This window comes from Phaseolus vulgaris, chromosome 9 (genome assembly GCF_000499845.2).
Source record: "Phaseolus vulgaris cultivar G19833 chromosome 9, P. vulgaris v2.0, whole genome shotgun sequence".
NCBI classification, from domain to species: domain Eukaryota; kingdom Viridiplantae; phylum Streptophyta; class Magnoliopsida; order Fabales; family Fabaceae; genus Phaseolus; species Phaseolus vulgaris.
In genome coordinates, this window is record NC_023751.2 from 11,963,051 (window position 1) to 12,035,139 (window position 72,089).

The 72,089-nt window shown below is 28.9% G+C and overlaps 6 protein-coding genes and 1 long non-coding RNA gene across 14 annotated transcripts; 5 read left to right on the forward strand and 2 right to left on the reverse strand.

The window, feature by feature from the left end:
* The first annotated feature begins 3,845 nt into the window (after positions 1-3,845).
* LOC137821428 ((+)-cis,trans-nepetalactol synthase NEPS1-like) lies at positions 3,846-4,932 on the forward strand. The gene has a single exon (XM_068626019.1). It carries the CDS (start codon positions 4,049-4,051, stop codon positions 4,850-4,852), a length of 804 nt encoding a protein of 267 aa, XP_068482120.1. The 5' UTR covers positions 3,846-4,048; the 3' UTR covers positions 4,853-4,932.
* A 15,931-nt stretch (positions 4,933-20,863) lies between these two features.
* LOC137821333 (probable isoaspartyl peptidase/L-asparaginase 2) lies at positions 20,864-23,113 on the forward strand. The gene is made up of 4 exons (XM_068625880.1): positions 20,864-21,373; positions 21,856-22,089; positions 22,263-22,349; positions 22,427-23,113. Exons 1-4 carry the CDS (start codon positions 21,212-21,214, stop codon positions 22,922-22,924), a joined length of 981 nt encoding a protein of 326 aa, XP_068481981.1. The 5' UTR covers positions 20,864-21,211; the 3' UTR covers positions 22,925-23,113.
* A 1,736-nt stretch (positions 23,114-24,849) lies between these two features.
* LOC137822804 (uncharacterized) lies at positions 24,850-28,504 on the forward strand. 8 transcript variants are annotated; one of them, XR_011082986.1, is made up of 7 exons: positions 24,850-25,057; positions 25,133-25,190; positions 25,263-25,444; positions 25,777-25,831; positions 25,988-26,124; positions 26,697-26,817; positions 28,257-28,504. It is a non-coding gene; the product is annotated as an uncharacterized lncRNA (long non-coding RNA). The 8 variants fall into 8 exon arrangements; XR_011082990.1 differs by having other exon boundaries at positions 25,263-25,407; XR_011082985.1 differs by having other exon boundaries at positions 25,263-25,407; positions 25,777-25,813.
* A 3,066-nt stretch (positions 28,505-31,570) lies between these two features.
* Positions 31,571-33,963, reverse strand: LOC137821928 (probable carbohydrate esterase At4g34215). Its single transcript, XM_068626736.1, has 2 exons — positions 33,348-33,963; positions 31,571-32,055 (listed from the first exon to the last, which is right to left on the reverse strand). Exons 1-2 carry the CDS (start codon positions 33,945-33,947, stop codon positions 31,732-31,734), a joined length of 924 nt encoding a protein of 307 aa, XP_068482837.1. The 5' UTR covers positions 33,948-33,963; the 3' UTR covers positions 31,571-31,731.
* Positions 33,964-45,101: 11,138 nt separating this feature from the next.
* On the forward strand, positions 45,102-47,225 carry LOC137821671 (transcription factor MYB44-like). Its single transcript, XM_068626380.1, has 2 exons — positions 45,102-46,006; positions 46,946-47,225. Exon 1 carries the CDS (start codon positions 45,193-45,195, stop codon positions 45,979-45,981), a length of 789 nt encoding a protein of 262 aa, XP_068482481.1. The 5' UTR covers positions 45,102-45,192; the 3' UTR covers positions 45,982-46,006; positions 46,946-47,225.
* A 7,101-nt stretch (positions 47,226-54,326) lies between these two features.
* Positions 54,327-56,954, forward strand: LOC137821229 (putative receptor protein kinase ZmPK1). Its single transcript, XM_068625725.1, has one exon. The coding sequence runs from the start codon at positions 54,424-54,426 to the stop codon at positions 56,839-56,841; it is 2,418 nt and encodes an 805-aa protein (XP_068481826.1). The 5' UTR covers positions 54,327-54,423; the 3' UTR covers positions 56,842-56,954.
* A 10,567-nt stretch (positions 56,955-67,521) lies between these two features.
* LOC137821500 (putative receptor protein kinase ZmPK1) lies at positions 67,522-69,992 on the reverse strand. Its single transcript, XM_068626119.1, has one exon. The coding sequence runs from the start codon at positions 69,978-69,980 to the stop codon at positions 67,578-67,580; it is 2,403 nt and encodes an 800-aa protein (XP_068482220.1). The 5' UTR covers positions 69,981-69,992; the 3' UTR covers positions 67,522-67,577.
* Positions 69,993-72,089: the final 2,097 nt, after the last annotated feature.

A 72,089-nucleotide genomic window follows, 5' to 3' on the forward strand; every position in this document is an offset into this window, starting at 1 on the left:
TGAAGGAAGTTGAGAATCCAGAAGGTTGAAGAGCGTCGTGGGTTTTCGCAGAAGAAACTCAGAGCGTTTGAGAAAGCAAAGAGGTAATATGTGCTTGAGACGGAGGGTTACGTGACGAGGGAGGAGGATTTGGGGTGATCTTTGAGCGAGCCATCGCGGAAACTGCAAAGGAAAAAGAAAGGGAAAGGTGAGCAGGGTTCGCAGAGGCTGACTCGATCGTGAAAGAAGGATGAAGAAACGAACGAACGAAGGTTCGTTGTAATAGAGACGAAGCCCTAAGTTACGAGAAGGGAGAAACAGAAGAAACAGCCCACAGCGTATGCACCAGACAGTTAATGGATGATGCGAATCGGTTAAAATGCAGGAAAACTCAGCAGAAGAAGTAAAGGGAGTACCTTTCTATGATCGGAAGAACGATGAAGGAAGTTGAGAATCCAGAAGGTTGAAGAGCGTCGTGGGTTTTCGCAGAAGAAACTCAGAGCGTTTGAGAAAGCAAAGAGGTGATGGAACATTAGAAGTGAAATGGGTTTAAGGGTTTTTCGAATGGGTTTTGGAAGCGTAAACGACAACTAAAGGTAATCGTTGATGAAGCCACGTGTCGAGCGATTGGGAGAATGTTTGGTGGAGCGTCAGGAAAGCAGAAAGTACAAACGTTTGGAATTCTGCGCCAGCGCCACGTAGATCGGTAGTGACGTGACTCCTTTAGTCTTTTCGCTGGACAAGTCTTCGCTTAAGACTGGGGGGCTTGTGTACCGCCCTGGTAGTCGGGAGTAATGACGTGGCGTTGAGCTATTATATAGGCGTGTTGGATGGGACACCTGGCTGGCAGAAGGGGAGGAAGTCGGGGGGTTCGCGTAGTCGCCAGTTATTAAGTTGGCGTGCTCCGATCTCCATCACACCTAAACCGGCGGTCACCGAGTTGAAGATGAAGTCGTCAGATGTGAACCCAGGCGACCAAGTGACTAGAGATCGCCGAAACGAGGACATCGTCGGAGATGAAGACAGATAGTCATTTCCCAGATGGCCAGAGGATGAGGTCGGGAGATAGCTTACTTGAACATGTACAATGAAGCAGGTAGGGCAGATCATGAAGGCGGCCGGCGAGACCACAGGGAAGGTGTGTACGAAGGCACCCGAACTCGCCATCCAGAAGGGATCACGCTCCAAGGCATCTATGCACTGAGTATATCATGCATAAGTAACTTAGCCAAAGAAGAGTCAGAAGTAGCGCCCAAGTCAAGGATGCTCCAGATGATGGCACGTGTACAGCTGGATGCGAGCCCCGTGTCCAGATGTGTAACTGTCAGGAGAGAGAAAGTGCCCAAGTATATAAGAGTTTCCAACGAACTTCTGAGGTACGCACATTCAGATTGTTTCTTTACGCTTGTGAGTCTCGAGTACGCTGAGAGAGAACTGGTCACGGTTCCTTAGAGTTCTTGAGTTCTACTCTTGAGTAATTGGTGGTTCAGTCGCTGACTTGGGCGTCGGAGCGCGATCGGCCGCAGCGGCTCCGTTTCGTCTTTTGCAGGTTCTTGAGGTGGATCGCCGTGAAAGACGGAGGCTAACACGGCGCAGAAGTCGATCCAAGTTTGACGAGGCAAAGCTCCAGTGTTTTGGTCAACAGGCAGGATCACCTACCGATTATTATCCATGAATAAATTTAATATTATCTACAAATTTTACCTATGAATCTATATTAAAAAATAAATTCAATATTATTATTAATATAAATATTTCCATTAATAATATTAAAAATATAAATAATCTTAATAGTTTAATTTTTTTAATAATACAAATAATATAAATCATAATAATTATATGCATAATATTAAAAATATTATTTATATAAATAAATAATTATAAAATTATAACTAATACTCATAAATAATAATAATTTTAACAATATTAACATTATTAATAATATCATAAACAATATTAATATTATTAAAGATATTAATGATATTAAATATATTAATAATATTAAAGATATTAAATAATATTAAAGATATTAATAATTATAAATATTAATAAGATTTAATAAAGTTATTAAGTTGAATAATAATATTGAATGATATTAAATATATGAATAATAATCTATACCTATATATAAAGGGGATTCTCCACTTTAACTGCTCTAAATTGTTTTTCTACTTTATCCTTGCTTAATATTTTGTTTTATCAATTTATTTTGGTTATTTGGACATTTTGGATTCTCCACTTTAACTGCTCTAAATTGTTTTCCTATTTTATCCTTACTTAATATTTTGTTTTATCAATTTATTTTGGTTATTTGGACATTTTATAATTTTAGAAGTTAATAAAACAGATTTTTAATTTTATTTTATTTGTTCTCACTACTTAACTGATAGGAAAGTGGAGAGATGGGTACGTTAATTTATTTTTGTTCTCACTTAACTCACGGGAGAGTGGAGAAATGAGTTACTTTTCTGTTTTAAATTAATATTCTTCTTTATTAAATAAGCGTTTTTTAATTTTAAAATTTTATTTTATTTGTTCTCATGGGGAGGTGAGTGGAGAAATTTGTTACTTTTCTGTTTTAAAAGTAATATTCTTCTTTATTAAATAAGTGTTTTTTAATATTAAAATTTTATTTTATTTGTTCTCACTTAATGGGCAGGAGAGTGGAGAGATTGATACGTTTTATTAGAGAAGAGTGGAGAGAGAGGGCTGAAATGTAGGTTTATGCACTGTTACTTTTTTTTAGGCAAAAAAAATTATATATAAGAAAACTATGAGAGAGGAAAAATATAGAAACATCTTAAAAACTATTGTCTAATGCTATTTGATATTCTTTCTATAGAGTCCCAAGTGCGCGCAAATTCAATTTTGGTGCGTTTTCTTTCATATTTCTCAAGCACAAGAGGGAGAAGGAGATAGAGAAGAAGAAATTGAGAAGTTCCAAGCTGTGATGCTCAGCGTACATCTAAATACAAGCGCACACAGTCTTCCTTGGCTGCCACTATGCCTCCTGCCTCCTCAAAATTCTAATTTTGAGATTCTGAAACAGTGTATTACTGTTCCTCTTCACATTTCATCACAGTCACTTCACCATGTATTTCGTCTCCTCAATGCTTCAAAAACTCTATTTTTTAGATTCTGAAATGTGTATTGCTAATTTTCTTCATATTTCATCTCTTTTATCTATCTTATTTTGCTTTTCCTATTTCTTTAACATATACATTTTATTTTATTTTTTCCAATAGAGATGTTTAGTTTATTTTATAAATTAATAACTTCAATTTCTTTACTCATTAAGAATCACATTATTAAAATAATATTACATTTGATTTATTGTGATAAAAAAATATAATTATTTAATCATTTTAAACATATTTAATTAAAAATATATATATCTATACCTATATATAAAAGGATTCTCCTCTTTAACAGCTCTTAACTTTTTCCCTATTTTATCCCTATATAAATATTTGATTATATTATGGACATTGTTGTCATTTCTTATTTTCTCTAAAATATGTAATATATGTGGAGGAACAATTTTAAATTGAAATAGAGGTTGGAGACGGTTTTGAATTGAAAAAGTGGTTACTTTTCAAATAGTTGCATAGAAAGAAGAATATCTCTTCAAATTTGAGAGAAAGAAAAATATTAGTGAAAATACTGAAAAAGATGAACGGTTTTGAATTGCAAAAGTGGTTAATGTATGTGATATTCTTAAAAAATAAAATTTGTAAAGAATAAAACACTTAGAATGATGATGATCAATTACTCGCATTGGTTAAGCAAATTCACAAATTCACACCGCGGACAGTCGCGGCTACGCGGACAGTCGCGGGAACGCGGACAGTCGCGGGAACGTATTAATAATGAATGTATCGCAGAATTATATGTGCATTATTGAAACTGAAGATAATACTAAAAGTGGTCCACGAAGGAGTGACATAATTATTTGAACGTGAGGTTAGGTTATGATTAGATACACCTGTGACCACTGCTTCCATGATAGATATTAAATAAGGCTGTGTGAGTCAACAATTTACAAGGACCATCGCTATACAATCATATCATGGCGGAATCTACATCCACCACCACCACCACTGCTCTTAGGTTAAAAGACAAAGTAGCCATAGTCACCGGTGGTGCCAGCGGCATCGGCGAAGCCACGGCGAGGCTCTTCGCGGAGGAAGGGGCGCGTATGGTGGTCATCGCTGACATTCAAGACGAGCTGGGGAAAGAAGTGGCGGCGTCCATTGGTGGGGATAGGTGCAGCTACTTTCACTGCGACGTGACAGATGAAGATGAAGTGCAAAGCCTGGTCCAGTCAACGGTCAAAGCGTACCGTCAACTGGACATAATGTTCAGCAACGCTGGGATCCTTAGTCTCTCCCACCAGACGGTGCCAGAGCTCAACTTGTCCCAACTCGACAGGCTGTTCGCGGTAAACGTGCGCGGAATGGCTGCGTGTGTGAAGCAGGCGGCGCGTGCCATGGTGGAGGGGCGCGTGAGGGGAAACATAGTGTGCTCGGGGAGCGTCGGTGGCAGCCACGGTGCTCTAGCATCGACGGACTACATCATGTCGAAGCACGCAGTGTTGGGGTTGATGCGTTCGGCGAGCATGCAGCTTGCGGAGCACGGGATAAGGGTGAACTGCGTCTCACCCAATGGGTTGGCAACACCGTTGACTTGTAAACTGAAAGGGATGAGGGAGGAGGAGGTGCAAGAAGTTTACAAAAAATTCGCGAGACTGCAGGGAGTGGTGCTGACGCCCAAACAGGTGGCCAACGCGGTGCTGTTTCTGGTCTCTGACGACTCCGCCTTTGTGACCGGCCATGATCTAATGGTCGACGGCGGCTTTGTTCATAACCACTAAATATTTCGCATATGCCTGTTTTCATTGTACACACATTCCATCTTTATGAATAATAAATTGTCCCAACGCAACTTTATATATGTCGTGTACGTCAAATTCAAATTAATTGTAAGACTCTCATTGGAGTTTTCAATCAGTAACTTCCATCTATATAACTCTAATTCAAGGTATAAGGTTATTCCTTCCTCACATCAAAATAATGCAATATCTCATTAACACGATTTATAAAATTTTGTAATAAAAAATTGTCCAAATGTATAATTTAGGAAATAAATTGCACTCTTTCATGGAAAAAAACCCACTTCTATGAATGCTTCATACACCTAATATCACCCTACCAACTTATTTACAAAACTATTTTATATGTTTACATCACAAATATTTTTACACTACTAAATAAAAACAAATTATATTTTCGTCTATTACTTTCAAATTAATTTAATATCTCACTCTTTCAACATTCTCCTTTCAACTTTTTTATCTCACATTTATCCTTTCATAATTTTTTGCTTAAAATACCATTTTCTAATTACTGACTATTTTTTTACCCAAAAAATTTACCCATTATCATTATATAAATTAGTTATTTCAATCAGCACTTTTTATTTATTTTTTCTTCTCACTTTTTCTCTCAATTCCTCCTATCTCTACTTTAATAGACCATTTCCTTTTATCTGTACAATTCACTAGGTTTACAAACCCAATTTTTCATTTCCACAAATATTTTTACTTTTTCACCCCTTATCCCTTATTAAACTGTTATTGGATATTCATAATATGTTGTCACACATATGATCTGTCACTCTCAATATGAGGGGTATGTTGGAGATCCAACATCGACTAAAGATGAGGACATTTCATTATAAACATCTCGATCACATATACTAACCCCAACACAGACATCGACTAGAAATGAACACAAATACTTATATTACACCCACTAATCTCATCTTTCATTCACTCACTTACAAAATCACTTATATTACTGACTTGAATATTTGTAAATCTTTTACAAATATCTCACCACTTGATAAAGAAAATCAGAAAAACTCACAGTATTCCGAATACCTTAGAAGAAAGTACAGTACTTATACAATTTAAAATCATTACCATGAACTTTTTAAATGTATAGAACGAAGTCTAAAACCATTTTATAAATATCATGTTTTCAAAAACTGAGTTGAATTTAAGAAAGATGTATGCAGTAGTGAAGAGAGTGGTAGTTAAAGAGTTAACATCAATGGCAGGTAGAATGAAGTGTTGGGTAAGTGGCGTTGTCTATTTCCTAAACAAAGTTTTGTTTGTTGAAAACGAAAGTGACATAAATAAGTAGTCATGGATTTGGCCAACGCACTCTAATGATGAAGAATTGGCCTTTGGCAGCAACTAACTATAGTCTATACATTTTTGTGCAGAGATCGATGAAAAATATGTGAATCAACATTCATTGCACTTTGGCTCTTTCTCCTACCACACTCATCACTCCTTATTGTCCCATTCTCAACCTTTACACACTTTTGCCATACATTAATCACACAATATTCCACCCCCTATTTCCTTTTCAACATCTCTGCACTTTAGGATAATGCCAAATCAACAATTCCATATATTTTTAAATATATCTCATTTTTTAAAAAAATATCTATTATATTCTATGTTTTGGGGTTAAAATTCGTTTTGACCTTTGATTTCTTAAAAGACTTATTTTTTATATACACTTTCAAACAGTGACTACTTTTATGTTTGAGATACAATTCTGAACTAGTTTTTAACCTATTCAAAACATGAAATTATGAAGCCCAATTAATATTTCAAAATAAAATTATCACATACATATTGGGAATAGTATAACATGTAGGTTCTACAAATGGAATTCACTGTTCATGCAGTTTTATTTGTATTTTGTTTGGTTCTCATATTAAATTCATAGTTTCTTACATTTGAATGTAATAAAATATTTCATGCCTTGAATAAGTTAATTTTTTTTTAAATCATGTATCCAAAAAAATAAAAACTATTAAATCCTTGGACCCAGAGCTAGTTTCTCCTTACAGAGTTGTGTCAGGTTCTGGACATTGTATTGTGCAATTGAATTGGATCCGAGGCCCACTGTAGTCCAACAAATATGGCCTGCTTTGGAGAGGAGTTTTGGAAAAGAAACTCAGGCCTGGCGGTTATGTGTGTGTTCACATTATTATAAATGTTTGTATGTAATTCAAATGTTTAAATATTTAAATTATGTAACAATTAATATATATATATAAACTATATTTCGAATTAAAAAATGAGTATTTTAAATTGTAATGTAAGCTTGCACAAGATAACAGAGAAAATAATTGTTTTAATTAGTTGTGTGTAATATAAGTATACAAAATGTAATATAAGTTTGTGTGTAATAGATTTCACACACTACCTATGACAACTAAAAACTTCCCTCTCAACCATGTTTAACTACATTTTTTTTATTTTTATATTTGATCTCTTTCAATCTATGTTTTTTTTTTAAAATTATATTGCAGTAGCTTTTTAAAATATTTATTAACAGCCTTATTTTATAATTTAAATTAAAATATCTATTTAAAAATTTGAATTCTACATTGAAATGAAAATTATTATCTATATATTAAAATAAATTATTATGATTGCTATGAATTTGATTATATAAACAAATTATTTTATACAATGCACAAGCTAAAACATTAATTAAATGTATATGTATTTTATTAATTAGTATAAAATGTATATAAAATTGGTTCTAATTAATGTTATATTTTAATTAATTTAGTTGAAAAAATAGTTTAACATTTTTAATTCCTATTATTCATTAATCAAAATACACAGTTTGAAAAATGTTTTGCTATCTTCTAAACTTATTATCACCTTCTCCTCACTACACCATACTCTGCATCTCTAAAATAAATTTTGAATTATTATTATTATTTTTTTAAAAACTGTATCCTTCTAAATTTGATCAGACATATACCAATCAAATCAAAGTCAAATGTATTTCATCTCAAACTAAATCATGAAAAAATCCACGACGAAGTAAAATTAACTATGATTTTTTAGACTATTATTATAAATCTCGCACAATTATGTCAGTCTAATAATATTAATCTAGATAAATATATTATGAGAATCAATCTTATTAATGCACCTCGACTTCATTGAATGCTCTGATTTACTTGCACAATATTTCTTTTTATATTGCATAAATATTTCAATTATATTACAGAATAACATTACAGAGATTGACTTGAGCGTCAGACAGATTCCGACTGATCTCATCTCGACAAGAATAGAAATGGATTGTTAAAATTAGCATATCATAATTTAAATCCTATTGTAAATCCAAACTTCAATTTATATATACTAAAATATTTTATTATAAATTAAAGACCGAATATGATTTATATATTAAAAAAAAACTTAATTATTATACATTTTAAATCAAATGAAAATAACTTGTACATTATATAAGTTAAATTAATAGCTAAATATGTATGACATTTATTAAATGATCAAATTAAATACATCCACTTGACGAAATTAAATAATTCTTTTAATCTAAATTGATTTTTTTTCTTCAGAAAAATAGTATTATCTCATGATATGATTTTTTTAATAGTACAAACCTGTAATACAACAAAATATTAGGTGAATATGATTTAAAAAAAATGGAATTAATAGAAATGTATATTTAATCAGAATTATTTAAGCTAAAATAAACTAAGTTAGATTCAGTTAAAATTAATTAGAAAATATTATTTATTTATTTTAAATTTTTTTATCTTAAACACTACTAAATTTGTTCTCTCATCCCTTACAAACAAATTCATAAAACCATTTTTCATAACTTTCTAAAAATCCAAAAATTTTCAGTATGACTTAACTTTTTCACAAGTACATATGGATATATAAGAAGTTTGTACATTTTTGTATTATACTATTCTTCTATGAAGAAGGTAATTTGTATGGTCTTTAAAATCTACAAAATACACATCTTTATTAATTTGAATAAATATAAATTTTTCTTTAGACAAAAAGAAGACAATTAAAAAAAATATATCACAAACGTTATTCAATACTATGAACGTTATTCAATACTATGTTCAAAATTATTACAAAAAATTTTGATTTATGAAAAATAACCTTAATCTCGAGATATCTCTAAAAAATATATATCTTAGAACAGCGCTTCAATCAATGAATACTACTAAATCTGTTTAATTCATACATTTATATTCCAGAAACTACTTTGTTTAAAGGATCATTAGTTTTATTAATAATATATTCACCATCCCTACATGTTACAGTTTAGAAACTTTTATTATTTCTTTGAGTTATTTATTTAAGATAATGAACTAACTTTCATATTTTTTTTATCTTTATGAAATAATATCTTTGAAATAGCTCTAGAAAAGGACAGACATGATAATGGGAATTCATGTCTATGACTCTTGTGCAAACCTAACTCTACCACTAACCAACCATAATGATTAATTCTTTATGAACAAGTTACTGCATTCTTTAAAACATAAATGGGTCACATAAGAAAAAGTAAATTCAAAGGAATACCAATCAGGGGAAACAACACTTAGTGATGCCCTACCACATTCAAACACAAAAACAGATTTCAGCATACCTCAAAGTTCCCCGCAGAATCAGTTTTATTGGCCATTAAAAGGCAAGAACATTCTTAGAGGTGCAAAAGAAAATACCTCACTGTTTAGAAATTGCTTTACCTTTCACGTTCTTTTCCATTCCCACGTTGTCAACTTCAACGTAAAACATCTTTGTTTTCAATGTTTGCATTCATTCAAATGCATAACTGAATGTTAAGGTGCGAGTTTCACGTTACTAATTTATTTATATTTTTCTTATCTTCACACTCTTCCTATTGAACCATTATTCTTTCAAATTTCAAAGCAACAAAAAATATATTATACTTTAGAGTGAATTTACGACAACAACACATGTCATGTATGTTTCTGAGACAAATTATTTATCCGCTATTACTGCAAACACGACTATTGGAGGGTGATCACCAGAGTTTTAGGTTTAAGAATTCGATCTTATAAAAATATATATGGAATATGTTAATGTGATATCAATTTTTTTTAATAATATATGCCACGAGTTTAAAGATTAAAAAACTAATTTTCAATTTTAATATAATATAATAAATAGATTTTTTAGGTTATGAAAAATTGAATTGTAAATAAAAAATTACAAAATTTAATATTTTGTTCATTTACCCAAAAAATTTAAAATATGATTCATTTAAGATAGAATAAAACCTTATGCTAAAACTCTTTTATTGTAATTGATTTAATAGTGTAAAGACTAAATCCATTATACTATATGTTTTTAATCTTACAAAATAAATTTTTAAGGTGAAGTTTTAAGTATATTAGAATTTAAGATACATTTTCTAGACTAAAAAAATTTAAGATACATTAGTTTTAGATATTAAAATAATTGGTTACTATTTGACTAAATTAAAGATAATTTTATAAATAAAACAATTATTGATATTAAAATAATTTTTATTATTAATAAAAATTTATAAAATAGTTTTTAAATGGGTATCTAATCATTAATTTTTTAAAAACTAATTTAAAATTTAAAATCTAAAGTATTAGTAATTAAAATCTTGATAGCTAATTTAAATACCAATTTACAAATCATTTTATAATTTTTTATTAATAATAAAAACTATTTTAAATACAATTAACTTTTTAGTTTTTAAAATAATATATAATTTAGTTAATATAGAAATTAATTATTTTTTAATTTTAATTACTATTTAATGATTTTTTTTTATAATAATAGTCGTATTTCTATAGTAGAGGCACCACGATTCTAAGTACATTGTTCAAAAATTAATCTGAATCACCTCATAGAACCATTATGGAGCTGGCACAACAATTCCTGCTCTAGCTAGCTGGAGCTGATGCAATAATAAAACCATTTTAGAAGACAAATTTTGTACAATTTATGAGCACCATAAAGTAACTAATTGGTGGGTTAACAAAGGCAAATAAATCATGCTATAGTTGGAGTAATTCAATGAACTCGACTTAAGATTTGAATTTCAGGAAGGAAAAATATCCGCCTATTTTGAATAAAATTGTTTTCAACTAAAGATACGTGTTGGGGAAAAACAAATGAAACAGAAGCTGAGAACCATGCCATAAACAGGAAGTGAAAATCTTCTTGGGATGTTTCACATGGACTTCACATAGCGTGGAAAATGTGCAGTCAGAACTAGATTATAAGTTCACATTATTAGAAAAGAAGCATCAAATTGAAGCCACATAAAGGTATTTGAGTTTGGGGATGTGATTAGAGGAGTAGTACTAGAAAGATGAGGTCCCTATTAAGGAGTGAACTTTAAGTCTAACTCAACCTCATAAAATTAGTTCATAAGATAAGGTTTGCATTCACTTATATACAATAAAATGTCCTCATCTCTAATCGATGTGGAATCTCCAACCGTCCCTTGACTCAAAAACCTAATAAACTTCACTATCAAAACATTAAACTTGGACCCATAAATAGTATTTAAATAAATATGATCACAAACAACAAATGATTTAAAATAGACATAAATTCAAAAGAAGATGTTGAAGATGAAGTTTAATTCATATCGACAGTTAAAACATACACTAACACAAGTATGGCAGGATAATTGAAAATTACTTGCTCAATTTATTCTTTACTTAAATTAATCTAAATTTCATTTGTCACTACATCCAAAAAGCATAGAATGAGGAAATTTGGTGAATTTCTTTTTAAAATTATGCAAATTGTTTTACAATTTATTTAACATTGCTTGCAGTACAATTTGAAGTATTATTTTTCAAATAATTTCTAACTAATTAATACCTTTTCAAATGTTATTTTGTAAGAGTCTACAAGTAAAATGTATAAGAAGCTAGTATTTTTTTAGGAAAATGATGTTTTGAAACATGATTGTAAAAAAAAAGTGTTATGTTATCATCTCTGTGTCTCTATAAAATACATTGAATCGATTTACTATTTATAAAAATAATTTGTCATTAGAAAATGGATTTATTTATATTTTAATTTGAAATCCGTCTTATTTATCTTTACTCATTTTTTTTCATTGCATTATAAATATATTTAATTTCACTTTTTCTTTCATTCGCCTACTATTAATCGTCAATAATATTAGGGTAATCATTGTTTTGATATCTTGAGATTTCGCTTCTTTAAAATTATCTTTATCATAATTTTTTCTTTAAAAAATTTCTCAGTAAATTAGGATTAAAAGTGTATATAAATACTTTTTTACCTTAACATACTTTTGAACGTTAAAAATATAATTATTTTGCTTTCAATTTTCCTTATTTTCTATTTTCAGTCTTCTGAATTCTCATTATTTTTTTAATACCCAGGAGAGCAATACAGTAACACATGTTGGTGACACTAATCTACTTTGACTCATGTATTTACAGTAACCTATAACTATTAGGCACAAAAGAAATAAAATTATGTGGCAAATATTGAATAGGGAAAGATTATATTAGTTATATCACATTATATTTTATTTTTATTAGATTATGAGACTTTTAGGATGAGATTATGTTAATAGTTATAGGTTATTTGAGGATACTCTGATTTGATAAGATTGGGTAAGAACAAAACGTAAATAGAAATTTTAATAATATTTTTTATAACCTCCATAGATATTTAATTTTTAATTTTTTTTATTAATTTAGTGTAATTTTATCTTTAATTATTAAAATTGATAAAAAAAAATTAAAATTATTAAAATAGATAAATCGTGTTATTTTAATGTAACTTCAATTTAAATATACTCAAGTGTTACCTTTGACATAACTTCTTTCACATTTTATTATTTTTTTAAACTTTTACATATTTTAATAATTAAAAGATAAAATTTCGTTAGATTGGTAAAAAATCCTTAGCTTGTGTTTGATGTTTTCATTTTCCAAACCTTACCTTCACCAAATTTAGCTTGTGTTTGATGTTTTCATCTCCCAAACCTTACCTTCACCAAATTTCAACCATTTGTTTTCTCTAATAAGCTCCATAACCCACCTTTTCATGGCCATTAATTTTTTAAAATAATATTTTTTTCACCATGCTAGTATCACTGCCATAACTTTTTTCTACTCTTCCCCTCGTGAGACACTTTACTCCAACTTCCCTCAAACCCACCCATAAAACACTAGTCGCAGATATCCACATCTCCATGTATTAATACTTGTTTCCAACGCACAAATCTCGCATTAGTTTCCACCGTTGGATGAATCCCGTTTTCCTATTTTGCAATCACACATCTCCATCACTCTGCGTCGTGCAACCCTCCCCATGCATCGCAGCATTCACAAGCTTCACAACAACACAGTTGCAAGTTGACCTGGCAATATTCATAAGATGAGCAATTTTTTATCAAATTAAATCAAACTATTTTAATAATATGATATTTTATTATTTTGTATTTTCTTTTCATAGATTAGGTCGGTAATTGTAGGTTATTTTTAGGGTTAATTTTGAATTTTCATTTGATCGATTAGTTTTACAATAAGAGTAGGTCTCTAGCTTTCCTAGTTTGTGTTTCATGAGCTATTTGGACAAAGCATGACATAGCATAAAACTTTGGAAAGTGACTATACTGTGTAGGGTATGAGAGGGGAACAGTTTTGCTTAATAGCTGTCTGGTTAAGAGTTAAATCTTGTTTTCCCCACTCAAATTTGAATTTTGCTATTTCTTATCTTAGACAAACCAACTTTACACAAAAATCCTTGTGTACAGCACGATCACATAATTATATTGACTGTGGAAATAAAAGTAAAGTGGGGAAGGTGAAGCAATATGCCAAAAACAATCAGAATATTCAAAAGCAAAAAAAAATAAAAAAGTTTTGAGTAGAGACTATAGGACCCTATTTGTTCTGTTTTGGAACTTAAATGATTTGTTTGGATAAGAGATTTGAAATGAGAGATTGAATTTGAAATAATTCAAAAAATAAAGGTAAAAAAATTTAGGATATTTGGATTAAGTTAAATAGAGTGAAAAGTGTAAGAAAAGTTTATGAAAGTTTGTAAGTGATGTGATAAGTGTGATTGAAATTATATTTTTTTTAGTAGATAAAAATGTAAGTTTACAAATTTATCTTATATCTAAAAATTATTAAAAAATTAATTTTATTTATTTATTTATAAATTATAATTATTTTAATTAAAATATTTATAATTATAAATATTTAAAAAAAATTGTTTTTGCATTCAATAACATTATTATTTTTATCTTTACTTTTTTGTAATTAATATAATTATTATATAAATTTATTTATATATTATTAAAAAATATATTTATTTTTATTATTTATATTTATAATTTATTATATATGATAAAGATTAATTATGTTATTTTATAATAATTATTTTTTACAATTTTGATTATATTTTTATATTTAAATTATAAATTTATTTAAAATAAAAATAATAATAATTTAAATGTAAAAAGAAAAGAGTAAGAAATTAAATTATAATTAGTTAATTAAGTAAATATATATATTTATTTAATAAATTACAACTTTCTTCACAAAGAAAGTTTTGATTGATTTTTTTTTTTCCGTTTTTAACTTTATTTGCATTGGTATTTACGTTTTCTCCACATACAATAAATGCTTCCTTTTTATAATTCTGAAGTAATGGGGAATTGTTAGTATAGACAATAGTATGAAGGGTTTTATTGGATAAAATGGTAATTAGGACAACTTAGGAAGAAGAGACGTGGTTTTGGAAAGCAGTGGGTGTGTTATGTGTGGCGGTGAGGAGAAAATACCTAACCATGTTTGTTTTAACTGTAAAATTGTTTGGTTGGTTTGGAGTCTCTGTAGTAAGTGAATTGGGAAAGAATTTGTCTATCACCAGGAAGCCAAAACACACGGGTTTAGTTTATCTTGGATGAACCAAAAGGTGAATAGAGTATGCGGGTGCATGTGGATTGCAGTGGTATGAGAGATCTGAAAGCAGAGAAATATAGTTATATTCGAGAAAGGTAAAGTAAACCACCTTGAGATTTTCACGTTAGTACAGTTAAAAGTCTGGTCATAAGTGACAAGTAAGGAAATGTTAGCAGTTTTCACATATACTCAATGGTGTGTTGATCCTAAATCCTGTCTGAAAACTTGTGGTATTGGAAGGATTGAATAAGTTCTTCTTTTTCGATGATTGTAAATCCTAATGCTTAATTTGTCTTTTTGAGTAGGGTTTTACGTTGTATTAAATATGTCTATCAACTCTTAGAAGATTTTGTATAAGGGTTGAAACACTAATTAACTGCTCACTGTTATTTAATTCATTTTTTTCTGATAAAAAAAATCATTCTCAAATTTTTTTTGTTTTATATTTTTCATGACTGATAAAAAAATCATTCTCAAGTTTTTTTTGTTTTATATTTTTCATGTTATACATATAAGCATGTTTTCTTATAATCTTTTCGATGTAGTTGATAATAATTTTGTTTTCTTGTATCTTTCTTTCTTTTTCTCTTTTCTCTTCTTCTCTTTGTCTGCCTTTTGGTTTTATGTATTAGTTACTTCCTTCTCTCAGATACGTGGTATAAAAATCGCACTGTTTGGTAAAAACAAATATTAATATGGAAAAGTTTGAATATAAATTTATAAAATGAAAACTTTCGACGCATTAAATGAAGAAAAAAAAGTTATTGATAAATATATTTTTGAACTTTCTTAACTTGATACGAGATTTAATTATGACAAAAAAAAATGTTAATCGCTGTCACCCTTGTGTTAGTGGCCCACCCAAAAAAGTAGCCTACCCCAAGAGTTGGGAAGTGCTAGTCAATTTCCTACGAGCACGTTTGGTTATTAAATAGATTCAATTTTGATAGTACAAAATGGCAAACACATGCTACATTAGTTTTTTTAAAATATTTTTTATTGCTGTATGAAATTTATATTAATTCAATGTCATTTAATTCTCTCGAACAATCATGATAAATATCACCTGTAACAAACACCTTTAGAAGGAAAAAAAATTTATGAGTATTTTCAAATTGAGAAATTAGTATTATTTTCAAATTGATAAATATCACCTGTAAGAAAGACATTAGTATTATTTTTCAATTTAACATTATTTTGCGTTTTTTAAATATTATTTATTATTGAATGAAGTTTAGATGATTTTGTAAATAAAGAGTGAACTAAAGTCATTATTTGATAATTTTATGCAATATTATTATTAAGTATTTCTTACAAAATTGGAGATTAAAAAGTAAAGAAGATAAGATATCGTAGTTTGGGTTTGTATTGGTGAGAGGTAGGAGTTGGTTGGGTCCACAGTGTATATCGCATTATCTCATATCTATGACGATCATTAGTCATCTTATGCAGCCAATCACAGTCCTTATCCTTTCCATTAATCAAGTATTATAATAATAAAAATTCTAAATAATTCCAAAATCCAACTTGAGCTTTGTTTACTGAATTTAGGGTTGAGCCAGTTAATAACTAAGCACGTGAATAACGAATCAGCTGTGACCTATCGTGTTAATTAGTCACCGATCCTACCCGACTTTATATCGCCGCCATAACTTTCTACTTTACTGGAACCCATCTCATGATTTTAAAATGCATAAAGATTATTATTTCATACTGCAAATACTAAAAAAAAAAATATTTGACAACTTTTTTATGATAACAATGTAATTTTTTAATTAAAAATTAAATAAATTAAATTAAAATATTAATCTATTGAATTATTAAGTAAGGTTTTTTACTATTCACAATGTCAAAGTCTCAGTGTTCTTTAAAAAAATAACTTTCTCAGTCTGTTTTGAAGTGTTATATTTTTTAAATAATTTCGTTTCAATATAATTTTTATTTTAAAGTATAAAATAATATTAATTACTCCTTTATTATTTATATTTTATCTAAATTTTATTTAGTTTATATATATAAAGTAAAATATTTTATTATTAGATTTATGAAAAATATTACTCTTTTACCTTTGGTTAAACATTTACTGGTGGTGTAGCATGGCTTTTTGTCATTTTCTGAAGACTCTTGGTTCTACAAATTTGTAATCCGCCATATAAATTTAGAATCATCTACATTAAAATAGTATTTTTTTAAAGTAATAAAAAATAGAGTTATGATTTTTACAAAGCACCTATAATCATAATAAATATTAATATTTTCAATAGAAAAATAAAAAAATCCTTAATGAAAATATACATAAAATGTTAAATTTTTTAAAATTATAAAATTTTATAAATAATTAAATATTAATATGTTATTTTTTTAAATTATAAAATTTTATAAATAATTAAATATTAATATGTTATTTTTTTTAAATTATAAAATTTTATAAATAATTAAAATATTAATATTTATTAATTTTTGGTGGAACTTGTCATCAAATAAACATTTTTATAAAAAATAATATAAAAATTTTAAGGTGAAATATATCATAATCATTTAACTAATTTTTTGATTCTAATATCTTAACTTTTGATTAATATTAATTAAAAAATATTTAAAATAAAATAAAATAATGATTCAGGTTACACTTCTCGGTGAAACCACAGGATTCTAGATTCCCTCGTTTAAATAAAAATATCGTTACTGCAAGATTCTTCTAAATAAAACAGAAAACTGTATTCATGCAGTAACGACTAAAAAAAATGAAGAGAAGTTCAAATTGAACATTTTGGCCAGAGTTTTACTATAGGATGATTCATTAAACTAAGATATTATAAATCAATGTCTTAAAATAATTTTTAAAATCAAAAGTGAAAACTAATTAACAATATCCTAAATTTTAGTCTGAATAATTTATGTACAATGGTTATAATATTTTCATTTTAAAAATTATTTTTAGACCGAAAACAATGTTTAAAACATGGTCACACATTAGATATGTTGTAATAAAATTTTCGTCAAATTGTTGGAGACCAGATCCTTAAACTCAATATCTTGGTATTTTTTTTCCCAATGATACAAAGTACTTATTTATTATTCAGGATAATCCATTGCGACCAGATAATTTGCTGCAAATAGCTATGTCTGCTTCAACAAAACCATTTTTTAATATTTTTTTTCAGGATTGAATTTTCTCAAATAAACATTTTGAAGCAATTGTTACCATCGTAAAAGCATTTATTTATTTTTACTATACTTTCTAAGATATATATTCGTTTTGGAAAAATACTTCTATTTTGTAATCAATGTTCATGAATACATCTTAAAAAAAGTCATAAATATATTTCTCAAAATATACATTGTATAAAGGAATATATATTTATTATAAGAGAATATCATTTAGAACTTTTTAAAATAGTTATTTTCTAACAAATACATTTAATTCTTTTAATGAATATATTTTAATAATTCTTTTATTAAAATATATTTTATCTCTATTACAGATAAGTGAGGCATTAATAGCTTTTTTATTATTATTAAGAAGATATTAAGAATATTATTAAAAATAATTAAACATTAGTATCTTGTTAATTACTTCATGAAATTCTTCCTTTTCTATTTAATTTTTTATATTATATTATCCATCTAGTTTTCAGAAGTTTTTTCTTATCTTATTTTTATTAGATTACATTAATGAAGTGATAATTAATTAAGTTCTTATCTTATTTTAATTAGATTACATTGATGCAGTCATAATTAAGTGAAGATAAAATATAACTGACTAACATTTCTCTTAATGTAAGCCTAATTTTATAAATCTTTCTAATTTGTACTTTTTAGTTTTTATTGTAATTGTTTTAAGATTTCAAATTATTTATAAGAGAAAAATTGTCACACCCTTCTTATTTATGTTTTGGTGGTTCGGGACTTTTCCTAGTTTATCAAAGTCTTTGAAACACATTTTTACTTTCTTCGTATTCAAATATTTTTGCTCTAACTTGAAGAACAAACAAAGAGGAGTTAACTTTATTTGTGAAATTAATTGATTTTGTTAGCATTGGTTATTATACAGAGGATGTGTTTTGATACCTTTGGAGTTGTAACTTTCTTTAGAATTTGCTTGTATGATCAGTGGATTTTGTATCTTGAATAAAACATTGAGTTTAGAGTTGCTTTGGGTTGTTGTTGAATGTTGAATAGTCATATATGGTTTGATTTGATATACATGCCTATTATAGTATAAAATAAGTTTAAATTAACGTTTAAAACTTTATAGAAGGGTTATAATTACTTACTTTTTGGAATTATATATTTTTTAGTTGATTTAAAAAAAAATTATAATTTTGTTCAACAATATTTTGCTTATCGGATGATATTCCATTACGTAAATCTGGCGATTTTGTGTAACAAATTTTAATATAAGAAAAATTATGAGTTTTAATTAACTGGATGTGTTCAACAAAATACAATTTACTTATCAAAATGACTTATACAATAATGAGTTTAACAAATAATTTTTTCATGCTTTTAATACTTATCTTTCTTAATATTCTTTATTTGAAATTGAGTTAAATGGGGAGATAATACTAAGTTAATGATGATTTTGTGTCTATATTATGTTAGTAGGTGTGGTGGGATTACAAGTTCTAATAATTTACTAAGTCAAATAAAAAAAAAAGTATCATGTGATAGAAGATTAAGAGATTTTTGACATCAAAATTGTATTGAAGATTCACTAATAGTCAATTAGATGTGTTAAAAAATCATTATGTCATAGAATATTACTAGATAATTTTTTATACCCAAAGTCGTTAGATTGCAAGGTAAACTATAACAAATTTCCAAGTCTCAACTTAGTATTATAGTTCCATTGTGATTCTTTATACATTAATGTTTTTTAATATATATTTAATTAAATAGTTAAGTCACCTTAATTATTTTTATGTTAATGTAATTTCACTATAAGTGTGGTGGACACATGAAGAGATAGTTCTTTAGAATTAAATAAAAAAAACATGTCATAAATAATATATCTAATATGCTTTATTAATACACATTTATAATATTAATTTTGATATATACATATATAGTATATATTAATTTTGATATATATAGTATATATTATTTTTAAAATTGATTAATTTTAGATTCTAACACAATATGTGTACGTTATATTTTTAAAATTGGTAATAGTAAATGTATATTTTCAGCACTTGAAACAATAGGTGTTTATCTTTTTATAACATTAATAAAATTAAATTAAATTTTAATGTATATTTATATTTAACTATTTTTAATTTTTTATTTATTTTATCTTTATATTAATATTTAATTTTATTACTGTATTATGAGCATTGCATCATTTTCTATTTTTTCTAAAACATATTAAAATACCTATCATAAACAGTTTTGAATATAGAATATTTTTTTTAATTTAATTTTTTGAAATATATCTTCAATTTCTTCAATTTTCACAAACAATTTTTGCTTTTCAATTTGAATTTTTTAAATTTTATCACATGATTTTCATGCTCTCTCCGCATCACTCATACATATACATATGGATACACATAAATTTATATTTCATTTGAATAAATATAAATATACATGTAATGATAGTAAACATAAAAAAAAATATGAATAGCGTTTGTGTTCCCACTAGTTATTATAATAATTATCAAAATAAAAAAAAATATATAGTCATTATAGATAGTTTGTTACAAATTATAAAAACGAAAATATTGATTAATGAATATATGAGTGGAAAACTGTAATGTATATTTGATTGCATAACTTTCAGTAATAAAATCAATTAATTTATCATATATCTTAATTTATCATACAAGATAGTTTATTCAGTTTGGAATATAAGAAAAAATGACTTTAGTGTTAGTCTCAAAATATAAATAAATCTAAATTAATTTTACTTGATTTAACGAAACTAGCTATCTCTAAAATGTCATTTATTCAATATAAATTTATTTAAAATAATAAAGGATAATTGAAGTGGGTTGTATTAAATAAATAATGTTTAATTTAAAGCATGAATAGAGTAAGTTGAATTACGACCCCTCCCTTATCAGAATTGTGAGAGAGGAAAACAGGGACAGAAGAGAGCAGCGTTGGACACAGAAATTTGACTTATTCTGGGAAAGGGGCAAGTTCGGAATAAGCACCAACCCTTCTTTCCTTCCTGCGTAGTTGATAAGGAATCTGAGTTGTCCCAGTCAGGGACAAGTTTCATGCACCCGAAACGACCGCGTTCCGGTTCCCCTCCATCAACCCTACCACATCAACACTTTCAAGTCCGAATTTGCCTATAAAAACACCAACCAGCTTCTTCAAAGTCCACACACAACACAAAACAATAAACAGGTGCAAAGCAGAGCAGATAGAAATAAAGAGAATAATAATGGGCGGTTGGGCTATAGCGGTTCATGGTGGCGCTGGTGTGGATCCTAATCTCCCACCACAGCGTCAGGAGCAAGCCAAACAACTCCTTACTCGTTGCCTCAATCTTGGCATCTCTTCCCTTCGTTCCAATGCTTCCGCCCTCGACGTCGTCGAACTTGTCGTGCGTAATTCTTCTCTCTCTCCCTCCCTCTTGCATGTCCTTTTCTTTCCCCTTATCACTTTCAAAACGAATCTACACCCATTCGTGCTATGGCGTTCTCTCGCGATTCCCAGACCAATTTTGCATTTAAATCTGTACAAAACGCCGAAAGATTTTAATTTTACAGAAATGGTTTTCCGGCGAGTTCCTGCATGGCTAGTTCTCCATGCATGCACTCTTTAACTGGAGGCGAGAAATACAGAACCCATGGAATGAAAAGCAATAACAATCAATTCGAGAAATGTCGTAGCGATCGCGGCCACTATCATAGTGTGCAGTGTCTAGAATCTTAATTTTCAATCAAAGTTGCTCCTCGGAACACTGTATATCAAAACCTTGATAATGATAAATATATTTATTGCCTAAAATTGGAGATTATTTATTTATTCTGTGAATTGGTGTTTATTTAGTGGCGGTGGCGTGATTTGGTATTGTGGGTGCAGGTACGGGAACTGGAAACGGATCCCCTGTTTAACTCGGGTCGAGGATCCGCCCTGACTGAAAAGGGAACAGTGGAAATGGAGGCAAGCATCATGGACGGTTCCAATAGACGATGCGGCGCCGTTTCGGGCCTCACCACCGTCAAAAACCCCGTCTCACTCGCTCGCCTTGTCATGGAGAAGTCTCCACATTCCTACCTCGCCTTTAACGGCGCTGAAGAATTCGCCAGACAACAGGTTCTACTATTCATGTGGTTCCTTTTTTCTTCCGCATACTGGATAAGAAACTGTCACAGCCTCACTGGCGCCACGTCGTCATCACACTGTCGTTTATCACACATGTTCATGTTATTTCGGCACAAATTTATATATTGTAATATAATAATAAAAAACTGTTGGCTGGTTATCAGGGTGTGGATGTGGTGGAGAACGAATATTTCGTCACTCCTGAAAATGTCGGGATGCTGAAACTAGCAAAGGAGGCAAACACAATCCTGGTACGAACACATTTTTTGTTGAGTTAATAAAAAAAAGAATAAATTAAGGAATCTTTTTTGTTTGGTTTACGATGCAGTTTGATTATCGGATTCCAACGGTTGGATACGACAGTTGCGGTGCGGGTGCTGAGAGTCCGCTGCAGATGAATGGACTGCCAATAAGCGTGTACGCGCCGGAGACGGTGGGGTGCGTGGTGGTGGACAAGGAGGGGAGGTGTGCGGCTGCGACGTCGACAGGGGGTTTGATGAACAAGATGAGTGGAAGGATCGGTGACTCACCTCTGATAGGAGCAGGGACTTACGCGTGTGGAGTGTGTGGGGTTTCGTGCACGGGCGAAGGGGAGGCTATCATACGTGGCACGCTGGCGCGTGAGGTGGCAGCAGTGATGGAATACAAGGGACTGCAACTGCAGGAGGCTGTGGACTTTGTGATCAACCACCGCCTGGATGAAGGGAAGGCAGGGCTGATAGCTGTCTCAAATACTGGTGAGGTTGCTTATGGCTTCAACTGTAACGCCATGTTCAGGGGCTGCGCCACCGAGGATGGATTCATGGAGGTTGGAATCTGGGACTAGAAGAAAATACTAAATAAATCTTTAGGGATTCTGCAGTTGGGATTCTCAGTGCACTCTTTCTTTTTTTCATTTTGTTTTTCTTCCTTTTTAAATGAATCTTCTGGTTCTATTACTGTTAGAAATTATAATTAGCTCTTTCGTATTTCTTTTGGGTGTGACAGAGATGCCAAATAATAGATGTTTCCAAAACTACGTGGTTCATTTTTTGTTCACATATCCAACAAACAACCTGCTAATTTGGTGTTGTTCCTGTCAGTGATTACAAACCAGCCAAATAAAAATTAGTTTAACAACATATCAACGAAGATCAAAATTAACATTTCATTCAAAATTAAGAATATTTGTCAATTTAAAACCTCTAAGGATTAGGTTTTTTAGGTGTATTTTATCTGTAGGTGTAAATTATAATGATTATGAATTAAATTACATGTTTATCTTAAGGTAAGAAATGACTTAAATAACAGTGTAGGCAGTCATTCATTTTTATTGGCAAATAATAATAATAAAATAATATAAAATATTTGAGAGTATTCCAACTCTATTACAAAAAGAAGTTTCAACAAAATCAACCTCTAACCAAATATACAAAATTAAAAAAAACGTGTATAAAATTAATATCATTGTCAAAAAAGTTTCTCTTAAACTCACAATTTTTAAAGAGAGTTCACATTGTTGTACTGCTTCCAAAAGTCGTTGGATATCCCATATTTTCATCCCAAATAGTTGTGTTTGTATTAGAATACAGTACTTCTGTAATACAAAATCAATCAAATCGGCAGTATTTATAAAAATACACGTGCCTATAAAAATACAATTATGAATTAATGCGTAACAAGGTCATAAAAAATTATTGTTTTTTTATAATAAAAAAGTATATTATTGTCTTGGTCTCATTGTTAAAGTAATCAATATTTTCTATTACTGTTGTAGAGTGAGAAAATAAGTATGAATGGAAGGAAACCAAATATATTAAAAGTTCAAAGATATATTTTAAAAAATCATGAATACGCCATTGATCTTTCTATACATAATAAATTAGTCATTTTGTTTATTCACAATTTCAAAGAACATGAAATAAATTTTGGATGCATTAATTGTAAATTATCTTTTATATTCTTAATTTGTTAATGGAATGGCCACTCATATTTTATGTGCAAGTGAATGTATTTATCAGTCTAGTGGTGGGAAAGAAATGCGTTGTTATCAAATATTATTACTTAAAATCATTTAGTTTTATGTATAGTTTTAAATAAACTGTAATTTTTAAAAGAGCTAATTAGGTAATATTAACCAACTCTCGGGTCACTAATTCAATAATTAAAAGAAAATATTAATGATACATAATAATGCATTCTCCATAACTTTTAATGTCGTCCCTAAATTTATTTAAACAAATATTTTTTTAATTCTTTGACCAGTACTTTTATCAGAAGACTCTCTCAATAAAATTTACTGCCTTAATTATTTTTATTTGGTTCCATAAATTACTTATTTGGTCATAAATACAATAAGTTTAAATTATGAATTCATGTTAATGTGAAAATTAATAATTAGTTTTATGATAAATATCTTGTATCAAAGGAGTTACAGGCAGGCAGCAATTATATCATTATTTTCACATCATTCTATTTTTAAGTATTATTTTTATTCTTGATATCAAGTTTTAAAGAACTTTGGTTCAAGAATATATTTATTTTAAATAACCTAATACAACTAAATTATGTTAATTAAATATTTTAATTAGTCAGAGTTTTTTTTTCCACTTATATTTAAGACATGAGAAAATATATATTGATCTTATTATATACAGGACACGTAATAGCACTACAAAAAATCTTATTTTTAAGAGAGGTTTTCTAAACCCCTGAAAAGTATTGGCAGTTTTAAAAAATTGCAACAAATTTTATTAATTTCCTACTCTATTTTAATTTTTCGCATTTTTTAAACATTGAGTTTGGGAGTCACCAAGCTTTTAACAGATTCAGAGGCAGAGCGTTTCACGGATTCAGTACCATCTCTAGGAAACTCTCTCAAGTTCGTCTCTTGATTCTTTTCTCAAATCAAAGATTTTGAAAAAAGCAAACGAGTACAATGCACTACCTCCTTCGCAACGCTATTCTCCGATGACGAAAGGTTATACACTTCCTTCGTTAAATCCCAATCCATCGCCTTTGAATATTCACTTTTATTTCACCTTCGGATTCTCAGGCCACGGAAAGAAAACAATAAATCTTGAGTCTCAGAGATTATCTGAAGGACGCTGAAGGTTCGTTCTCATTTCTCTCACATATAAACTCACATTCACGCGAAATGATGGATTGATTCTGAGTTTCTGTAGATGTTTCGCACTGCAATCTATTCCCAAAGATTATTGCTTGCAAATGCTATTTCTTCGACAAAATCGAAGAAGTAAACCTAAGCACAAGAAACTGGTTGTGATAGTAGATTCAGCGATGTCCTTCGAGGCCAATTTCTGAAACAAGGTATAATCATAGTCGTCTTATTATCTGCTTTGTTTAGGTACGTATTAACAACATTTATAGTTATAAATAAGTGAGTGTTAGACTCACGCAGATGATTTGTGTGTTTCATAATTTTGTAATTGGAACGGTTTTTTCTCAAATAGTTGACATGTCTAATATTTGGGAATTTTGATGTTAAGTATAAGGAATTGTACTAAATTTGTTCTCTAATTTGAAACTAAAACGGCAGGTTAAATCAAGGAGGATGAAGTAGAACAATTTGTTTAGTAGTTTTTTTTGGAAATGATATATTCAACATTTGAATAATGCATGAAATTGGATTATATAGTTTTTTGGATTTTGGTTATCTTTAAACGATTAGCATTGTAGGTTGATGATTCCAAGTTTGCAAATCTAGCACATCAAGGTGTAGATTTTATATTAGGTATTCTTTTCATTTCACTAATGGAAAAGCTTTTCCTACCTTTCTTTATCTAATTAAGTAATTGAAAATACTATGTCTTCTTTTGTGACTATTTATGACTATAGGTGTTAGTTATAGTTGTGGAACTAGACATTGAAACTTTTGGTTTTTGAATAGGGGAACTCAAGCAATTGAAAGCCTTACCAACCAATGGATTGAACTTGAAGGGTTATTCAGAATCCCCCATTTCCCCAGCTAGGTTCTTTGAAGTCGTTGCTAATGATTTGCTAACTCTCAATAAATATCTTCAGTTGGTAAGTAATGCTTTTGGGATGGATGCTTTCTGGTGTTTTATCTAGTATGAAAGATTTATGATTGTTACTGTCTGTCTCATGAAGTCTTGTGTTGTTGTTCTATAGACTGTGAGTGAGAGTGGCTTTAGCAGACCAAAAAAGTGTAGAATTTTTAAAAGAAGGAAACAAGGGGCATAAGCTTGAATGAAGTTCTTTAACTGTTCTGGGATTTTGTTCTTGTTACCTTTATTGAATTCATTAGTTTGGCTTTGTTTGGTATTTACATGTTTCTTTGTATCTAGATACCAATTTACAAATTGCAATGTTTTGGGATTAATGGTATTCAATTTTATTGATTTATTTATTGAGATAATTTTTTAAGACCATTCTAAATTGATTGTATTGTAGCATAAGTTACTACTCATTAGATTTTGTGTTGTGTAAGAATGTTTATCCAGTCAATTTGTGCGAAGTCTTTATCATTCTCATTCCCTGTTGAACCTTCTTTCATCTAGCTTCTTTTGCTTGCAAATGGTGATCGTTTGATAGCTAACTTTTAATGTCTCTGATAAAGATGCTTTGATGGATTGTAGGAGCAGAAAATCCAGTTTTATTGTCTGCAGCTGAACAGATTTTTAGTGCTGGTGGGAAGAGGATGAGACCAACTCTGGTGTTCTTGGTGGCAAGGGCAACTACAGAGTTTCTTGACTTGAAGTAAGCACATAATTCTCTCTCTCTCAAAATCTATTTTTCAGTTTCTCTCCCCTCCCTCTCTCTCACACACAACATGTGCACATGTACACACATGCATATTCACACGTTCTTTGCTATAGCTAAAATTCTATATGAAAATAAAAGTTGAAAACTTCATGTTGAAATGGTTGACTCCAGGGAACTTACTGTTAAGCATCAACGTTTAGCGAGATACTTGAAATGATTCATACAAAAGGTCTTCAATTGGTTGAGCTCTTCTAATTAAGTGTGAAACTTGAAAGGGTGAGCCTTGGAACCTTGGAAAGGGTGCTTCCTCCCACCAAATATAGCAGTTTTTTTTTTCAGCAAAGAACCAAATATAGCAGTTGTAAGTAAAAACCATTGGATTTGGTATTACTACAACATTGAGATATGTAGGTAGTTTTTCCTGACGAATAACAATGCCTTCAACTGTGTTGTGACACGCTCCATCACCTTGTAGTTATAAACCTAGTATTTATCTTCCACCTTATTGGATCATTATTGCACAGGTTAGGATTAGAAGATTGCGTGAATGATGCAGTGCAAATTGTTTACCCCGTGAATGGTTTCTGATTCTTGCAGGAAGTAGCTGCAAGGTAATTTAGAAGTTGGAACCATATGTGAAACATCAACTCTATTCATCTCACCTTTACATTAATTCTCTTTTACATATATATATTATTTTATTTTTAATTTTTGCTTTTTGTTAGAGGGTTGTTTATTTATTTGAGCAATACTAATGGATTTTTTTTAGGTAAACTTATTATTGCTTTTAATATTGGTCTCGACCGTTCTAATCGTCGACTCACTAAAATTGGGACACATTCCTTTGGATTTCTTATATTGAAAGAGAATCTGTTCAATTAAACCACTAAAATAACGAATTTATTTTTTCTTTCAAGTTAAGTAATTGCACACTAATATTCGTTTATCTAAATAAATGGTTTTTAAATTAAAAAAAAAACCTTCACAAGCATTGGAAATTGAATGAGGAAAAGAAAAACTGAAAGTTTGAACACTTCAACTAAGTATTTTTAATTTTTATTTTTATTTGAGATAGGATTTTCTTAATATTTTATTAAATAAAATATTGATAATGATAGAAAATAAACTTATGTCTTATTTATTTTAATTATTATATTATTTACAATATATTATTATACGATTAAATTGAGATATTGACAAATTATAAATTGTGTGCTTTTTGTTTAATTGTCTATAGAATGAGACTGGACCCATTTTTGTTAATTGCATGTAATATTTGATTTTTCCCGGAGTAAGAGTATGATATATAAAATAATAAAGAATGTTTTAACTGTTGTTTGATCTTGTTACTCATTGATATGGATATAGCACCTATTGTCCAAAGATAGCATTTATTAATTCAAATAAGTCAATGCTTCTTTTTTTTTTGGCAGGTGGACAATGATTGAGTTTCAAAGGACGAGGGTTTTGCATGTTTTTAAATTCTAGCGTATGTGTTTTTCTCTAGTTATCTTGATCTTAAGAGGATGGATGCCATTTTTTTTTTCTCTGTTTATTAGTGTCAATATTTCATTTTAGTGTTGTATTTTAAGTTAGTGTTATTGTCTTACGAGGGAACCAAATTTGGATGTTGTGTCCTCTAGTCTTAACGCATGCTTATCCTAATTAGTATTAATTATTATCTTTTTTCTTATACATTAGTTTATTTAGTAAATTTTATCTGTATTTAAAAGAATGTGTATGACATTAATATTTTGTAAGTTTTAATGTATTGTTGTTATGTTTCTAGTGGCAAATTAATAAATGTTTTTATTTTATTTTTTAAATTAATAAAATTAATAAATTTACCTTTCAGAGGAGTTCATATCTTATAATAGAAGATTTTGAAGTTGAGTGCAATTTCAAGACGGTTTGGAGTTTTAATAATAAGTTTTTATAATAATAATAAAGTTAGGTTGGACTTGAACCCAAAATATTGTCTTTTTCATTGTAATCCAAAACAATGATTAAGTATTTTTTTTTTTACAAGTAAATAGTTTATTATATGTTTTATAATTTCTATATATTTAAATTAAAATGATAATATATGTGTCATTAGGAAACTTGTTTAGGTTCTAAGAACAAAATATATAAAATTTTGAGTTAATTAAATTTTCTAAATCTTAAAATATTTGTCTTTTATATTTTTCAGTTGTTTTTGAATTTATATATATTAAAAAAAACCTATTAAAAAACAAAACCCATTTAAAAAAATAAAAAATAAATTTAACGGGGGTTTGCAAAACCCCTGGTAATAACGGGAATTTGCAAAACCTCTGGTAATAACGGGGGGTTTACAAAACCCTTGGTAACGGGGGTTCACAGAACTGCCGGAAAATAATTGATCTGTCAGGGATTACTCAAAACTACCGGTAATCCATTAACGACGCTGCATCTTTTAGGGAAAAAAAACTGAGGGTAACGCATTTAGTAGGGGTTAAAACCGTCGGAAACACCAAATATAACTCCCGTTAAAAACAATTTTTTTTGTAGTGTAGTATTATATCTATTGATATATTACATTTTTTCTATCTCCTCTAAGTAGAACTAAAGAGATATAGTAACAACATTTAGAATTGTTGGAGATCCCACATCGACTAGAGATAAGAATATTTAATTGTATATAACTTAGTGCGAACCTCACTTCATGAGTCGGTTTTATGAGGTTGAGTTAGGTTTAAAGTTCACTTTGTAATATAGTATTAGAGCCATTTTGAGTCTATCATGACTAGTGTTTGTTGAGCTTATCAGACCGCTACGGACCACCCATAATATGTTGTCTCACACACGAGTTGTCACTCTTGGCATGAGGGGATGTGTTGGAGATCCCGTGCAAATCTCACCCCATGAAGTTATTTTATGGGGTTGAACTAAATTGTTAAGTTTAAAAATCTTCTAATCCTATATCATTTTGAAGAGAAAATCGTGATTCGTTAATTATGAGTTATTGAAATTTTCTTAAAAAAAATAGGCTCGAATGATGAATTTTAACTGAAATAAAGTTATATTGTTTATATATATAACTGAATTTTAACTGATTATATATATTTTTTGAATCACAAAATATACTTTTAAACCAAATATAATTGAATTTCATAGGCTTAACGTGTTTTATCTCAAATATTAAATTAGTATAAATTTGCAGCGGCATTATCTAATGTTTCAAATTAAGTATTTACTAAAACCAAATTTTATAAAATAATATAAAGATAAGAAAATATGATGTTTATCCTGATTTCATAACGTCTAAAGCTAAACTTGGATACTGCTCACAAAATACTTGTTTTTGTTAATATTGATTCATGCTCCAGCTGTCTATATTTGATTTCACATAATTCTTGAAATTTAGTTTGAAATTCAAAATGTATGAATATATAATATGTTGGACCGTTTATGGCGTGTTGCTGTTTGCCCACTTTTCCCTTTTATAGTTATCGCTTCAGAGACAGTGGGGATTTCTTCTTCTTTCGTCACCACTCAACTGCCCCATATACTACAATTTTTATATCAACCTATTTCACTTCAGTTTTTTTCTTATTTTAAGAATAAATCAGTGGATATACTTTCTTAATTACATTTTAAATTTTGAGTTGATATCAAAGGTTTGATGGTATCTTACTGCAATAACTATTAGTTTGTGTTTTTATAAAATTGATGTTGTTGGACATTTTTTAGTATATTTTGAATTGAAATTTTAGCATACAAATAAGTAAAAACCCCTAAACCCTAAAATATGTAACTACACTAATCCAAACTTTCCTATTCTGAATTTATACTTCATGTGTTTTTGGATTTGTAAATAAGCCTCACAACTCTTAACAAACTCTATCAATATAGTAATCATGAGTCTGCATAACCATTTCTTCCGGCAAAGGGTCAAGAAACTTTCTCTTCAATTAGAATGTGTTGATTTTTTGGATTGGGCTTTTAGATTGGACTTTCGGATTGGGCTCTTCACTCCTGCTTCATGTTGAATCTAAGATTGACAAACTTCCTAAACTGGACTGGATCAACTGAACCTTTGGCTTCTTCTCTCGGTCTCCTCTCACGGTTGGGTGTGTGCACCTGCAAGACGCTCCGATGTCAAAGTCATCAGTTTTATATAATTATCAGATAAAAATCACTCTACTTACCTCTTAGATTGATGTCCTATTTATAGTGTTTTCTTATTGGGCTCATAACCTATTTGGACATTTCTTTTTGTACCCAATATATTTTTAAATACACACCTATTAATTTGGACTTTATCACACTGGACCTTGCCATATTTATTTTATATATATATATATGATATCTAACTTTTTATATATATATATATATATATATATATTTTTTTCGGTGTAACTTTTGGATTAAGGGCCTAGCAGTACACCATCCATAATAACTCAATCGTAACAAAAACAAATATTTCTTTCATTGTTTTTGTATTGTTATAGGTTGGTGTGTAAGATTTTGTGGGCATAGACAGAGGCGTCCATTTTATTTTAACATAATAAAAGACTATGTAGTAGTCTTATTAAGATCTCACATAAAATTAAGACACGGAAATATAAAAATATAAATACTTTATCTCTTCACAAGCACCAATGGATTCAATGTACTCCGTGCTTAAATCTTTGATATTATGGATGTTGCAATACTGAGATTGTATTGATTTAGAGAATAATTGGGTTATACGATAGATGATTTATCATAATAGTAACAGCAATTTTTTAGATTAAAGTAAGAACTCATACTTTAATTTGAATTTAAATGATTCATACACTGCTCAATTGTTTGTTTTTTTTGTTTTTTGCAGACTTTGAAGTCTAATTACATGATTGTGTTATAACTATTATGGGTGAAAATGGTAATGATTAAAGAATGCTGCTATAGGAAAGATTTGTAAATAATTGCGAGAAGTGTTATGAAGAAGGGGAGCATGTAAACAGAAAAGGCAAAATTGTAAAGCCTTATGGCCTCGTTACGAATTGGGCTCAAATTGTAATTTATGTTTGTAGAGGGTACGAACTGAAGGAATGCATTAGCCATCATTTGCCCGAGATGGGCCTGGGCCGGAGTCGAGAGGTGTAGCCCATCGGGCTGAAGAGGCAAACCATGAGCGTCCACAGTCCTCAGGTTGAGGAGGTCAGTGCCCAGTTGGGCTTGCCTCACTATCTCTATGTAAGGGCCCGATCCAGATGCCAAAGCTACCTACAAAATTTGGACCAAACATAAAAAAGAAGAACAAGCACATTAACATGTTGTTTTTGGAATTTGGTCACACAATATTTTTTCTTTTTTAATGTTTAGAGTAACCTTCATACAAAATACATAACATAATGCTTTTAAATAAAATTAAAAATCGATGTAATATGTTGTTTTAAAAATTAGTATGAATTAGTGTTTTAAAGAACATAATTATAGGTGTAAAACTCCTGTAAACAGCAAGGAGTCTATGTCATGTAATTTGGTATAAAAAGAAAGAAAAAAAAAAATGCTCAAACGGTGCAAAAAAAATCATGTTCTAAAGGTGCAAAAAATTAAAATTTACGAAATTGTGCATTTCACGGATGTTCTACGATTGCTTAAGACCTAAAGGGAAAACATATATCTTCCCTCTATCAATCGTTGAACACAGTCCAAGTAAATGATGTTTTTTCAAAGTAAAGTTCGTACTTTAAAAGATGGCAAGAATTAAATTTATGTTTGTCTATATAAATTATGATATTCTTGAAATTTATTTTAGTTATAGGTTTGACATTAAAAAATGGTCCTAAAGATTAAAAAAAAAAAGACCAAAATTTTGGTTAGTAAATGGGATTAGTTGAGTGGTCATCTTGGTTGGAGTAAGTCCACATCATTCATGCAGAATGCCTATATTTTCCCCTTACAACGACCCCAAACTCCACTTTACTTGCTTCACCTATACCCATCTTATGTCTAAAGTCATCTCATGCCTAACAATTTATAGTCCAAATTATTTGAGCTACTAAAATACTTGAAAATATTAGATTTCTAAATCTATATTACAAAGAGTTGTTAAACGATGTAAAATGATAACACAGATACTATAATTAAATATCAATATTTATAGAACTTTTTATAAAGAAGGAAGATAATAAAAAAAAATATTAATTAAAATGATTTTATTATATATGGGATATCCAAGATTTGAAATCTAATACAGCATATAGTTGGTATTGAGAGTTACCTAAAAAAGGAAGATTCCTCTATCCCAGTCTGTAGCTAAAGATATAATAATATTATGTAAGGCCATTTCAGTTTTTTTCTATTTGTTCCGACATACGTAAACGCTGGTGGATGTTGCTTCACTCCGAATTAAATGAGGTGATGAAAAAATATATAGAGCAGCAACTACTTTGTCTTGAAAGCATGTAATCAACTAACAGAAGGCGAAAGTAAAACAAATCTACCAGAATTTAATGAATATGCGACGGAGGAAAATAATGGTTTGATTTGAAGAAATAATCGGAAAAGAAAACCTGGATAATAGGAAGCAACGGAGACTGTAGATCGTCACGAACATCCAAGAAAAACTTGTGGAGTCTTCGTTCGTACAATTGTGCATCCTGTAGATTCACCGTATCGGTTTCCCCCTGGTACCAAAGCAAGGCACGAATGACGCCGCCGTCACGCACCGACGCCTTCCCACGCTTTATCATCTCACTGTAAAGCTCTCTTCCTCGTTCCCACTCGCTTATGACGGTGCCACCAATCGCGCAGGGGACCAACCCGATTACACCCAATTCTGGGTGTTTTTCCAACACCGCGTTCGCGAATGCCATTCCTGGACCCACCCCGTTCGTCTTCTTATAATCGATGTCCGCGTGGAGCGGCTCACGCGCCTCCACCCACGTGAGATGCGCGTCGAGCTTCCAAATGGAGGGGTTGGGCCGGGACTGTGGTGGAACGACGGCGTCCCATGTGGTGACCCCCGTGGCCGTGTGGTTGACTACGCCGCCTCGACCCGCCATGTTGCTTTGACCCGCTAATACGAATATGTTCCTATCGTAGCCTTGTGGCCTCACTGGGCATGCTTGAATGAGGAATAGCAGCAATAGCGATAATGGCAAGGAAGGCATGTTCTCTGATGGAGCACCTCTTTCTCCACCTTTACAACTATATATTTAAAGGAAAATGTTTCACACTTCATCTGTCACTGTCCCTGCTTATTATTTAATAATTTATATTATTTCATTATATAAATAACTTAATTACAACGTGAAACGACTGCGTCAAAATAAGTCTTCCATGCATCGCTTAAAGTTAAACTTGGATAATGCGGTTACACATCTTTCTGACGGACACAGGAATATAATAATTACTATACGAGGTTAGCAATATTTTGGTTCGGACACAAAATATGTTCATAACAAGATCTAAGTTTATGATTTTTCTAAATATCTAGGTTAGGTTAGACATGAAACGATCATTGTTAAAGGTTCATATTTATTTTCTATAAGATAATTCGGATTAAAATATTTTAAATCCTCGTTAATTGTTTTAAATAAATTATTGTTATGTATAATTATCTTGATTTTCATATATCACAATTAAAGTCAGATAAAAGTCAATAGCATATCATTTAAGTAGTTTTTAAACAATTAATTATTATTATAAACATCTATTTATATCTCATAAATATAGACTATTTTAATATAGCCCTAACATTATAGACAAGAAGAACTATAAATAGATAATTATTTTAAATAATTTTTTCATATTTATTACTATTTTTATATTTAAAATATTTGTATGTTTTTTTTAAAGTAATCTTGTTAAATCGCATATCAATTAAATATACAAAGATATTTTTATTATATAAATAAGGTAAATTTAACCTTATAAGTTAATTTTATAAAATTAAATTAAATTTAAAATTAATTTCTAAAAATAATATCAGGATATTTATAGTCTGTGAAAAATTGTTAATTTGTTGAACTTATACTACATGTTAAATGAATGATGTTATTTCGTTGTTTGCTAGATTTAGAAGTTGTAAAATTGTCTCGTTTCTGTTTTCTCACATTGTGTTTTATTAATAAAAAAAAAGTTTATACAAATTTTAAAAAAAGACATTTTATTTTGACAAAGAAATTGTACCGTTAATTACTTTTATGAAAACAGTATCAGTTATATAATGATTAAGATGCAAAAGATGTACTGTTAAAGAGGTGTTTTTTCTTTCTAATTCACGCGTAAATCATTTGATCCACTTACCCCACGTGTTTTGCGTTGTTTAATTTGAGAAAAAAAAAATAAGTTGAAAAATTAAATCTAAGTTTAATTATAAGGGACACTCTATATTATTTATTATGACAAAAATGTGAAAAGAGAGAAAATTCTATTTCATATATAATTACATTTTTTATTAATGATGTGGGACTATCAATACATAAAAGAATATCTTAATTGCATAGATCATAGCATATGCTTTTATTTGTTTTTTTTCCTCATTATATCATATTATTTTTAAGATTTCATAAGTACTTTTTCTTCTAATACAAGATTTTTATAAGATCTCGTTTATTGATATATAATTTATACTTCAATCTAAAATATTTCTATGAAATAAAAGTTGCCTTTATTTTAAAATGTATCAGAAAAAATTAAACAAGGCTTTGTGCAACTGTGCATCTGCATAAGCAATGAGAAAAGGCTTGAATATTGAAGTGGAACAGAACAAGAGAGAAGAAAGCATTCCTGGGAAGATAAGAAACTGAAAATGTATTATAAAAAATATGTAACACAAAAAGCCCAAAGAGGGACATAAATACATAGGCGGTGCAAAAAGAAAACACAGCAACAGAAACTAAACAGAAAACTAAAACTTAAGGCGGCTTCTTCCTGCACCTCCATACTTTCTTGTGCCATCCCCATAATTTTTTTTTATTCCAAAAATACGCTTTTTTAATATTTCGAATTACATAATCCAGAAGTCTTTTTCTAATCCAGAATTAGCTTCTAAATTATGTAATCAAGAAGTCTTTTCTATACATAAGATTAACTTCCGGATTATGTAATCCAGAAGTTTTTTTTTTAGATATGTGATTAGCTTCCAGATTACATAATCCGAAAGTCTTTTCTAAATATAAGATTGACTTTCGGATTATGTAATCCGGATTATATAATTCATAGGCTTATTTCAAATCCAAAAAAGAGTTCTGGATTTTACAAATCTAAAAAACACTTCCAGATCCAAAAACATCTTTCGGATTATGTATGAGGTGACACAAGAAGAAGGTATGGGGGTGTAGAAAGAAAGAATCAAACTTAAACTGAAAAGAGGAATAGGCACATCAGATGCCCAAAAGCTAAAAATAAAGATTTTGTCAAAAAGTAATTTTTTTATTTTTATAGCCCAGAACCTTAAACTTATTATCATGTGCATACTTCCTTGCAAGGATTTTATAAGATGCTAGTCTTAAACTTATGACTTTATATATGAGTCATGCTATGAAGATTCCATAAGAGTATCTAGGAAAATATGGAAAACAAAAATATGCTTACCTCTTTATATGAGAAAATAATCAGTGATAAATATAATTACTATATTTTGAGAAAGAAAGAGGTAAGATTATAATTCACTTTGCTAAAGTAGATTTTAGAATGATATTGTTAATATCATGTAAGAAAATTTTAGAAAAACTATTAAACCCAGTATGACTATAAAAATAGGACCATATATATAATGGTTTGTGGGAACTTGATAATAAGTACTAATGTTATGGGTGTAGAGAATTAACGAAAGTTAACAAATGTTTATTATTTTTAATGGACAATTATAAAAATGTGGTTTCTCATTCTTCTTGTAAATGCAAGTTAATCAAATAATCACAAAGATACAAGAAATAGTTTGTGGGAGCCACATAGGTGAAATAGTGATAACTGGCAAAATATTATGAATTAGTTATTTTTTTTGTCTATGCTCATTCACTACTATATGCAATTTGTGAATAAATGTAATAGATATCAATGTCATGTAGCACCATGTAAGTCACTTTATTTTACAATTACTTTGTGATCATTCAAAAAATGGAGAGTTGAGTTTCTTCTCTTATTGTAAACTACACGCAACAATTCAAATTCATGGAATCATCATTTAGTACTTTACTAAATGGATTGAAGTGTAGAACCACTCATCTTAATTTTGTAAAAAAAAATTAAATAATTCATTTCGAAATTCATCAATCATATGTTGTTTAGATGTCCTATATATTTTGATTGAAGATAATAAAACTTAATTTTCAAGTGAACAAGTTAATAAATATTGCACCAAATTAGATATTAACAAGTCTTTGCATCATTTATGGGTAACTTTAAGATGTAACAATATCATTCTACAAGACTTTAAGAGAAAATTGAGTGAAACAAAAAGATTGTGGATATATGAGCTTCTTAGTATGTTATGGTCTTATCACAAAAGACCCGAATCCATAACCAATGAAATCACATTCTTCTTAGTATATCAAACAAATGTCATGTCCCTACTAAAAATTGGAGAATCATTATACAAAATACAATATTTTCATAGCAAGTGTTTGACACAGATGTTGTCTACCTCAGCATAGTTCATCAAATCTTGGAGAAAACTTAGTTTCAAATAGAAGCAATAAAAAGGTAAGTTACATTAAAATATGTCGACATAGAAATTTCACATTTTCCATTATGTATTGATGAGAGCACAATCAAATAAAAACATCAACAAACTTTTCTCAAGTGTGCAAGCCTTATCAAGTATGTGAAGTAATTAAAAAATGTGCTTATCATTTGTAAGCATTTGATGATTGTCTATGTCTCAAACATGGAACACACAAAACTCGTGATTTTACGAAAGTTAAATATACTTTAAAACTTTCATACACTTTTATTTATCCCTTAAGGTTTGACTCAATATAGTTTTTTAATGAAACAGATTGAATGATAAGAGGTGTGATATATCTCTATTTAGTCTTTTTGTTGTTTGAACACATTTAATCAATATTTTATACAATAAAGAGTGTAAGAAACATGATATAAGTTTGTTTGATTTTTTATCTTTTGATCACATTTAATAAACACTTAATGTGATAAAGAATATAAAAACATAATATCCAATAACATTTAATAAACAATTAGTAGTAAAAATAACGCACATCACAAAAGATTTACTAATTGACTATAAGAAAATCATCAAATAAAAAATAATTTTAGAAACTAAAAGTAACTAATTACTATACAGACTAAATTAGATATTATTATAAAAACTAAAAAATTATTGATATCTAAATTAGTTTTTATTATTAATAAAATTAAATATCAACTTAAAATTAATTTATAAATTTTATTAATAGTATAAACTAATTTAATATATTAATATTTTTTAGTTTATAAAATAATATTTAATTTAATTAATATAATAATTAATTATTTTTACTTATATTTATATTTAATGATATGTAGTAGTTGGTTGTTCAAAATTTAAGAACAAAAAATATTTTTCGTCAATTAACTATAAGTTGACAAATGTGCTACTTTTTCATCGCAAAATTCAAATATCTTTAACTAAAAGATAATTCATCGCTAATTCGTAACTAATAATTATATAATAAATGAAAGAAAGAAAATTTATGTTAATTCCCAATAATATATTAAAAAGGAATGTAAAAATTTATTAAAAAATATTTCCCTTGATATTACCAAATAGTTATTAGAAAAATAATTAACTGGTATTTTGAACTTAAAAGAAATTTGGCTAGGAATCGAAATTAATGAGCTATTAATTATCATATGTTACGTTGTGTGCGATATATTTTATTATTGCATAAGTTAATAATTTTTTAATTATAAATATATATTTAACCAAAGTAGTATTATTTTCTTTTCCAATTCGAACTCCACCAATGATTTTCCAAAACAAAATTAGTTAATCAAATTTAATATTAAAATTATTAATTAATTTAGATTACTAACATTTTTTTTATATTTGACTATCATATGTCTAATTGCTTTAATCAATACAATTAGGTTTTAGCTAAATATTTCAAATAGTTTTAAATTTTGTAAACCGCATTTGTTACAGATTACATTTATAATTGGGACTCCATTAAATCTCATCCATTAAATTTAATTTTGTTAAATTAATATTTTAAAAAAAATGTTTTTAATTTAATACATGTAAACGTTGATATACTAATTTACTTTTATTTTTGTTTAATATAATTAAAATTTACCAAGACTCTACAATACTTTTAATATGTTAGTTTATTTATAAAGTTTTAAATATTAAAATGGTTCATAGTATAGTATAAATCAAAATAAATTGTATGGGTAGTTTACTTATAAAAATATTAAAAAATTTATTTAATCGGATTATAAACTTAAAATGACATGATTTTAAATTAATTTTTATTTTTTACTGAATTAATTATACTTGTTTATTTTAAATTATGATCCATTTTTTTTACGGATGAGACAGATAAAGGCTTGACATATGATGTGCTGGTAATGTGCTTGAGGTAATATTTTAAAGATGGATTATATTAGATGATTGGTCTCTTGTTTAGGTATTCATAATGACTTATATGCGAAAATTATGGATATATGGATTTCAAAGTTTTACATACTTTTTGTAAATAAACTAATTAATTTTGAGATTGATAAAAAATATTAGATTTAAGTGGTTTGATTCACTTATGTCTTTCATTAATTTAAAGTTTTTATAATAATTTTCATATGTGATGAAACCTGATTGTTAAATTATGAGATATCAGAATAAGTGGAACGTTAGTTATACTTCATAATGTTTGATGTATATAAGTTGTAACACCCAGAAAATAATACCTAAATATTACAATACAAGTTGTACGTATTTTTATATAAATTTGAAGTTTTTCAAAACATTCCTAATACATGATTAGGATTTATAGAAATACAATCATTTACATATTCATAGTTCAAAATAAAACTCTGAAATCTCTAAGGCTTTCTTGCACCTGTATGGTCATCTGCTCGTGTACATAGTACAGTCATCGCAGTTTAAACACAACACAAAAAACAAGGGTAAGCTAGTGAAAATAAAATTTTATAATATACGAAATTAAATTAAAAGAGAAAATCAAATTACCAGCGAATCCAACAGAAAGGATCAGAGTAAGTTAAATACAACCCAAGTTGTGCATCTCATATGTCACGGTGTGCCTGAACTCCCCCATCAGCTTCTCACCACCTAATATCTTAGTCTATGTGACTTAGATCATCAGTGAAACTCGGAGATCTCTGTTGTCACATAGGCATCAATACTTAATACACAGCAAACATCAGTCCATACATTATCCCGACATCAATACTTAATACACAACGAACATCAGTCCATACATTATCCCAAATATATGAATTCAATTCCATATCATTTCGTCATACAATATCATTCAAAAGTCTATTTGACGTAAAAAAATAACACTTTAATACTAAATCATCAAAACCGAATATTTCCACAAATTTAAATAATATATAAACAAACAACCCAATATATATAAACACACAACATCCCTGCAAGAGAAATTGAATATTGGGACCACGTCTCTCTTCCGCATTCAGATCTTCTATCCTAGGGTTTAGGGTTTAGGGTGCTATTAAAAGTTAAATTTAGCTTCTCTTACCTCCATTGCTTGCTTTCCAAGCAACTTTTAGAATTTTATTCCCACAGTCTGGATAAGCTTCAAGATTTACGGGCCTAATGCAAGTTATCCAAACAGAACAAAAATTCAGTATATAGTAGAATAAGTTGAGAGGATTAAACTTATCAACTGGCCCCACCAATATTGATGACTAAATCCTAAGGAAAAACAGAGAACAAAGGATATTTAGAGTAAAAATGAACTTACTCTGTTTGAAAATTTGATCGGGTAGAAATGTTCCTTAACTTGCCAGCTACAACGTGGTCCGATCAGATTCTAAAATAGATGAAAATTGGGAGAGAAAATTAAGAGAGAGGGAGAGAAAAGAAATGGAGAGAGAGAAAAGGAAAAAAAGAATGGTGCGTGCAGGGGAGGCAACGTTTCTGTTTCTTGACTATTTTTTTATACTGTTACATAAGTTTTAATAGAAAGATAAAAATAAATATTTTATATAAAATATAATTTTAATATATAATAATAATAGTACTAGCAATATAATTTAGTGATATAATATCCCATTATGATATATTACTTTTTTTATAATGATTTAATTTTCTAAAATGTTTAAATCATTTAGTTAATGTAAAAATTACTTTTATTTTAATTATATAAATTGTATTACATAAAATATAATATTATATATTATAATTTATTTAAATGTTGATAATTTAATTACTTTCAAAAATAATATTTTTACTCTATTTTTTTTAGTTCTCTTTTTTATTTTCCTATTTATGAACTCTTTCTTTCATAACTTTTATAAATTTTTCTATTTCACTCTTAACCAAAGTGCATCATCAACACATATGCTTTCAAGTTTTGTTCTTTCAAGCTAACTCCTTCACATTAAAATAGTGCATCATCAACACATATGGTAATCGTCACACAGAGTTGTCACATAGTAGTCACCTATTGGAATTTCAATTGCTTTAAAGTTTTGTTCTTTCTGACTAACTCCTTCACATTAAAATATTGTTGTTGCATTCAGGTTGTACTAATTACTATTCCTCTATCTATTATCAGTTTGCTAGAGAAAAATTAGAAAATTACATAGCCATATAAGTTTAAGTAATTTATTAGCTATAATAAATGAAAAATATGTTTTTTGAACTGCCTTACTAAAATCATGTTTAACAAATACATATTTCTGACGCACTATTTTGTTATGGTGTACTTGACATTATGAATTGAGCATAAATACCTCATTTCTCAAGTTAGCAAATGGATCAAGGTGTTATCAACTTTTATCATACATTCTATAATATTCACCACCAATATCTGACCTAACAAGTTTTTACATTTTTGTCTAATTGTCTTTCCACTTCATTTATATAAATTTTCAAGACATTCACTACTTGAAATTTCTCATGCAGTAGATAGACATAACCACAACGTGAAAAATCATCAATAAAGGTAATAAAATACCTTTTTTTATTGAAGTAATTTACTTTAAGAGGTCCACATATATTTTTGTGTACAATTTCAAGAAGTTGAGTGCTTCTTGTAGCTCATTTCTTTGTGTGTTTTGTTTGTTTGTTTTTAATACAATTGACACATGCATTCAAATCAGTAAAATCTAAATTCAGAAGTATTTCATTCTTTACTGATCTTTGCACCGTTTCTTTGGAAATGTGTCCCAAGCGCTTATACAACAACTAAGTAGAACATTCATTCACTAAATTACGTTTAGTGTCAACATTATGATGCAAGGCATAAATTATCTAGATTCAATTTATATAAATCATCATAAAGTGTAACTGATCCAACCAAAGAACGCTTATACAAACGGAAAGAACCATTCCCAAAATTAAAAGACTATCCAACAACATCAAGTTTAGACAAATAAACTAAATTCCTAAAAATACAAGGTCATAAAAAGTATCAAACAACTCTATAAATGAAATCCAGGGTCAAGGATTAAACGATAAGTCTCGACAATTTTCATTGGAACCTTTACTCAACTCCCCATGAAGACAAACTCCTTAGAAACATGAATTGTACATCCAAAATCAATCCACCAAGTATTATATCAAACTTCAGTTAAGTTTGATTCAAAACATACATGAGCATTGTGCTAACCTTTCTTTTCAAATCAAGCTTTACGTTTAGGGCAGTCCATCTGGAAATGTCCAGATTTTCCACATAAATGACATTTGTCATATTTCTTTTGGATTTTAGTAGAGGACTCATTAATCTTTGATGGTCATTTAGCCTTTCCATGTTTCTCACAAACTTTCTTTTCAGTTTCCTGATTATTCACATAATGAATGGATTGATTGACTTGATTCTTAAGTCTGATATCTTCTTGAACTAACACATTGTGCAATTCATGCACATTCTATTTGTATTTCATGGTATTATAGTTCATTTGAAAATGATCATACTCAAACGGTAACAAGTTCAAGATGAACTGCACAACAAAAACTTTATCCATTATCATTCTAAGATACGTAAGTCTTGTTGCAATATTCGTCATCTCAATGACATGTTCATGCATAATACGAGAACTATCAAATTTCATGATAGTTAAGGTATTCATTAATGTCCTCGTAACACACTCAGTAATTTGGGAGTACCCTTCTACAAATCTCATAAATTCTTTTGCAAACTTAATATTACTTGCTAGGCTCACACATTCACATAAACATCACACTAAGTTTGTTTGACCTTTTTCAAGCCCTATAATGAACTTTCTCTTCAATGTTGCTAGCATCAATAATAACAACATGTTTCTCAAATTCAAAAGCCAAATCAAGATTCAACACACATAAGTAAAATTGGACTTGTTCACTCTAATATGAAAAATTCAATCCAATAAAGTCTGGAACAAACTTAACATGCAAATGTAAATACAAATGAACATATATTTCAATTAACACATGCTTAACATTAATACCTTGAGTCATAAACTAAACATACAATACAAATTCAGATAACAAACAAACATTCTATGCATATTAATGTTTTCCTGACACATACTCACTATCAACAATCATATCCATTAATTATAAAGACAACTAATCAACCTTTGGCTCACTCACAAATGCCTTATAATAATGAATTTCAATTAACCCATAAAAAATAATTTAGCATCGATTCTATAGGTAATTGAAATAAAATTCATCACTAATTTGGAATTTAGAAAACATAAATATTTGATTACTTTGACGATTACAAATCTATCATACAACTAATTTCATAAATAATATATTAATTAAAATAAAATTCATCACTAATTTTCAATTAAATAAAACAAATATTTATCACTTTGAAGATTACAAATCTATCATACAAATAATTTTATAAATAATATCATTCATGAACTTTGGAATTAAAATAAAACATAAAGATTTGGTTACTTTGATGATTACAAATTTATCATACAATTAATTTAAAAAATAATATCATTCATCAATAAAATGTACAAATATATATTTATGGCATTCTTTTATTTGTTGAAACCTTTTTCACTTGCATTCAAATAAAATAAATAAAATTCATGATTTATGATGTAGCATGAGACTTGAGATTTTTTTATTTATTTTAATTTGAAATCAATTTATAATGCACTAGAAATAAAATGATAAAATAAACCTTAAAATTTATCCTCAAATAATATTATCTTTATAATATTCATAATTTTAAAATTATGGTTCATAAAATTTGAAAAAGCGTCATTTATGGAGATTCATAAATTTAACCAACCACACTACATGTAAAACTATAATAATGAACAATAATATATACAATATATGATTCTCACACTCCATACATTCAATAATAATATAGATAGGCATTTACATTGATATATGAGAGTAACTTAGGTTTTTTATTTTCCTTTTTTATGTTTTTATCATATTCTTTCTTGATAATGAAGCCAACAGTAAACAATCTTATTTGTAAGGAGAAAACCTTATATTTTTTTAATGTTTACCAATATCCGATCAGATTTTCTATAAGTTTCATAATATAGTTTTCAATTTTTTAAATTAATCAATACAAATTTTATATTATTAAATCACGTTCAGTTGGAATACTCAAAATCTGTGACATTATAATGTTACGTAATCTTCTAAAAAACAATAACTTTAGGTCTCATTTTAAAGAATAAAAACAATTATTGATACTTCACAATGGTATTTATTTTCGTGGAACAACTTAGGTATTTATTAGAATTGCAAACAGGTACGTGAAACATTTGAAAGGCAGTAACATCTAGGAACAAGTGGAAGTTATCCGTTTGTTGGGTTGGCTAGGATTTGGTCCCAAACACGCATCACAGAGTAGGGTTGGCACAAAGTGTTTGATTTGTAATTTTGTTGGGGGACTCAACCGCAGCCATAATGGGCGCGCCCAGAGCGTGAGTGAGGGACACATACATACGTGTAACAACGACAATTTCTCATTGGACAGGTGTCAGTTTGACAGCTGTATGCTAGTAACTACCTCGTCAGGATAAACACATCGCTCCTAACTGCTGTAACCGGTTATCTCCACCGGTTCCACAACTCATCCTTATCACTTTCGCATTTTTCTTTCTCTCCCCGTCTCTCTCTATATATATCCCCTCCCCCTCCCTCTGCCAACCTCCTTTGTCCGCTTCCCATCATTTTTGTACTTATTCATATTCATTATTATACTAATTTACAGCTGAAAAATTATTAATTCCATGGCTTCGGCGAAGGACATGGATCGGATAAAAGGGCCATGGAGTCCCGAAGAGGACGAAGCCTTGCGGAGGTTCGTTCAGATTTACGGGCCCAGAAACTGGTCCCTCATAAGCAAATCCATTCCGGGTCGCTCTGGGAAATCCTGTCGGTTGCGGTGGTGCAATCAGCTGTCGCCCGAGGTTGAGCACCGGCCTTTCACGGCGAAGGAAGACGAAACGATCGTGAAGGCGCACGCCAGGTTCGGGAACAAGTGGGCCACCATCGCTCGCTTCCTCAACGGCCGCACCGACAACGCCATCAAGAACCATTGGAATTCCACACTAAAGAGGAAATGCTCCGAACCTCCCTCCGACCCTCGGCCTCTGAAAAGAGTCGCCAGTGGTTCGGATAGCCCATCCGGATCCGATTTGAGCGATTCGGGTTTACCCGCTACTTCTCCAAACCCTATTTACCAACCTCTTGCTGGGAGCGTAAGCGTGAGCCTCGTGCCCTCTACCCTGCTTGCGGAAACTGCGTCTTCTTCTGCAACTGATATCGCCACGTTACTGAGTCTGTCTCTACCTGGATCCAATTCGTGCAATGGAGCTAGCAATGGGCCTGGGCCTGGGCCTGGGACGAACGGTTCGGAGCAGTTGTTGAGCGAAGAGTTGTTGAAGGTGATGCAAGATATGATACGCGTGGAAGTGAGGAATTACATGTCTGGATTGGAACGTAACGGGGTGTTTATGCAAAACGATGCCATAGGAAACGCGGTTCTAAAGAGGATGGGAATTGGAATGCTCGAGTAGGGAGATGGAGAGTCAAGGAACTTGAGTTAAGTAAAATGGTCCACAAGTAGTTTTTTTTTTTTTACTTTGGTTAAATTATGTTTTCGTTATTCTAAAAACATATATTTACTATAAAGGAATATTTTTTATCTGGAAAATTTCTTTCTCTCTTTCTTCAATACCCAATACCAACCAAAGTAACACGAACACACACATTGAAAAAATCTCTTATTAACATCAATTAATATTAAGTTTGAGGTTTTTTACATGAATAAACATAAAGTTATTTATAATAAATTTAATGCTTGCATATTTGGTTTATCCAAATTGATACTTGTTTACTTCTTTTTCTCTCTAAACTAACGGTAACAGTACTTTTATTTATTTTTCACTACTTTTTCATCGATACTCGTAAGTTATTTTTCATAAAAGAATACGATCTTTAGAAAATTCAAAACTAACGAACTTTCAATTGTTTCAATTTTACATTATTTAATTTTGAATAAAGCAATTTAATTTTTAATTATTGTTTAAGACTTTTAATTGGAAAAAACTTTCAAAAAAATATTATTGATTAATCAAATAAGTTAGTCACTTTTCATCTAAAAATCAGTCGAAAATGTTATTTTGTTAGTTATTACCAGTGCATACAATTAGAAGTTGATCATTATGAATAATAATGTGACAATGTTACATAATGAATATGTATCATTATATTATTATTATCATATTCAAAAATAAGATAATGATAATTTTTAGTATTTATATATATATATAATATTAAAATTTGAATAAAATAAGTATAAATTTATAATTATTTTAAATGTTTGTGTTTATTTGTTATTATTATATATATTTATATTTATTTAAATAAAATATAGTTTTATGTGTATTCGTATGTTTTAAATATCAATTTATATATATATATATATATATATATTTCTTGTTGGTTGATCTCGAATGGATTGGATGTCGTTGATCTCAGGTGGATTGGATGCAGGGTTCCGCTTTTGATTTGTCTTTTTTGACAAGTCTGACACTTGGCTCCGTTGGATAGAAGAAATTATACTTATTGATTATACTCTGACGATCAAGTCAGTGAGAGCACTAGAGATATCAAATCAGTTTCAGTCTTAGTAAAACCAACATCTCTTTACCAGGGGTCTCAGCCCCTTTTATAGATATTTCGTTAACAACAAACTCTAACGATAATGTAATCTCAATCGAAGAACAGAAAAACATTATGTTTAACATGTTCACCATTATTTTTGGGTGTTCCTATTTTATTCTCAACAACTATTAATTATTACGTAACTAGCATGTGTTAGTTAATATATAATTAACTTGCATATTATTACAAGAGATAAAATATCTCTTTATCTTCAAAATAATATGATAACAAATTTAAACAATAACAATTATATTTTTCATCTTCAAAATAATATGTTAACAAATTTAAATTATAACAATTATATCTTTTATCTTCAGAATAATATCACAACAGATAAAATATTTTTTTTATCTTAATTATCTTTTAAGGGCTTACCAACATTTGGCCCAAGTTCACGGCCCACCACTTGGACCCAAACACGGATCTGACCTTTCCCAAATACTTGGACCGTACACACATATATTTATAAATTAATTTTTTTTAAAACTCAAATAAATATAAAGATTAATAGTGGAGATGTCTTTATACCTATTATTCAAAAGAAATAAATTTGTTGTTAACAAATATCTTCAGTAATTAAATTTAACCATAATTAAATTGTATAAAGCATATCATTCATAATATTTTTAATTTTAAAATTATAAATTTTTAATTATTATTTTTTATTTGTGTGTTTTTATCAAGATTAAAAAAGATAAGTAAAATAAATATCATGATTGCTAAGTATTATAATTTATTTAATTTTCATAAAAAAAAATTATAACATGAAATAAATAGAAAGTAGGTAATGAAAGTAGAAAAAAAAATAAGAAAAATAGTTTAGTGAGACAAAAATCTTCGGTAAAAGAAAAAAAAACAGCTAAATAATTTATATATATTTATTTATATAATTTTGTTTTACACATACTTAACAATTGGAAAATCCGTTTTCAAAACAAAACAAAATTATAATATCATTCTTAAAATCAGTTATAAAGAATAATATTTTTATATATAGATATACTATTTCGTATTTATTAAAATAAATTATAAATTTATATTTTTAATATAAATATACGAATAATAATATTTAATTTAATTTTAAATATTAATTTACATATAATTTATCCTTTATTTATATTATTGACATATCCTAAATATTATATAGGATCCAAATTCTCTAGATTTTAAAGAAAAAATCATGTAATTTAACCATTAATATTAATAAAATCAAAATTTAAATTTATTAATTTTATAAAAAAATAAATTACATTGATAAGATATTTATGAAATTTTAATTAAATTCCTATTAAATTTTAAAATAATTAAAGTAACTTTCAAAATTTAATTTGACTCATTCATTCAAATAATAAATTTAGTGCACAAATTTCAAACAGTTATCTCAAATTTAATAACTCTTTTTCTAATTTTAAATTTAAATAATTATAAAATGATAAAATAATTAAAATAAAATACTAATAGATCAAAAAATATGAAAAAGTATAAAAAAAAATAATTATAATGAAGAATCTCCTTTGTATTGGGTATAGATTATTTGTTATTATTTTAAATTCTTCTATTTTTCTCAAATCAAATTTATATAATAAATATATTATATTTTTTAGAAATAAATCCACGTGTCAGAGTACTAGTTGCATAACAAAGTAAAGAACTTTTTTCACTGTACCTCTTTTTTTATCGATAAAATATTAAAAAACTTTACCAAATGTAGTTCACATCATTAAGGATTGGTTGATTTTTTCTTATTATTATTTTTATTTTACCGTCATTGTTTTGTTTTGGTGTTATTGGTTTGTCAAAATTCTGTGATGCTTTACTTTCATTATGGAAGCTGCCCAAATATGCCCCTACTTTTTTTTTTTGTCTTTCATTATTTAGTTGGGCTTTGCCCATTGCATTTATGGGCTCGTGATTTAAGTGTTTTGGGCTAGTAGGCGTAAATAGGATTTAAGTGTTTGCAAATATGATTTTTTTAATATTTTATTTTAGTCGTTGGAATTTCTGTTTTTTTAAATTTCTGATATTTTTCACTGTTTTGTTTAATTTATAGTTAGCTTAGAGCTGAAATTAGTAACATAATATAAAATAATTAATACAACTAACATAATAAATAACATGTTAAATGAGATAATTAGATTATTTGAAGTACAAATTTCAACAAAACATTTATTGTTTATCTAAATAAAAAAACTATATATAGATTAATTAAATAATTTATTTCTATTTTTAGCATATTAAAAATCGTGTTGCTTATTGTTTTAATTTTATCATGGACAAAAAAGTTTTTTTTTATGTATAATGAAAATCAAACTTAAAACTTATATTATTATATGTAAACCGGTAAAATCTAGATTAAATGTACAAAATCTAACCTAATATAGATTATTTGACCTTACCTATTTGGGTGATGAAATATAAGTACACATATTTATGAGGTCCACATTAATTTTACCGTGTCTGTGAATATAAAGTTGAAAAATAAATATTCGTGAACCAGTTATAAAAAATATTTTTCTGTTTTAAAAAATAATTTGAAATATACTTGTGCACATAAATCTTTATTGTCAATTTATATAATTCATAATTATATATGAATTATATAATATATAGATTCGTGTCTCCGTATCCTAAATTTTAGAGATTTTACGTATCTTCATGTCTGTATTCGTGTCGTATGAGTGTCTGTGCTATATAGATTCAAAGTTTAGTGTCTGTGCTACCTAGCTTCCAAGTCAATGTAATGTGAATACTAATATATTAACATCCCAAACCACTCTATAATTATAATTTTTTAATGAAAAAATATTGTGACCCTTTCTTTATATCTACAACCATTGATATACATTTTCATTATTAAATAGTTGTCTCTTGTCAAGTGGTATTTAATTATCAAAATATAAATTTGTATTTTAATACAGACGTATTGACACTCAAAATCAGTTTATAATTATAATTTTTTTAATTAAAAATATAAGTATCATACTTTTTCTTTACTCAAACCAAATTGTTTTCAGTTAGGAAAAGATGCATTTGTGCTTGCCTTGTCGTGTAACTAACGTTCTTTTCTGTTAAGCATCAACTGAAATGAATCACTTCCTAACATGTTTGTCACGATTAATGATTGAACTGTGGTCCAAAAAGGGAAATATTTTAAACTATAGTTTGCTTAAGGACATTTATTAATTTGGGCAAGTTGGTTGTCGCTGCTACGTAATCAATAGGGTTGATATGTATGCATTTATAACAGTATTTAAATTCATGTGGTTAACGTTATATGATATTTTAAAGAATACAAAATATATCAATATAGAAGTAGAGATATTAATAAATTAGGATAACAATTTAAGTTTAATTTTAATATTTTAATTTGTCTTCATTATCTTACAAAACATTTAATGCTGAACTGTTTTTGCTCTGATTTTAACGGGTGTTGACTAATTATAATAAGAGTTCATTATTTTTTAATGATGTTTCTTTTTTTCATTGAATGAAGTTAGTAATCTTTTGTGTGAAGAATATTGGTCCTTTAATCGTATACATTTAATTCATCTTACCAGTTAGCACATAGTTCAAACAAAGATGTAGTTGAAAGTGTAGAAAACAAAACTTTTGGTAATGGATTGGGTGCTGATTTAACAAGATATGAAAATAAATAAGATTCAACAAGAAGCTAGAGAGACCTAAATTCTAAAATTAATTTAAAATGTACATCATTGAAATTCTAGAATTTTTTTGACTAAGTAATAACGTGGAGTTCGGCTTGAAAAACGTGTACTAGAATATCAGATGAGAATTAATATTTAGTTCCACATTATTTTTCAAATTCCATTTTAAGTACGAACTTTATTTCTCTTATTTTAATTATTCGTATTTATTTTTCACGCTTTTTAATTATTTAAATTAAGTTTTTCCTTTTAAAAAAATTATTCCACACTTAACCGAAACACTGATAAAATATGTTATACTCTTAGATTTAATAACATATAAAAATTAGAAATTAGAAATGTAAGTGAAATGAAATATTTATATGAATAAAATAACCAAAAACTACCCTCGATTTGCCACAAATAAACTGATAAAATATAAATTTACTGGTAATAATATAAGACTAACTTTTTAACTTCTACATAATTTGTTTGTTTAATTTTTTAACCATACCTAAACATCTTTGAAAATGTTAAACTTAAAAATAAAACTTAACATAATGATTATAATTTTCAGACATACTTCAGTCTTAAAACTTTTAAAATAAAAGCATAAATAACTAACAAAATCACAGACCTCCATGCATGTAGAAACACGCTGAGACGGACAAATAAGGGTTTTGGGTGAATTAAAAGAAAATAGTTCAAAAAAATTAGAATCTACACATAAATTCAAATAAATTTATTTATAATCTTAAAATTTTATGGTAAAACTATGAAAAGATAAAAATATGAAAATTTTATAACAAAATACATGTCATTGAAAATTTAACAAACATGCAATAGGTTGGGGTGAAGATACGTTCAAATATTTTAAATAATTCGCATTTTGTGGAAAGTGTTTGAAAAATTATATCATGTACAAAGTAATTAATCTCATAATACTACTTATCAAAAAGGAGATTTCATTTCGACTTATTTTGAGTCATTTGTAATATATTTTATTTTTCATATAGACTGGCTAAAATAGATTAAAAATTGAAATCCTAAACTTAAAAAGTGACTTAAGAAATTAAAAAAATGTATCAAACAATTCACAGTTTTCAGTCTTTGATAACCGTAGACATAATACATAAATTAAATTAAATCATTGTAAAATTAAATTAAATTGTAAAATTTATTTAATAGAACTAAATTATACAGTTGTCTATATAAATTAGACTGAGCTACTAAAGAATCTAATCAAACTAGTTTATTTGAAATTATTATTAAACTATTTAAACTATTATTAGTTAATATCTTATTTAAAAATACATCTTTTCAATATCATAATTAATAGTTTAATTAAGTTGATTTTTTTTAGAATTAATTTAATTTTTAAAATCTAAACGAAAATAATAATTAAGTTTTTTAAACATTAATCTTTTTTTATATAATTAGTTAAGTTTAACCATATTGTTGACCTAGGTGATATTTGATATATTAAAACTATCGATTTGTATGGTTTTTTTTTATCAGCAACATATATAAAATAAAATAAATAAATAAGAATCACTAAGAAGTGATCCAACTCTTATACAAAATTGCACATAAATAAACAACACTTTTCTTAGAGATTTTGTCACTAACTTCCTACTAGGACAAAAACTAGAACAAAGGCACACAAAGACCGAAAAAACAAGTTCAAGAACAAACTAACACCTCATCCCAACATGTCAAAGGATCAAGACACCAATCTGAATAAGAAAAGCAAACAAAGACAATTTTAGAAGTAACCCAAGACCATACCTTTAGTTGGAGCAAGGTGAAAAATTTAGAATGATCAATTACTACACCTTTAAAAATGACCTTATTCCTTTGACTCTAAATCTCACCAACAACTCCAATTCAGACATTTCATCAAACAACGTTGTATGGGTGGTTGTGACTTGAGTTGTTGTTGTTGTTGGGTAATGCTCATCCATAAAAAACCTAAACCCTAAGTCACAATAAACCTAAGTACAAGTTAGAATTGCTAATATGTTCACTTAAATTATTGAGCATCCACTACAAGAAAATCATTAAATATAAATCAAATTTACAGACAAAAAATAATTAGTCACTATATTAACTAAATTAGATACTAATTTAGAGACTAAAAAAATTATTGGTATCTGAAGTGGTTTCTATTATTAATAAAAATTTATAAAATAGTTTCTAAAAACTAACAGAGACTAATTTAGAATTTAAAGTAGTAATAAGTAGCTAAAGGTTAGATACCAATTTAAAAACTATTTATAAATTTTAATTAATAATAGAAATTACTTTAAAGATACCTATAATTCTTTTAGTTTATAAAATGGTTACTAATTTAGTCAAACAGTAACTAAATATTTTGGTATCTAAAATTAGTTTTTATTTAATGATTTTCTTGTACTGATTTGAGTTTTATATTTTTTGGATGTTGGTTATCACAGTTGTAAATTATCAAGGAAACTAAATATTCTAGACAACTTGTGTTTTTAGTTTTTTTTGTTAGTTGATGCATGATGATGTGATGTTTTAGACTTTTAGTTATGTTTAAGTCATTTCATTCATACGTTGAATAGTATACATATAAGTTTTTGAGATAATATCTTGTTGGATTATATTTTAGAAACATTTAGTCTTTTTTATGTATATATGTTAGAAATTTTGTAATTGTCTTATTATTTAATGTAATTAGTTATTTGTAGATAAAAAAAATATTGAGCAGTATGCTCGTTTAGTTGTTGCTACTATTTATGTTCCGTCATTTTCATTTCACTACCAACTTCTTTTATAGGTGATGTTAGATATTTTTAATCAATCACCCTTTAAAAAAAAGTATAGTTTTGTCATTTATATAATATTTTGTTGGGAAAATAAGATGCGCATGAATATAAATTGTTCTTATATTTTGATATAATCACAAATGAATTTGATATAATTAATTCTTAAAAGTTATATTATACAAGAAAAAACCTTAACTTTATAACTAAAATCTAAATTTTATCAAATCCTACCTTTCTCAGCCTTGTTCTTTAAGAGAATATTAGATGTATGCAAACATAGGGTTCATTTTAATACAAACCATACAATGAGTCTTTTTCAATTAGTCATACGTAATTCTTCCTACTCCCGGCATAATAAATTGAATGTATATCAATATCTAATATAGTTGTCAATGATGGAGACAAAAGAAGAGAAGGAAAGAATTTCACTACGTAATTATAAAACTAATATATATATATATATAGTCATTAGAATGTTTCATATTTCATAAAAAAAATGTGAAAATAAGACTATAAAACTTAAAGAAATATATAAAATAAATCCAATCTTTTACACAAGAATTATAGTTAAAATTCGTAGAAAATGAAAAATTAGAGTAATATATTTTTTATAACTTATGGATATATATTTGCGTACACTCATCAATCTTCTTTTCTCTATTCTTAACATTTGGGCACATGTAAAAAAATTTCCATTAAACAACTAAAATATAAAATAATAATAATAACAATTTTGAAAAATAAACACAATTGGATATTATCATATGTCAATTATTTTGATAAAGTCAACAAGAAAAACAAGGAAAAATAATTGTAGATGTATATAAAAAGGTAATATGTTAGTATGTATTAATTCATGCACCTTATGCTATCTAGAGCAATGCATATAAACCTCTTTCTCCTTCTCCTCTTCATCTCAACTTCATATGCAGCCACAGATACACTTCCAGAAGGCTCCTCACTTTCAGTAGAGAAACAAAGTGACACCCTTCTTTCATCCAATGGCGATTTTTCTGCTGGCTTCTTCCAAGTTGGTGAAAACGCCTTCTGCTTTTCCGTTTGCTTCACGCGCTCCAAAGAGCCCACCGTTTTATGGATGGCCAACCGTGACGAACCCGTCAACGGCAAAGACTCCTTCCTCTCACTCTGGAAAAACGGCAACCTCGTTTTGACGGATGCTGGAGGAACCGTTATCTGGGAAACCGCCACTCTTTCCTCCTCCAAACTTCATGTAAAGCTAAGAAACGATGGAAACCTCCTTCTCCTCACTTCCAAAGGCACCATCATTTGGCAAAGCTTCGATTCCCCAACCGACACCCTTCTTCCAACGCAACCACTCACGGAGCGAGTCGGCCTCGTTTCTTCAAGAAGTGCAACGAACCATTCCACGGGATTCTACAAACTTTACTACGACAACGACAACGTTCTTCGTTTACTCTACAAAGGTCAAACGTTTTCCAGTGTGTACTGGCCTCCATCGTGGCAGCTTCCAATTAACATAGGCAGATCCACCTACAATATAACCAAAACCGCTTTGTTAGATTCCCTTGGACACTTCACTTCCTCTGATGGGTTTCAGTTCCGCTCCACCGATTATCCCAAAAAGGTGTACAGGAGACTCAAGATGGATTCAGATGGTAACCTGCGTTTGTATAGCTTCAACGAGGAGCATAAGATGTGGGAGGTGACGTGGCAAGTTGTTCCCCAACCGTGCATGATTCATGGAATTTGTGGAGCTAACAGCTTGTGCAATCATGATCCTAATATCGGAAGGACTTGCTATTGCTTGAAAGGGTTTAAGATTAAGGATCCTAATGACTGGACTCAGGGGTGTGAGCCTGAGTTTTCTTCTTCTGATATTTCTTGCGGCAGTCGCGAGTCTTTGGGTTTTCTCCATGTTCCAACCACGGAACTCTATGGCTATGACTGGAACGTGACACGCGTTAAGAGCTTAAAGGAATGCCAGAATATATGTCTGTCACTTTGTGATAAATGTGTAGCTGTTCAATTAAAGTTTAACGAGTTTTCTGACTATAATTGCTACCCGAAAACGATGGCATTCAATGGACGGGATAGTCCTAATTTCGATGGAGAGATCTATCTAAAGTTGCCGAATGCGATTTTGCGCTCGTCCACGAAGATTCTAAAGCATTCCCCGATGAATTGCTCCGTTGGTTTGTCTCAAAAGTTGAACAGGTTTTATCAGCCGCCAGAAAAAAACTCGACGTTGAGTTTCTTGGTTTGGTTCGCTTTCGGGGTCGGGGTGTTTGAGCTTTCCACCAGTTTCCTAGTCTGGTTCTTCTTGTTAAGAACAAGCAAGCACCCTGATACGAAGGATCAACAACACCACCTTCTTTCTGCCACAGGGTTTCAGAGGTTCACCTACGCAGAGCTAAAATCGGCAACAAAAGGGTTCAAAGAAGAGGTTGGGCGAGGAGCAGGAGGGGTTGTTTACAAAGGGACGTTATATGATAACCGTGTTGCCGCTATTAAACGCTTAAACGAAGCTACTCAAGGGGAAGCTGAATTTTTGGCTGAAATAAGCACAATTGGCATGCTGAACCACATGAATTTGATTGACATGTGGGGGTACTGCGTTGATGGGAAGCACAGGCTTTTGGTGTATGAGTACATGGAACATGGATCTTTAGCAGACAATCTCTTTGGCAACGCACTTGATTGGAAGAAAAGGTTCAACGTGGCAGTGGGCACAGCGAAAGGTTTGGCTTACTTACACGAAGAGTGTTTGGAGTGGATTCTTCATTGCGACGTGAAGCCTCAAAACATTCTCCTTGACTCAAATTTCCTACCCAAGGTAGCAGATTTTGGGTTGTCAAAACTTTTAAACAGAGACGAGCGTGGAAATTCTAGTTTCTCACGAATAAGAGGGACTCGAGGTTACATGGCTCCAGAGTGGGTTTACAATCTCCGTATCACTTCTAAGGTGGATGTTTATAGCTATGGGATTGTGGTGTTGGAAATGGTGAGTGGAAGAAGCCCTATGGCAATCCACAGTCTTGAGAACAGTGGGGACATTGAACAGCATCGGTTGGTGACGTGGATAAGGGAGAAGATAAAGCACTCACCCACTTGTGCGTTTTGGATGGAGGAGATAATCGATCCCAATTTGGAAGGAAACTATGACGTTTCAGAAGTAGAGGTTTTGGTCAAAGTGGCTTTGCAGTGCGTGGAAGATGACATGAATGAAAGACCATCCATGAGTCAAGTTGCAGAGATGCTTCAGGCCAATCAAAATAAACTCCTCCCTCGTTAGTTATATTTCCTCTTTTAATTTTCTTATGCTTCATGTTTTTGTATTTTTGCCACAGCATCACTGCTGCTTCTTCTTTTGAAGGAAAGGATGAATTACAATGTGTTGCATTGCTACTCTTTCTTATTCATTATTATTTAAGTCTAATTATTGGTTGAGTTCTTTAGTCATAGAAATCTATATTTTCGTTATATTACTATTTTAAGATTGATTAATAATATTCATTATATAAATCTGAAGAGTGTTTTTAGATGGAATTTTATTATAATTTGTCACCTAAATACTTATGTAATATTTTGTTCAATAGTTAATTTGTGTAATGTAATACTAAACATCAAATGTGGACAATTTTTAATTTTAAATAGATTAAAACAAAATTGTTTTTAGAGGAAATAAAATCAAAACTTCCAAAATTTAAAAGAATTAATTAAAAATATATTTAAGCAATGTTTGTCCTTTTATTTGAACTTGTAAGACTTTTATGTTTGATTTAGTTCTTCACATAGAAAACTGTTTATGAATTATAGACAATTATTTCTTTGACGAAGGTTAAACAATATTGTTAATATGGAGAAATTAGAAAATAGAGAGATTCTGAATGGGGATTACAGATAAATATGAAAACAGCCAACAATAAACAAATAATATAATTAAAAAAATCCTCAATGGGCAATAAAAAAAGAATTTATTAGAAACGAAACTTCCTTGACAGTTGTAATATTAGAGGGAAGGATTCCACTCTACTATCTTGAGTTTTTATTTTCTTACATAATTTTCTTACTTCCTTTTATACTTACCGTCTTAGCTTAATGTATTTTCACAAATTTTCTCAACCCTGACTTGTTTTTTCAAAGATAATGTTTCTGAACTTGCGTGTGTATATTGCAATTTATCTGATATAAGATTTATTATCTTTGAGTTTCTTTCCTTTTCCAGTTTTCTTATATGAAATGTAAAGAAAAATTAGACAAGAATTATGTGAGTCAAATATTACTCCAATACTTGATGATGAGAAATCCGAGGTCCCACTATTATATGTCAAAGTTGAGTTCCCATTATTAAGCGCCATTTCTGAGTTCCAACCACAAAACTGTGTGATGGCTCATAGAAACGAAGACCATTGAACTAAACATGCACTGACAAATTTGCGTCAATCATGAATGCAAACCTATTTCATTTTCTATTCGTCCTCATATTTGTTTTTTAGTATTTTCAGCCTAATTTTATATAGCCGTCCTGAACTCAACAACCAATACAAATAATCCAATAACGACCTAATTGGCATGCCCTGTAGCAACTTGCCAAATGACAATTATTTATGCTTCAATGGGCGAGGTTGGTGAACTTCTTTTTTGGCTTTGGATAACAACTCGATAAAAAGAATTATAATGAAAGATAAATTTGATAAATTTTTAGTATCTAAAATAATATTTAATTTATTAATTATTTTTTATTTCTTGTTTTTCATGTAGTAGTGATGAGGTGTATTGAACATTATGCATCATATGAAACCATATTAATACATTTTTTTTATTTTCTAATATATTGTTAATCATTAATATTATATTTTATTTTTAAATTCCACATTAAATATATATAAAGTCAAATTATAATATATAAATTGAGTTAACATTCATTTAGGTTGAATTATTAATTAATTTGTTTAAATGGTATCACACTGTGTTTTAGTAAAATTTGTAATTTATAATATATATTAAACATATTCTTATTTTTTATAATAAAGTTAACTACCTAATTTTTACCAATGTTTTTCTGTTTTGAAGTTATGAATCGCCTTAAAATTAGAGATAAAAAAGAGTGTTTAATACAAATAGAAGGACTATAGAAATTTTTAAGCTATAATCATTAAGATACACTAACGGCTAGATGATACTAAAAAGTAAAAAATTAATTAAATTAAATGAAACACTTAATCCTTAAAAAAACACTACATAAAATTTATAAACAATCTGAATATAAATCTCCAGGATGCCTATCAAAAATCCATTTCTACTGCATCTTCCTTCATATAAGATTAATATAAGAAAAACCTCAAAAAAAACCTCCAAAAATTACAAGCCTAAAAATTAACTGTATATTTCCATTAAGATATTTATAGGGAAACCTCCAAAGATATTTCCATATATTTGCCTATTTGTCATTTTCATCCATCTAGTTTTCTACCTTTACCTCTTTTGTAAATTAACTGCAATAAATATTTGGGGACGATCAACAAAAATCTAATAACATAATAATAAACACCATCAAAATAAGTAAGCAAGTCATACTTTTACTACAAGACAGTATTTAAATAATAACCAAAAACAATAATTAAATAATAATCAAATTTAGAAGAAAAAAAATAGTTATTATATTTACTAAATTAGATACTCTTTTAGATACTAAAATCTTTTTGGTATCTAAAATAGTTTCTATTATTAATAAAAATTTATAAAATTATTTATAAATTAATATTTAATTAGTTACAAGGTTTTAGATACTAATATATTAGATTTTAAATTAGTTTATAAATGACTAATAAAGACTAATTTAATATATAAAGTAATTAATAGTTAAAATATTGGTAGTTAATTGTTAGATACCAATTTAGAAACTACTTTATAAAATATTATTATTAATAATATAAACTACTTTAGATATCAATAATTTTTAATTTATAAAACAATATCTAAATTAGTAACTAATTATTTTTTGTCTCTAAAATTAATTTTTACTTAATAATTTTCTTATAGTGAACTTTCTCTACTTTTTATAAAAAGGTTAGATATATTTTTCGTCCATATACTATAACGCGAAATTGTATTTTTTCCTTAATCCAAACTTTAGACCTTTTGAGTATTTATAGTAAAAAAACTATTGAAATGTGTCATTATTTTTTTGCCTGACAACTAGGTTTCCATCATAGATTATATTACAATATTGTAATATTCATGCTAATGACGAGTCAACAATATAGTTTTCTTACTACAAATACTTAGAATGTATAATGATGAGCATATATTTATTCACACTCACTAGCCTTATTCATAGATTATTGGACTATAATAATAAATAAATCCATTGTTTTAATTAATATTCTTATAATTGGGTTTATTTGGGCCTTAACTATTATTATTGTTAATTTTGTCTTTTTAGAGTAAATTATCCAGAGGAAGCATCTACCTTTGTGAATGGGCCAAATATGCAAAAGTCCAAGTTGCTTCTTGAACCAAAACAGAAAAAATATTCTGAGGAGAAGAAAGAGAAAATAAAAGCTACAAGATTCCAGAAACAGAATTGGAAGCAAATCTTCTGCAAAATAAAAAGAATTATGGAAAGTAAAACTGTTTACAAAATCTAAACTGCAATATTTTCCCAAGATCTTTGGAGCAGAAAAGCCTATAAAAGGACACAAGCATCAAGGAGAAAAGAGAGAGCTTCATAGGGTTTTCTTAGTTTATTTTCTTCTTAGTAATTCTTTTGTTTTGCCTCTGCATGGAAGGCTAAACCATTTTGGTTGATTCTTTTGTAATTCCCCATTGAGTTCTGAGGTTTTGTTCAATAAAAGTTTCGATTTTTAATTCTCTAAAGCAGTTGTTTTTATTGTCTAATCTCCTGGAAAACTGGTTTTTGTGAGAGGTTGTACTTGAACGCATGATTGAGAGTCTTCCTTATCTTAAACTTTGGTTTCTTACTTAGTTCGCATTGTTCTAATTAATTTCTTGGGCGCATGATTCAAGGGAGAGGAGGTAAGCATTCCCATGGAGTATATGCATGGAACAAAGTGGGTATTGATTAAACTAGTAGACGCATGCTTTACTGGTGAGTTTCAGTTGAATCAGATCGGCGCATGTTCAATCTGGTTTAGCTCTGTTGGAGGATTGGAAAAAGATTAATCTTTAGAGAACCTATGAAGAATTCAATGGTGGAAGAACTTGGGGATCAACCGCTTTTTATTTTCTATTTTAATCTCTTTTATATTTTATGCACAACTATCTCAAACCCCCTTTTTCTCTTTATTGTTATTGCTAACTTTTTATTGCTTGCAGATAGATTTTAAACCCTGGTCAATTGATTTTACTATTGGATTCGTTGGGAGACGACTTGGGGACATTTGTCCACGATTATACTATCATCTCTCTAGTGTTAGACAAGTCTACGCTAGAATCATATTAATTTGACAGCAAAACGACAGCTATCATATAAATTTTGGATTGAGAATAAAAAATAATTTAACATTTATAATACATGGACAAAAAATATTTAATTATTTATAAAAAAATTTAATTGTGATAAATAATTAAGAATATTAACATGAATAGAACCATAACATAACAATAAACAACATCAAAATATGTAAGCAAGTCACATTTTCCTTTATGATTGTATACTTTAAAGTGAGAGTAGCTAGTTTACGTGTACAATCATTTAAGAAATCACACTAAATTGTCAAAAGAAGTTTTGTTCTAAATAAAATAAAAACATATTCGTGGAAAAATTTGTAGTTTACGAATATGTATTAGAATTTACTGCTAAAGAAAATACTAAAAAAGAAATAAGATAAATGCTTGGAAAAGTTAGACTTACTTTAGAAATACAAATTAGACTTAAAGTTAGGGGTGACAAAGTCGGACGGTTCGTACAGGTCTGTTCGCGGCCCGCTGAATGAAACGCGGGGTGAGTTGTTTATTTCAACCCGTTGGCCCGCTTAGATCCGTCCTGCATAATTCACAGTCCGCGTGGGTTAAGTGCGGGGCAGGGCAGGTTGACCCGCATAACTTTAAAATATATAATTTTTTTTACACTCCCATATTTTCTTCATGTAGCCTTATATTTTACATTATGAAATTTTTAATAACATCTTACTACACATGTTTCATGAAAATAATATTAGGAGACCATTTACCAAATGCATCTAATAAAAAAATCAATTTTTTTATTTAAAAAATTATTTTTTTTAACAAATATTTCTTATGCAGGCTGACCCACAGACTTGTGGGCCAACCTTTATCAGGGTGGGTTAGAAAAATCAGTCCGCAAATTTTATGTTGGGTGGGCCTATGCGGAGCGGGCGATTGCCACCCATACTTAAAGTAAGATAATAATGAATTTAGTAGGTTAAAGGCTATTAGAGAGGTACACAAATCAATATTCAAGAAGTTATTTAAACGTTTCGATGCACTCTTTAAGTAGTGAACAACTTTAATCAGAATAACTTTAATTCACAAAACATAAAACGTGTTGTTTTTTTGTCAGCAACAAGAAGAGATTTAACTATAAATATACCTATTAATTTTTTAACTATATATATATACACGAAAAATGAAATTAGATCAGAATTTTTTTAAATAATTAAAATATATTAAATTAATATTAATAATAAGTTATAATGTGATTTCAATAAATATTGTCAAGTTTTCTTTGAAGTTAATAATTAGATGTTAGTTACATACATTTTTAGAGGTTTTAATAACCTCACCTAGTAAGCCTAGTTAAAAATAAAAATTAGTCTTTTTTTTAGAGTTTTAAGATAAATTATTATTTGTTTACAACTTTTATTTTTTATACCTTATGGTATCATGTATGGTGTGAGTGTGTAGTGGACTTGGTCATATATTATCCATAAAAGTGATCTTGAATGATTTTTGAATAACTTAAATCGTATATTATCATCTTATATTTATTTATGTAGTTGTGGACAAATCTAAGAAGGTTGAAAGTATGAGATGTTGTTTATAAAGAAAATAAAATATTGACAAAGTAGAAAAAGCAACATATTGTGTATGGCTAGAATGTGCTTAGTACAAAAATGTTTAATCACAACTACGAATAACGACAGTTGATGAAACTGTTGTAGCAAAACGTGTGATAGCAATTTTATAAATAATTTGAATTTTCGGTGTTTTATAATGACAGTTATAACTATAATCATCGTTAATAATGCACATAGGAAGAAATAACGATGGTTCTCCCACCTAATTGTCATTATAAATGATTGTTGGGAAAAATAACAACGGTTCTCCCACTTAACTGTCGTTATACAGGTGATTTAAAACGAAAATTTGCCAGCGCGCTCTCAAACTCACTCTTCTTCTCCAACCCCGCGCCCTCACTTTTATTCTTTTTCTCTAGGGTTGAGGTTTGCACCCACTTATATACAATGAAAGGCTCTAATCTCTAGTCGATGTGGGATCTCCAACACACCCCCCTCACGCCAAGAGTGATAGATAGAAGCTCGTGCGTGGGACTATATATTTTGGGTGGTCCGATAGCGGTCCGATAGCGGGTGGCACGATAGGCCCAACACAAACACTCGCTAGGATATGCTCGAAATGGCTCTGATACCATATTAAGAAGTGGACTTTAAGCCTAACTCAACCCCATAAAACCGGCTCAATAAGGTGAGGTTTGCACCCATTTATATATTATGAAATGTCCTTATCTCTAGTCGATGTGGGATCTCCAACAGATTTAATGGCTTGAAAATTATGTTTTAGTTAGTTTAAGTCTAATAGATGATGAAACTTGTTAGGAATGTAATTTTGACTAGAAAATAATTAATTATAAGTTTATAGTATTTTTAAATATTTTTTCATGAAAATTTTATTTTATAGTAATTTTAGATATTTTGAGAAATTAATCTCTTATTTGAAAATTAAAATTTAGGTAGTTGAAGTTTAAATTTGAAATTCCTTTGGAATGTGATCTTGACGAGAAAATAATTAATTCAAGAAGACATTTGAAATCTGTGGCTCAAGTTAGTGTGGATGGATTGATAAGGAGATGATTCAGTTTGACATAGATCCTTAGGCTAAAATGTTGCTTTAACAGTTATCTTCATATTTTATTAGTAAGTTAGAATATTTGAAATTCAACCAATTTTGAGTTTTTTTTTTCTTGTGAAAGAACATTTTTTTTTATATAAAAAAAAGAAAAGTTTTCCTTCTCCTCAATTCTTTTATAGATATTTTTATTGATCAGTAATTTCGAAAAACTTGAAACCAAGTCCCTTAAGTGAATAAAGAAGTTTTAACTACTACACCATCGACAAGTTCTTTTGTCATATTATGATTTTTATTATAATTATTATTAATATTATTAAATATTATTAAATATTATTAATATTATTAATATTATTAATATTGTCAATGTTATTAATATTATAAACACCGTTAATATTATTAATATTATAAACACTGTTAATATTATTAATATTAATATTATAAAATGTTAATATTATTAATATTATAAATATTATTAATATTATAAACATTATTAATATTATAAATATTATAAACATTATTAATATTATTAATATTATTAATATTATTAAATATTATTATTATTATTACTATTACTAATAATATTATAATAATGATTATTATTATTAATATTTTTATTTTTATTATTATTATTAATATTAATAAAAATATTAATATTATAATTATTTAAAATATTTTGTAGGTAATACTTATATATTTGTATGTAATTATACTCGCTTCAAGGCGTCAAAATTACATATTAATTAAACTCGTGTGTAAATATTTGTATGTAATCATTTTTTGCTCACATACGAAAAAATCCGTATGTAATCATTTTTATTCTTATATATGGAAAAATCTATATGTAATACTTTTGTTCGTACATACGAAACAATCCGTATGTAATGTCTATTTACATACTGAATTAAATTCGTATGTAAATATCTGTATGTAATGCTCACTTTACATATGGATTTAGATCTATATGTAATAATCGGTATGTAAATATTTTTTGTAGTGAATTTTTTGTCACCTTCTTTTAAATTATTGTTTTTTATAAAAAAATTTCATGTTAGACATTACTATGCTACTTGATATTTCAGTTAGGCTGACACTTCAAGTAACAACAATCATTTGTCATCACATGAAAAATATATTATTATCTTGTAGTGTTTTTTTTTTAACAAATGTTTTTTAATTTTATCTTTATTAATATATCTTATTTTATTATTTTATTTTTAAAATTTAAAATTATGAGCAAAACATTTTGTCATTTCATATGAATCACTTAAAAATAAATTTATTTTTTAAATTATTGTTAATATGTAGTTTTTATGTACAAAGTCTTTCTTTTTCAATTACTCAAGCAAATACTAAAAAAATATTAATAAATATTAATAGAGATTTATTTTTACATTATCAAATATTAAAACTTCATTTAAGTTATTTATTCAATGTTGTGGTTTTCCTAATCAAACCATCCGTTAGGAACATGTTTAGTGAGTTTTTTTAAAATACCAAGAAAAACCATATTTAATGGAAAATTTTCAAGAACCTTATAAAATTCCATCAATTTTATAATCTTTGTAAAATACAGTTTCAGAACTTATTTAAGAATTTCAAAACCCATGATATTAAAATAATTCTTTCTATTCTCCACATGATAAATAAAATGTGTATAGTATTGGTAATTCTGGTTTCGCACTATATTTTTTAGTATCTAAATTACAATTTTATAAATTATTATTTATTATAATTTTTATTATAAAATTCAGTTGTTAAGTTAATATAGATGAAATTGAAAATGTAAAAAGGACATTGTTCAAGATTGTGGGCCGAGGTTGTACAATTATTTTGATAAAGTGAACAAGGAAAAAACTCATTTTGTAGATGTATATAAACAGCTAACAGGTTAGTATGTATTAATTCAAGCCCTTTATGCTATCTAGAGATATGCATATAAACCTCTTTCTCCTTCTCCTCTTCATCTCAACTTCATATGCAGCCACAGATACACTTCCAGAAGGTTCCTCACTTTCAGTAGAGAAACAAAGTCACACCCTTCTTTCATCCAATGGCGTTTTTTCCGCCGGCTTCTTCCAAGTTGGTGAAAACGCCTTCTGCTTCTCCGTTTGCTTCACGCGCTCAAAACAACCCACCGTTTTATGGATGGCCAACCGTGACGAACCCGTCAACGGCAAAGGCTCCTTCCTCTCACTCTGGAAAAACGGCAACCTCGTTTTGACGGATGCTGGAGGAACCGTTATCTGGGCAACCGCCACTGTTTCCTCCTCCAAACTTCATGTAAAGCTAAGAAACGATGGAAACCTCCTTCTCCTCACTTCCAAAGGCACCATCATTTGGCAAAGCTTCGATTCCCCAACCGACACCCTTCTTCCAACGCAACCACTCACGGAGCGAGTCGGCCTCGTTTCTTCAAGAAGTGCAACGAACCATTCCACGGGATTCTACAAACTTTACTACGACAACGACAACGTTAAAGTTTTTATGCAATGTTAAAGTTGATAGTTTATGCTAGTCAAGATTTTTTTTACGACTATAAGATCTTATGTTAAGATTAATTATAGATCAATATTAATCAAAACTAATATTAAGAAAAATATTTTTTGGTACTTTTAATTAAGGTTTTTTAGTCAGTGTGTAATGAAAATTATTTTTCTATTAACTATGTTGAGATTATTTATCTATTAATACACGATGAGTATGATTTTAGTTGACATTTTTCGTTAATGTTTAACAAGTTCTATTGAAGTCCTTAAATTTTTATCCATGTTTATATGAATTATTTTTTAATTAAAGTGACTTTATTTAGTTATAAGTTTAATATTTGATGACAATTGAAGCATTCCATCTAAATAAGAAAATTAAAATTCAATAAATTCAAATTATATGTTATCCAAATAAAATATTTGAAAATTAAGTAATTTGAAATAAAAATAACTCAAATTTAATATATTTAAATTTCTTATTCAAACACAAAATTAAAATATTTTGAAAGAAAAATTATTATAAGAGTTTGACTATTTTAAGGTGTATGTCATAAATAAATATTGTAACTTTATTGATAAGGGAACTCAGCTGATAAATTTACATTTGGTATCTGGGACTTAAAATTATTATTCTTGTGTGAATGAATACTACAATAAAATCATGAAATATAAACTAATTTGTAGAAATCAAAATAATTCATTGCAATAGTAACTAAATTAGAGATATTTTAGAAACTAAAAAGAAATTTGGTTTTTAAATTAGAATAATAAACAATAATAGAAACTAATTTTTTTTTTTAGTTTCTAAAATGCTCTTTATTTTAGTTTTTATTGTAACTAATTATTTTAGTCTCTAAAAATTAGTTTCTATTTCATGATTTTCTTGTAGTGGAACCATTCTCGTGAAATTTATTGAAATTTTTATAATTGTTTCTTTTCGCTATTTTCTTATCTTAATTATCATATAAAAATTATTTAGTCTATTTTGTTTTTCTTAACCTTATACGTAGACATTTTACTCTTTTGTATCCTTATCAACATAACAAACTTTATTGATTTAATCACTAGTAAGAAATTAACCCATCATAAAAAATTACAAGTGTTTCTATTGTGTAATTTTAATATTATAAAAATAGTAAAAAAAACTTATTTTTTGTAATTATTTGTTTAATATAATTTTTTATAACTTCAATATAAACTTAATAACAATTTTTTTACTTAAATAATTATTATGATAGTTAATTTTTTAATTATATGTTTTTATTCATCATTAAAAAGAAGATGGATACACATGGAAACACAACACCAGTTTCAAAATAAACAGAAGTGAAGACATGTATCTTAACCATCTAACACAATTTATACAATCACATCAAACTCTTAAACATTATTTTCCTGTACACAAACAATCTCCTTCACTTATTAAAATGACTTAGGTTCTGTGTAATCTGAGCATGGATACGATGAATTATGAGACGACACTGATTTGTGATGATCGTAGATAATCATATTGGCGGCTACATTTCTGAAGCGTTTCTAATACTTGACTCATTGTGGGTCTCTTCTCCTTTTCTTCCTCAACGCATTGCAGAGCCACTCTCACCAAAGCTTCCATCTTCTCTTCCTCATAAACTCCTTTTACATTGGGTTTCAAGACTTCACTAACCCAACCACATTCACTTTTCTTTTTATCTTTAAGCCACCCCACCATGCTGAGATGCTGTTTCTCCACTCCATTATCCCTGTCAACAACGTCCTTTGTTGCACTCTTTCCAGTTACCATTTCCAAAACAACAATTCCATAGCTATAAACATCAACTTTGGACGTGATTCGTTGGTTTAAAACCCACTCAGGAGCCATGTACCCTCTTGTTCCTCGTATCCGTGAAAAACTGGAGTATGTACTAGTATCATTTCTGTTTCGGAGCTTGGACAGCCCAAAATCCGCTACCTTTGGATGATAGTTAGAATCAAGAAGAATGTTTTGGGGCTTTACATCACAGTGTAGGATCCACTCCAAACATTCCCCGTGAACATAAGCCAACCCTCTTGCTGTACCTAGCGCAATGTCAAACCTTTTGGTCCAGTCCAATTCATCGGACTCCATATTTTGTGCTAGAGACCCATTTTCCATGTACTCATACACCAATAGTCTATGTTTTCCCTCAGCGCAATACCCCCACATCTCGATCAAATTCATATGGTTAAGCCTTCCAATGCTGCTTACTTCTGCGAGGAAATCTTCTTCTCCTTCGTTAGCATCCTTGAGTCTCTTCACAGCCGCAACTCTTTGATCCAACAACACACCTTTGAATACAACCCCTCCTGCACCCCTTCCTATCTCCTCGCGAAACCCTTTGGTGGCTTGTTTCAGTTCAGAATAACTGAACTTTCTGAAACCAGTCATTGCCAAATGATAGACTCCTCTATCCACACCAGAGTATTTTCGCTCCCTTGTTCTCACCACAAAAAAACAAATAACAAATATGCACAAAACTTCAAAAGCCCCCACTCCTCCTACAAACCAAAGCAAGAACTTAACGTATCTGTTTTCATGACTCATGACATAAGCTCTCTCAAGCTGCATCGTCCTCGAACTCGAAGAACAATCAAGACTGTGGTCATCTGTGGATCCTTCAAAAGAATATGAACTATTTGCTGGCAGTTTCAAGTACAAATCAGCGTTGAAATACGGTGTCCGATACGCATTCCGCAACTGCAACTTCGGGTAACAAGTATAAGTGCCTCTGCCAGAGACATATGTATACTGAATACCTTTACAGTTGCATAATTGAAGGCATAAATCCTGACACTGACGGAGAGTGTAATTTGTCATAATCCCAGACTCATAGCCATATAACTCCACGTTGCTTATATACAAAAACCGAGACTCGTCTTTGTTGCAAAGCGTAGAGAATTTCGGTTCACATCCATAAGACCAATCGTGATCATTCCTCCACTGATACCCGGGAAGGCAAGAGCACTTCACACTATAATTTTGATGATAAGAGCACAAACTGTTAGGGCCACAAATACCATGAATAGAACACGGTCTTGCTTTGGCTTGCCACGTAGTAGACCATTTTTCTCCACCGTGTCTGCGACTATAAACACGAATGTTTCCATCATGATCAAGCACTAATCTTCTTTGGATCACAGTGCCAAAATCAGATGTCACAAAAGATAAATCATCTGAAGAACTAAAATTGCCGAGTGTGTCCATAACCGCAACTCGACTGTTGTTGAAAGTGGAACGTCCAGCGTCCCAAGTGGCCAACCATGGATCTGGCCAGTAAAGGCCGGAAACTTCAGGACCATCGTAAAGAAGACGAAGAATGTTGTCGTTGTCGAAGAAGAAGGTGTAGAAACCGGAGGACTTGTTGGTCTCGCTCGTAGAAGAGACCAGTTTGGCATTTCTCGTGAACACTTGTTGAGGCAAAAGCGTGTCCGTAGGGAAATCAAAGCTCTGCCAGATGACGACACCGCCAGCCTTGGTTTCACGCAGAACGAGGTTGCCAGTGTCGTCGAGAAACAGTTGCACAGACGACAGTGAAACGGTGTTTGTGGACCAAACGTGGGATTCGTCAGCGTCCTTTAAGGCAAGGTTGCCGTTGTTAAGAAGGGAAAGCTTCGAGCCCTTGCCGTTTACGGGGTAGTCACGGTTCGCCATCCATACGACGGTTGCATTCCGGGTTTGGCAGTTGGGTTGGGAGAACCAAACTGCGAAGGAATATGCGTTTTGGCCAACGGCATAGAAACCGCCACAGAAGATTGCATTTGGTGAGAGCATAACATCATTGGGGTCCTCCACTGAGAGGGATGAACCTTGGTGCAGGATTTGTACTGCTAAAGATGAAAGTTGCAGAGACATAATAAGAGGGAGAAGGATGAACCACATGGTAACAACTTAGTGAAAAGTAATAATTCACCTTCATCACTCTCAATGTATATATATATTTCTTCTGCTTGCAATGCTGTCTATAACAGTCCCTTTCATCTGATGAGTTGACTATTTATTTAGCTTCATATATAAATAGTTGCTTCCTGGTTTTGGCATTGGCTTGGTTCTACTTCCCTGCGCAGTCTCTTTGACAAGGACATTTATATTCTCATTAAAGGAATCATAGGATATGTTCAGAATCAGTTTCAAAACTTACTCTTAATCAACAAAAAGAATATAATCCAGAACACATCATATTCTAACCGTCACACATAAAATATATCATCATGTTTAACGTTTTATTATTTTTGTCATACATATCACTGTCTTCTTTTCAAGACAACCATCAAGGAATCTTTTATTCTGGAATAGTCTCATGAACATGATCATACATAATCGCAAGTGAATGTATAATAATTAGAATAAATAGTTTGTACGATAGTGTAAGAATTTTACACTCTTATTCAAATAATGAACTGAAACAAATTTATTGACTTGACATTGATAATAATGATAATAACTGTTTTAAAGATTATACAAACCACAAATTTTAATTGACGACTTTTGATACCATGAAATTAGAGAGTATTCCATTACGTGAGAAAGACAAGGTGAAAAGAGGACAATGGACAGTTGAGGAAGATAACAAACTCTCCTTTGCAAACGGTGTCTCATCATCCCAAGAATGTTGGTGAGTCCCCCTTTAGATATTAAATTTTATTAATTTAACTTTAATATCATAGCAAGTTTTGGATAAATTAAACAGAATAATTTTATTAATTAATATAAAATATCGCATTTTTATTTATAGAAATATGTTTTGGTCTGCTTAGTAAAAGCTTATAATCTGCCTTTTGGGTTTTCCATGTTAAATATAAAATTATTCTAATTTAATTTTTGAATTATCTAAATTTAATATATAGTCATTGAATAAAACAACTCAAAAAGATTTTAAATTACTCTAATTAGAACACTGTTTAGATGATATTTTTTTCTATCAAGAGGATATTGTTGTGAAATATTTATCAGTAAGGGGCGTAGAGTTGAACTCAGATACTATTTTCTAACATAATTTATTTATATTCAAAGTTTAATGATTAAGATTTAAATACTATACATCATAAAAAGATTTAATAATAATAATAATAATCTACTTCATGACTACATTTAATAATAATAATCATCTTATTAAGATTAAAATACTTCATAGTTCAATAACAGTGAGGAATAATTGGGAGACGTGATAACCATATTCATGGTGATTTGTGATCAATTATTATGATCACGACATTTTTTAAAGAAATCTAGGTGAATGATTTCATAGTTTAGTTTAAATTTGTAAGTTTGTTAATCTCCATTTTCTATGTACAAATTCTCATATTGCATTCCATCAATTTAAATAAGCATTAATTTTCGAAAATAACTTTAATAACTCTTTTTCATTCAAACACAGGCTTAGTCACTTCAAAGACCAGAAACTTTGATATCAATATCATGAACTTTATTCTAGACAGTATCCAAAGGCGAATATACTTCGATCCGTGGGGGCCAATATGATTTTCATTCATATAAATAAATTTTATATATATATATATATATTAGATAATAAAGTATAATTGATATCATATGATATAATGATTAGTTATATGATAATTATTTTTTTAAAAATAATATGCTTTTCCTTTATAGTTTATATAAAAATAATAGCCTTCTTTTATATTTTAAACAAATATTTTTGTTTATATTTTTTTGTAAAGACAATTTGTTCTTTCATTTTTTTTATTAACTATTTGAGAATTACTTATATTTTTTACGGTATTTTAAAAAAATAGTTATTACTATTTTAAATGTTATAAATTATTGCATGCGTGATTAAACACTTTACCTTTTTGTTTTATTTTGATCATATTTTAAAAAAAAACATCATAAAAAATATCATCTATCAACTATTTTGATTATATGTTACAGTTTAGACATAGTTAGGAATATTATATAGGAGATTAACAATTTGAATTATGATACACACCCACAATTATTATA

What these genes read in the sequence shown, in the direction of transcription:
- LOC137821428 (XM_068626019.1), top strand. Translation starts at nt 4,049, where the DNA reads ATGGCGGAATCTACATCCACCACCACCACCACTGCTCTTAGGTTAAAA.
- LOC137821333 (XM_068625880.1), top strand. Translation starts at nt 21,212, where the DNA reads ATGGGCGGTTGGGCTATAGCGGTTCATGGTGGCGCTGGTGTGGATCCT. An exon ending in AAGAATTCGCCAGACAACAG is followed by an intron (nt 22,090 to 22,262) that starts GTTCTACTATTC and finishes GCTGGTTATCAG; the next exon opens with GGTGTGGATGTGGTGGAGAA. An exon ending in AGGAGGCAAACACAATCCTG is followed by an intron (nt 22,350 to 22,426) that starts GTACGAACACAT and finishes TTTACGATGCAG; the next exon opens with TTTGATTATCGGATTCCAAC.
- LOC137821928 (XM_068626736.1), bottom strand. Translation starts at nt 33,947, where the DNA reads ATGCCTTCCTTGCCATTATCGCTATTGCTGCTATTCCTCATTCAAGCA. An exon ending in CGTTGCTTCCTATTATCCAG is followed by an intron (nt 32,056 to 33,347) that starts GTTTTCTTTTCC and finishes CAAATTTTGTAG; the next exon opens with GTAGCTTTGGCATCTGGATC.
- LOC137821671 (XM_068626380.1), top strand. Translation starts at nt 45,193, where the DNA reads ATGGCTTCGGCGAAGGACATGGATCGGATAAAAGGGCCATGGAGTCCC.
- LOC137821229 (XM_068625725.1), top strand. Translation starts at nt 54,424, where the DNA reads ATGCACCTTATGCTATCTAGAGCAATGCATATAAACCTCTTTCTCCTT.
- LOC137821500 (XM_068626119.1), bottom strand. Translation starts at nt 69,980, where the DNA reads ATGTCTCTGCAACTTTCATCTTTAGCAGTACAAATCCTGCACCAAGGT.